This window comes from Cynocephalus volans, chromosome 2 (assembly GCF_027409185.1).
Source record: "Cynocephalus volans isolate mCynVol1 chromosome 2, mCynVol1.pri, whole genome shotgun sequence".
NCBI lineage: Eukaryota > Metazoa > Chordata > Mammalia > Dermoptera > Cynocephalidae > Cynocephalus > Cynocephalus volans.
The window spans coordinates 80,555,267-80,627,355 of NC_084461.1; positions in this window are offsets into that span (position 1 = coordinate 80,555,267).

The following is a 72,089-nucleotide window of genomic DNA, read 5'->3' on the forward strand; positions in this document are numbered from 1 at the left end:
TTTACCTATATTAACCAACATTAGCAGATTACTATAATTCTTCATTTAGTTTGGATGGCACAAGTGCAGCCACTGATAAAATTACACTACAGCACATTTAGAAAGGAACATTACTGCTATCACTAAGTGAAAGGTACCTACATAGTGGGATGAACAAGTATCTTCTAGATAATTGTCTTTGAAATCCAGAGTTTAGCTTATTAAACATTCCTTTTATTATTCTCTGTAGCCCTCACCTGCTATAATTCAGTAAAATAGTTGCTAAGCCTCACATGATAAAGCAAGCTAGATTTCACATTAATTCCCCCTACAGTAGCACCTAATTCTCTTTTAATTTTGAGCACACCTATTTTGTAACTGAACATCATACAGCCCTGCCCCACCAAGCTCACTGCATGTACCTCATGCCAGCCGTAACTAAAGTGCTATAATTCCACATCATTACATTAAGCAATAGTCAAGTTTCAGATTTTACACTGTCTGATTACTAAAATCACATTAGCTCACTACTAGTGGTTTAGTCACTGTATCAACTATTGGTATTAAATCTTTGGATGCAATGAAAGTTAATAATGCTATTTTTATGTTGTGCCAAAGAAATCATTCAGTCTGTTTTCCCTTTTTGATTACAGTTCATTTAAGGGAAAAATGTTGCTGTAGGGTTTGACAATGTTTTATGTGTCTTCGGCTGATAGAACACACAAAACGTTTGAATAGGCCCATTTATTTGAGCAGACGTATTGAATAATACTTTAAATGTGAACATTCATGTCATAAATTTTGTAGTCTCTTTAAAGTAGGATAAATCTGGTATTTAAAGTAGTCTTTGTTCAAAGCCATTTTTTTCCTAACAGTCATAAAGGGACTCTGATTTGTGCTGCATGAACAATGCCAGAATCATCATTTTAATGTTATCCATATGGGCTTCTAATAATAGATAAGAGTCTACATTTGTATTATATGTCTCAGAGACATTTAAAATCTAGATAGGGAAAGCCTGATTTCATTGGCCCCATAGTTAAAGGAAAGCAGACCCTAATTAAAAGAATTCTGTTCTGAATTAACTAGTTTGACATGTGCTAATTGACAGTTCCTGTGAAATGGTTCTAATTAAAGTCAATATGTCTTTTTCAATTAAAAGGAAATTAAGAATATACTAATATACATTAACAACTTAATCTGCCTTCAATATCCCATACATCAGCTGCTTTTCCCCCCTAACATTATTGGAGAACGATCTGACATGAATCATCTACTGTTTGCTCATGGTATCTCATTATTACTTCACACGAGCACAGCAGTAGTAGATATCCCCTTGAGGAAAAAGATAACCTGCACATGCTTTGATTTTCAGAGCTCCTAACTCTGAGTTCATTAAAAATAAACTCACCTTTTTGAATTTAAAAAAATGGACATTTCATAATAAGAATCTTTGCTAACTAAAAACAAGGACAAGTGTTCTCAATTAGTTGATCCTTTTACTATAGGCCTTAGAGGTAATTGCATTCTGCTGGAAAGAAGGCTAGACTATGTTTTCATCATCTGGCTTGATTCAAAGCAAAGCCTGATTTGAGCAACGTACAACAAAAACATCTTTCAAATCATGTTGTATTTCCCAAGTGAAACTTTGGGGAAATCTCAGGTGGGAATACTTTGCATTGTATATACAACAGGAAACTAGAAAGTAAAATTGCTTAAATGCCAGTACTAACAGAAGGCCCATCATATTCAATGAAAATGTAGCATTAGAGAAGCTGTTTATAGCAGCATAATTAAATATTCAAATACTTATAACCAAAGCTATGGTGCTGGCAATTTTAGTGCTAGAGAAAGTAATATTAAACTGAAGCATCAATACTAATGTACACAACATTAACATCACATGCAGAACTATGAAAAAGATTAAAACTGTTTCTTAGTAGATGGTTATAATTTAGACATTTTCATTAAAATAAAAAAGTTTTTTAAAAAATTTTAAGAATATCAAGATACTATAAGCAGTGTTTTCATATGATATAGCTATTATTTTGATAGGCATTTCCTTACATCCCCTTTTTCAGAGTTTAAAATTCAAACATAAAATGTAGCTACTTGCATAAATAAATTATATGACTTACTTTCACCAAAACCAGCTTATTCACATTTAATACAGATCAAGAAAAAAGGTGGACAAGTCACTTCCACTTTTCCATGTTTATTGACTTACATCTTTAAAAGATAAAATTTTCTATCACCTGTAGCATTCTAAGTATGTGTGGGAGAGATGGAGAGGCAGGCAGGCAGACAGACAGCCAACCCAAAATCTCTCACTGAAAGTATTTTTTTCCCCAAATGTACTCTATTATTCTTTTCTGAGTAGTTATAAAAAATGTTAATGAAAATCATCTTAAGTGGAATTCTAAAAGCAGGTGAAATCCAGTGAATTTCCAGAATGAGTAAATGCATATTAATCCACATTTAATAAAGCACCTCCTTACAATTATAATCATAATAAGATTCAACAGTAAAAATGTACTGCTATTTACTACCATGTGAGCCCCTAGTTTGATTTCAAATCCTAGGATCTTGCTCCTCAAGCTGGCATAGACTGGAAATGCTGCAATAACAGCATGTACTCAGCTTTTAGAAATGGGAAAGAAGCCAATGAAGCCCTATTAAAAAGCATTGTCTATAGCAGTCCTACACAACATAAGGCCTGCAGACTGCACACAGCCATGAAGCAATTGTTCATGACCCACCCACAGATTTGAGAAAGGGGAACAGAAGAAAAACAGACAACATGGCACCCATGTCAGCAACAAGAGATAAGGCTGTTCCACAGACTCCATCTCTCAGATCACACGTTACAATACTATATACAAGGGTACTTCAAAGAGTTTGTGAAAAAAAAATGAATAAAAAATACAAATCCTTCCATGAACTTTTTGAAGACCCTGCATATCTAAACTGAGAGTGGCAATCAACATGATCTATCAATCCTTCCAACAAAGGCATCCCCTATATAAATGCTGTACTAGCATAAAAACTTCCTAAAGGGCTGGAAACATATTGAAATGGAACTAGGAAAATGCTGTAGCATTCATCGGAGGGCTTATACTCTTTGAACAGTCAATAAATATTCATTGATAATCCTCATGGTTTATATTTTCTTATAAGAATTTGTTTCTATCTCTTTCTCTTGCTCCTATCATTCAACTTCCAGTGGGTGACTACATACCTTATTGTTCAAATTGGTATCTTTTAAAAAATGAACACAGAGAGGAATGATGTCATGGAAGATGGTACAGTAGGAAGTATCAGAACCAATCCCTCCACCAAAACAACTATTGAGTTGGCAAGAATGTCAGAATCAACTACTTCAGGACTGTGAAGTCTAGGTGAACATTTTCAGTGTCCAGAGGAGTGCTTGATGAAAAAAAGACTGGTAAATTTTGGTAAATTTCAGTGTTATGCACAGCAACTACTATCCTCAATCCCTGCAGAAAGAAGCCATGGGGACAATGGACTACATTCCTGGTGTGGTATGCTGGTGCCAGGGAAGACAATAGGGACCTTCTCCTCCAAAAACTGGTGTTCTGTGTTTTAATCTGCCTGGCAGTTAGCTGAGAGGCCATCACAGAGGCTGGCCATTGGTTCAACACTGATGGGCTGAAGCAGATTCCCTTGCATCAGCAGATGAAATTTAAAGAGACAGAACATACTTCCTTTTTTCTTCTCTTATTGGATCCAAGTATTTAAGGAAATCTCTGTCAGTTCACTGGCTGAACAAAAAGATAATATAACATACAAGGGTACTTCAAAAAGTTCATGAAAAGATTTGTATTATCTTTTAATTCTATATTTTCTTGAACTTTTTGAAGTTTCCTGGTAGACTTCAGCAACCACATGACAAACAATATAGTATTTGCAAAACAATTTGGAAAAGTCACTAAACAAATGAACAACTGCAGCCTTCATCAAAAAAAAAAGAAATCTTTGATGCAGGGGTAGAATCTGATTTTTCAAAGTGTCCAGTTCTCAACAAAAAATTTACAAAGCACACAAAGAAATAGGAAAGTATGACCCATTCACAGGGGGGAAAAAAGAAACTGATAGAATCCATTCCTAAGAACCACATACATTGACCTTACTAGATAAAGACTTTAAATTAACCATCTTAAATATGCTCAAAGAGCTGAAGGATACCACAGATAAATAAGTAAAGGAAATTAGGCAAACTATGTTTGAACAAATAAGGAATATCAACCAAGGGATAGAAATTATGAAAAAGAACAAAGTAGAAAACCTGGAGTTGAAAAGTACAAGAGATTAACTAAAAAATTCACAAGAGGGGTTTGACAGCCAATTTGAGCAAGTAAAAGAAAGAATCATCAAACTTGAAGATAGGGCAATTGCAATTACTCAGTCTGATAAACAGAAAATGAATGACAAAAAAGGAAAAGAGCCTAAGAGACCCGTGGGACACCATCAAGCATACCAACATACACATAATAGAAATTAAAGAAGGAGGAGAGAAGGAAAAAGAAGTTACAGAAGAAGTAGAAAAAAAATGTGAAGAAACATTGTCCAAAAACTTCCCAAATTTGATGAAAGACATAAATCTATCATCAAGGAATCTCAACAAACTCCAAATAGGACAAATTCAAGAAGATCCACACCAAGATGCATTATAATCAAACTGTTGAAAGACAAAAACAAAGAGAAAATCTTGAAAGCAGCAAGAGAGAAGGGATTCATCACATACAAATCATTATCAATTAAGATAAACAGCCTATTTCTCATCAGAAACTATGGAGGTCAAAAGGCAGTAGAATAAAATGTTTAAAATATAAAAAGAAAAAATATCCAACCAGGAATTAATATTTGTCAAAATAATCCTTCAAGAATTAAGAAGAAATTAATACATTCCCAAAAAATAAATCTATAGGAGTTTATTGCTAGTAGACCTTTACTACTAGAAATGCTGAATGGAGTCCTTCAGGCTGAAATAAAAGGACATTAAACAGTAACTTAAAGCCACATAAAGAAACAAAAATCAACAGGTACAAAACTGCTATCTACCCTAAATGAATTGTTGTGCAGTACATGCATGTACTGAAACAACACATTGTATCCCACAAGTATATAGCAGTAAATGTTAAAATAAATAAATAGTTAAAAAAAAAAGAAAAATCGCTGGTAAAGGTAAATACATAGGTAGACATAAAACCTACTATTAATGTATTTTTGGCATATAACTCCCTTTTTCTACTTTCTGCATGATTTAAAAGACAAATGAATAAAACAATAATCATCAATCTATCTTACTGGGCACATAATGCATAAAGAGGCACTTTGTGAAAATAACAGAAAAGGGAGGATGGAGTTGAATAGGAGCAAAATTAATATATGCTACTGAAGCTAAGTTGTCATTAATTGAAGCTAGATTGTTATAAACTTAGAATGTTAACTGTAATCCCAAGGTAACCCCTAAGAAAATAATTTAAAATATACAGAAAAGGAAATGAAGAGGGAATCACAATGGTACACTAAAAAAAAATCAATCAAACACAAAGGAGGCAATATTGGAGGAACTGAGGAACAACAACAAAAAAAATGACACAGAAAATAAATAGCAGATTAGTAGAAATATGTGCTATGTCTTTAATTATCAGAAAGCACTTTAAATGTAAAAAGATTAAACTCATCAATTAAGAAAGACTGGGGAAGATTGACATCATCCAGATGGTGGAATAGACAATTCCTATTGTCACTCTTCCCAAAAGCAATCAATTTACAACTATTAGAAAGCAAAGACTGCCAACCTGAAACCACTGGAGCTGGGAGAAAAGGAGAAGAGACCCATAGAGTTCATGAACTTGAAAGAGGCCACGGCAGGAGGTGGCAGGGATGGCTCCAATCATTCTGAGCCCCAGCCACATCTGAGCCAGCCTGGTATGGGGCAGGGAATAGCTGCACTACATGAATCTGCTTCCAGAAGCCGGCAAAAGCTGCAATGACCCACGTCACATTAACTTGCTTGGAGTCTGCAGAGAAGAGGAGGCCTTCAGAGCACACCATACCAGCACAAAAGCCAGAGAGGCCACTGAAAGGGTTCCACTGGGCCTGCAGCCAACTGGAGGGAAGTTCCCCCAATTCAGGAACTAACAACAGGATAGCACGTTAGTTCCAGTGCAGAGTCTAGGTGGTGGTGGTAGCTATTAATCCACCACAGAATCGAAAAAACCATAGACCAGAGACAAAGCTTTGATATTAACCAATAAAAGTCTATCATCACCAAGAACACTACAAACCTAGAAGAGGTAGCAGTCTCCTCAAATGCCCATGCATCAATGTAAAGACACAAAGATTGAGAAAGAACAGGGTAATAAATTACCACCAAAGGAAACCAACAAAGCACCAGCAATGGACCCAGAGGAATAGCAGATCTATAAATGCCTGACAAAAATCAGAGTAACTCTCTTAAGCATGTTCAGGGAGTCACAAGAAAATACAGATAGAAAATTAAGTCATATCTGGAAAAAAAATCAGGAGCAGAACAAGAAATTTCATGAGGGAATAGAATCAATTTTTTTAAAAATCAAATAGAAATTCTAGAAATAAAGAATACATTATCTGAATTGAAAAACTTGATGGAAAGCTCCAACAGCAGACGTAATCAGAGGAAAGAATCACTGAGCTCAAAAATAGAACATATAAAATCATCCAGTTAGAAGAGCAAAAAGAATAAGAAAAAATTAAACAAGTACAGTAAATATGGGACTCCCACAGCAAAATAACCTCTGCATAATTGGCATACCCAAAGGAGAAGAAAAAGAAAGAGACCTAGAAAGTATATTCAAGGAAATAATAACTGAAAATTTCCCAAGTATGGAGAAAGATGAAAGCATTCAGATACAGAAAGCCCAGAGGTCACCAATCAAATTAAATCCAAAGTGGAACAACCAAGACATATCATAATCAAAACATTAAAAATCAAAAACAAAGAGATTACTGAATGCAGCAAAAGAAACACATAACATTCAACAGAGCCCCAATACATCTGTCAGCAGATTTCTCAGTAGAAACCCTACAGGCCAGAAGAAAATGGAATGATGTATTCAAAGTGCTGAAGGAAAAATAATGTCAGCCAAGAATTCTCTATCCAGCAAAACTAACCTTCAAATATGAAAGAGAAATAAAGTCTTTCCTAGGCAAACAACAACTAAAGGAATTCATCAACACTAGACCCACCATACAAGAAATGCTAAAGGGAGCTCTTCAATCTGAAAGAAGATGACACAAAGACTAGCAAGAAAACATCTGAAGGTACATAACTCATTAGTAAAGTAAGTACACAGACAACCACATAATCTTCCAATGTTGTAAGGGTAGTGAATAAACCACTATTACCCTTAGTATGAATACTAAAGGACAAACCTAACAAGATAATAACAGATATAACAACCATATAAGAGATTAACAAGATTAAAAGATGTAACTTGGAACAACAAAATATCAAAAATGGGGAGGAGGGAATGACACCAAAGCATAGAGTTGGCTTTGTTTTTTTTGTTTATTTTTCCTCAGATATCAGAGCTAAGTTGTTACTAGTCTAAAATAATCTGTTATTATTTTACATGTTTTTTGTAAGCCTCATGGTAGCTGTAACACAAAAACAAATGAGACATATAAAACACAAATAGTAAGAAATCAAAATACTGCTAGAGAAAAATGACTCAACCACAAAGGAAGACAATAAAGCCGGGGGGGGGGGGGGGGAAACGGATCTACCACACAACCAGAAAAATAAATAAATAAATATATAAATGGCAATAACAAGTCCCTTTATACCAATAATAGCCCTAATTGTAAATTGATTAAATGATCCAATTAAAAAGACACAGAGTGGCTGAGTGGATTATAAAACAGGAACCAACAACATTCTGCCTACAAATAACTCACTTCACCTATAAATACACACACTAACTGAAAGTGAAAGGATGGAAAAAGATATTTCATACAAATGGAAACCAAAAAGAGTGGGAGTGGCTATACTTATAGCAGATAAAGTAGACTTCAAGCCAAGGAAAGTTAAAAAAGAAGATAAGAAAGGTCATTATATAATGATAAAAGGATTCAACAAAAGGATATAAAATTCCAGAGGACCAAGTAATAAAAAGGCATTACTATTAGACCTAATGGGAGAGATAGACTCCAACACAATAATAGTTGGGGACTCCACTTCCATCAAAGGACAGATCATCATCTAGTCAGAAAATTAACCAGGAATCATCAGAATTAATCTCTATTCTAGGCTGATTGGAACTAATAGACACATATAGAACATGTATCCAAACAGCTGCAGATTATACATTCTTCTCAGAGGCACATGGAACATTCTCTAGAGCAGATCATATTTTAGGATACAAAACAAGTTTCAAAAAATTTTTAAAAATTGAAATCATATCAACTACCTTGTCCAACTACAATGGAATAAAACTAGAAATCAACAACAAAAGGGACACTAACAACTGTTCAAATACATGGAAATTAAACAACATGCTCCTAAACAAGGAATGGGTCAAAGAAAAAAAATCAAAAAGGAAATTTAAAAATTCCTGGAGACAAATGAAAATGAAAACAATGTATCAGAGCCTAGGGGATACAGCAAAAGCAGTTCTAAGAGGAAAGTTTATAGCAATAAATGCCTACATCAAAAAAGAAGAAAGATTTCAAATAAACAATGTAACATTACACCTCCAGGAACTAGAGAAACAAGAACAAACCAAACCCCAAATCAGTAGAAGGAGAGAAATAACAAAGATCAGAGCAGAAATAAATGAATTAGAGACTTAAAATATATATATATATATATACACACACAAAAGATTGATGAAAAAAAGAGCTGGTTTTTCAAAAACATCAAATTTGTAGCTGTAAACATCTGCTTTAATAAAGATCTCAAATCAACAACATAACTTTATACATTAAGGAACTACTAAAAGAAGGGCAAACTCTCAAGCAAGGACAGCCATCTTTTACTTCCCTTGGACATCAGAGCTCAAGATTCTTGAGCCTTCTGACTCCAATACTCACACCAGCAGCCTCCCCAGTTCTTAGCCCGTCAGCCTCATGTGGAATATACTATAAAGCAAATGTACCTCACAGGGCCTGGTTTTCCAGTCTTGCAGTTTCAAATATTGACCTTGTGGAGGACTGGAAATTTTCCTCAGGCTATAAGTCTCTGGTGTAAGATAAAGCTTTGTGGCACAGCAAGGTTGCTGGCTCAAGGACAGACTAGTTACTGATGGTTATGTAAAGATACTGAGAAATTGCTGTAAGAAGGAATGTTTGCTAAGATCAAGCTTTTGTTAATTGCCTTACTGGAATGTCATCTGGCTTGTTTCACTGAAAGTTACCAGCCTATATTGTTAAACTATAACCCCACCTATGTTCTCTTCCTGTAACTTCCTGGTCTGGAAAATAAATGCAGGAAGAACCCCAATTTGGGGTTAATTTCCCAAGGAAGGGTTGCCTCTCACTGGAGGGTCCCAGAGAAGTTAACCACTTCGGGGCTTCTCACTGCTCAGAAGAGATGGGCTTTGAGTAATCCTTTGCATCTCCATCACCAACAGGTAGTGGGGTGACAAATCCTTGAGGGAGTGAAGCAACACAAAGCAACAAAATGGTGCCACACGAGAGGATGTTCTCCACAGATTGGAGACTGACCTGCCAAGCATTGGAGAGGAATAGGGCATCCAATTCATCCCGGCAAGGGAGTCCCTAATAAGGGAGACGCATCCCAGTAAGGGAATCACAGGTGGCTTTCGATTAGCAATTGCACACCTGCAGCAGGTCAAAGTTAGATCTTTTCAATCCCGGAGATATTTGGCAACAGTCTCAGACTAGGGCTATGCCATTACTTCCCCTGGATTTCAGTTCTTCAGATCCTTGACTGAATTATGTCACTGGTTTTCCTTGTTCTACAGCTTGCAGATGGTATACTGTGGGACTTCCCCACTTCCGTAATCATGTGAGCCAATTCCCATAATAAATTCCCTCTTATACATTTATATATCCTATTGGTTCTGTTTCTGTGGAGAATCCTGACTAATACATCACCTAAACCAACAAACCTTTAGCCAGACTGATTAAGAAAAAAAGAAGATGAAATTAACTAAAATAAGAGAAGAAAGCAGGAACATTACTATTGACTTTACAGAAACTAAAAGGGTTATAAGAGAATAATTTGAGCAATTTTACACCAACAAATTAGATAATCTAGATGAAATGGGCAAATTTCTAGGAAGACACAAATTATCAAAATTGACTCAAGAAGCAGCAGAAAACCTTAACAGACATATATCAAGTAAAGAGATTGAATCAGTGATCAACAAAAAAAGTCCAGGACCATATGGCTTCACTGGTGAATTCTACCAAACATTCAGAGAAGAATGAACACTATTCCTGCTCAAACTCTTAAAAAAAAAAAAAAAAACAGAAAAGGAACACTTCTTAGCACACTTTATGAAGTCAGCATTACTTTGATACCAAAGCTAAACAAAGACATCACAAGAAAACTATAAAACGATATCCCTTATTAACATAGATGCAAAATTCTTCACCAAAATATTAGCAACCCAAATCCAACTGCACATTAAAAAAAAAAAAAAGTTATATACCATGACCAAATGGGATGTAACTCAGAAATGCAAGAGTGGTTCAACATATGAAAATCAATCATGCAATAAACCACATTAATAGAATGAAGGAAAAATTACATGATCATCTCAATGCATGCAAAAGGAGCATTTGACAAAATTCTACACCATTTCATTATAAAAAAAAACTCAAAAACTAAAGGAGAAGGGAATTTCCTTAATGTAAGAAAGAAGACTTATGAAAAACCCACAGCCAAGATCATATTCAGTGCTAAAAAAAATATAAGCCTTCCTCTATGATCAGGAACAAGACAAGGATGCCTGGTTTGGCCATTGCTATTCAACACTGTCCTGGTAGTTCTAGCCAAAGGAATTATTCAAGAAAAAAAATAAAATAAAAGGCATCCAAATTGATGATGTACTTTTAGAAGTACAAAGAAGTAAAACTATCTCTATTTTCATATGATATGATTCTATATATACAATATCCCAGAGAATCCACATACACAAAAAACACTACTAGTGCTAATAAATGAACCCAGCAAAGTTTCAGGGTACAAGATCAACAAACAAAAATCAGTTATGTTTCTAAATGGCAGCAACAAACAACCAGAAAAGCAAACTAAGAAAACAATTTCATTTATAATAGTATCCAAAATAGTAAAATACCTAGGAATAAATTTAACCAATGAGGTAAAAGACTTATATAAAGGATCTTGAAAAAGTTCATGGAAGGGCCGAGCCCGTGGCGCACTTGGTAGAGTGCTGCGCTGGGAGCGCGGTGACGCTCCCGCCGTGGGTTCGGATCCTATATAAGAATGCCCAGTGCACTCACTGGCTGAGTGCCGGTCACGAAAAAACGACAAACAAAATAAAAATAAATAAATAAAAAATAAAATAAAATTTAAAAAAAAATAAAAGTTCATGGAAAATGTGTTTTATGAAAAAACTATGTATGGATTGCAAACTTTTTTTGCACCGAAATAAACTTGTACTAACTTGTTATAACATTTATGAACAAGATCTAGTCTGAGGCACTAAGGATAAGACGGTCTGAGAAGAGCCCCTATCAGAGCAAAATGAATCTGCTAAAATTGAAGCAAGAACAAACAAAAATTTATGGTGAAGCTTGGGTGGAAGAATGGCAAAATCATTGATGCTTTACAAAAATGTATGGGGATAATGCCACAAAGAAATCAGCAATTTACAAATGGATAACTCCTGTTAAGAAGGGACAAGACAATGTTGAAGATGAAGTTTGCAGTGGCAAACGATCCACATCAATTTGCGAAGAAAAAAACTGCTAACTATTCTGATTAGATCATTACACAACACATGCATGTATTGAAACAACAAATGGCAACCCATAAACATGTACAGTGAAAAAAATAAATTACAAAAAAAGAAAACTAACTTCAGCCACTTCTAACTTCTGAGAGCTGAAGGCATAATAAAGCTCTCTCTGCTCTTTGCTTCTACCAGAGTCTTAATGGTATTAGAGACATTATGAGCCTTAGATAATAAAGGGAAGCTGAGTAGAAGACAGAAAGTTAAATTTTGTGCATAATAAAGTGAAGTGACTTGGGTCAAGAAAGGGGGTAGTCCCCAGGCAAGGGTGACATCATGTTGTAGGCTTCTTCTGCCAACCCCACACTCAAAAAAATATGTTGCATTACCAAAATAATAATAATAATAATAATAATAATAATAATAATAATAATAATAATCTTGTTCATGCCCTAATTAAACAGTATGGACAATTAACAGCAGAATCAACAGCCAACACCACAGACATCTCAACTGGTTCAGCTCACACAATTTTGACTGAGAAATTACAGTTGAGCAAACTTTCCACTCAAAGAGTGCCAAAGCTGTTGTTGGCTGCAGATAAGAGCAGAGCTTTCAATAGAAATTTTAAACAATTGGGATCAAGATCCTGAAGCATTTTCTCAAAGGATAAAACATGGAGATAAAACATGGCTTTACCAGTGTAACCCTGAAGACAAAGCACAATTAAAGGCATGGCTACCAAGAGGTGGAAGTGGTCCAGTCAAAGCAACAGTGGACCAGTCAAGAGCAAAGGTCATAGCAACAGTCTTTCGGGATGCTCAAGGCATTTTGCTTGTTGACTTTCTGAAGTGCCAAAGGATGATAACATCTGCTTATTGTGAGTTTTGAGAAGTCAGCCAAAGCTTTAGCAGAAAAACGTCCAGGAAAGCCTCACAAGAGAGTCCTTCTCCACCACAATAATGCTCCTGCTCATTCCTCTTATCAAACAAGAGCAATTGTGTGAGAGTTTTAATGGGAAATCATTAGACATTCCCTCTATAGTCCTGATCTGGCTCCTCTGACTTCTTTTTGTTTCCTAATCTTAAAAAATCTTTAAAGGGCCCATTTCTCTTCAGTTAACAATGTAAATGAAAAACAGATTGCATTGACATTATTAAATTCCCAGAACCTTCAGTTTTTTAGGAATGAACTAAATGACTAGAATCATCACTTACAAAATGTCTTGAGCTTGATAGCACTCATGTTGAGGAATAAAGTTTATATATTTTATTTTTATCTTTTAATTACATTTTCCATGAACTTTTTGAAGTTCCCTTATACACTGAAAACCACAAAACATTGCTGAAAGAAATTAAAGAAGACCTAAATAAATGGAAATACATCCCACATTCATGAATTGGAACACTTAATATTGTTAAGATGACAATACTCCCCAAAGCAATCTACAGCTCCTCGAACTTATATGGAACTGCAAAGGACCCTAAATAGCTAAAGCAATATTTAAAAAGTAAAACACAGTTGGAAGACTCACACCTCACAACTTCAGAACTTACTACAAAGCTAAAGTAACCAAAACAGTGTGGTACTGGCATAAGGGTGGATATATAGATCTGTAGAATAGAACTGAGAGTCCAAAAATAAACCCAAACATCTATAGAAAATTGTCAACAAGCATGCCAAGACCATTCAACAGTGAAAGAACAGTCTCTTCAACAAATGGTGCAGTGACAAATGGATAACTACATACAAAATAATGAAGTTAGACCTCTACCTCATTCCTTATACAAAAATTAACCAAAAATACAACAAAGATTTAAATATAAGACCTACAATTATAAAATCACTAGAAGAAAGCATAGGATTTAGCAATGGATTCTTAGATTTTCACAAAAGCATGAGCAATAAAAGTAAAAATAAATATGTTGGACTTCATAAAATTTAAAATCTTTGGTTCATCAAAGGATATTACCAGGAATGTGAAGGGATAACCTACAGAATGGGAGTAAGTTTTTACAAATCATATATATAACAAATTAATATGCAGAATACATAAAATAACCCTTACAACTCAACAATAGTTAGAAAACCTACCCAAATTTTTTTTAAAAAGTAGGCAAAGGACTTGAATAAACATTCCCCCAGAGAAGATATACAAATTGCCAACAAGCACATAAAAAGATATTCAACTTCATTGGTCATTATGGAAATGCATGATGAAATACCATTTCACAGCCATTAGGATAATCTTCACCAAAAAAATAAATAAATAATAAATGTCGGCAAGGATGTACAAAAATAGGAACGCTGGTACATTACTGGTATGTAAAATGGTGTAGTGTGTAAAATGATAAAGCCACTAAGGAAAACAGTTTGGCTATTCCTCAAAAAGTTAAACACAGAATTATCATATGATCCAGAAATTCTGCTCCTAAGTATATATCTAGGGGAAATGAAAACATGTCCAAACAGAAACTTGTACACAAATGCTTACAGTAGTATTATTCATAACAGCAAAATAGTGAAAACAGCCCAAATGCCCATCAATAGAGAAATGGATTAAAAAAAAATTAAGGTATGGGTATAGGTGGGTGCATGTGTGTATATCAAAAACACGCTAAGTGAAAGAAAGCAGACACAAAAGGTCATATACTGTATAGTTCTTTTTATGTGATATATCTAGAATAGGCATATCCATAGTGACAGAAAGCAGATTGGTGATTACCAAACAAAAAAAATTCCAAGATAGAATCAGCATTTATTATATGAACACTAGTCTACCAAAATAACTGCTTATAAGGTTTGCCGTGATTCTTTGATCCTTTCAAACATATGCATTTTTCAAAGTACTGATTTTGTACTTGGATTTAAGCTGCAATCTCCATAGGGTTTACACATCTGTGGCTCTTCTTTTCAGTAGTTTAATTCTCTTTTATTTTAGTCTCTTTTCTGATGCTTGATTTTTGTCTTTTCTTATAAAGAAAAAGAAAGAATTATATGTCCAAATCTAGCATTAAATTATAATTCTTTTTAAGTGAAAAAAATAAGAACAAGTGAATGTGAAAAAATGCAAATAGAGAGAGAACTTCTCCAAAATTCTAATTAAGCTACAAGCCATAAAAGTGCACAATTTCCATAATGAAAATTAAATGTTTACAGATTTTTCATCAAGAGACAAAAGACCAAGTTTTGGCCTTGACCACATAATGGAGGTAAGTTAAGAATCCTAATACCACTGCTTTGTTCTATTTTTTAAAAAAATTTATTCCCAAAGTTTTTAATCTTTAACATATAAATAGGTGTACTATATAAAATTTTATAATAAGATAGTATTTGAATATATAAATATGGCTATATGAAATGAAAATTCATGTACTTAAAAATGAAATAAATTTTCTCAAAAATTAGATGTCCACTAACATCACTAGTTATGGCTTATTTTGAAAATGTTCTCCTCAAACAAATTTTCTTAACTTATTTCACAACTCAAAACTAGGAAAATGTTTTGTGGGTCTTATAAACTAAGAATATGTATATTTCTCAAAACTGTTATACAAGATAGATGGTATTACTGCCATACATCATGACTATGATCTGAACATAAAGAAGAAACTCAATATCACCATGATGAAAGATTAGAAAGGGAAAAAATTAATGAATTGCCTCCAAGACTTAGTATCCAATTGTTTTTCAAATATCATTGTTAGATATCCCTGAAAGTAAATAAAATCAAAGTGAAATGAACAAAAAGAAACTCTTAATTCCCTTATTCATTCATAGACCACACAGTAATATGAAATAAACACAAACCCCACATTTCATCTATCTTTGTCTTAATGTAAATGATTAACAAAGTATTCTATCTGTTTTGCTTTACTCCAGCAGGCTTATTTGTGAGAAGAAACTTCAGTGTTGCTAATATTAACTAAGCATATTGTATGACTTCTAGAGTCCAGGGAAAACATATCTCAGCACGAGCTTTATACGGAAATTAGCATGTGGAACACAGCATGGCTTGATCCTTATAGGACTGCCCCGGCTTTATCAGAATTGCTTTTATTCAAGGACTTCTGTGATTATTCCCTTCTCTCTCCATGTTTCCTTACTTTGAATATTATCAAATTTTTAGGCATTGATAGAGTTTGAATGTGTTGTTCCCCCAAAACACATGTGGAAATCTGATCCCCAATGTGGCAGTGTTGGGAGCTGTTTTGAGTCATAGAAGAGGATCCCTCATGAATGGATTAATGCTCACCCTGGGCGGGGGTAGTGAGTGAGTTCTGCTTTATTAGTTCCTGCGAGAGCTGGTTGTTTATAGGACCCTAGCACCTCCCCCCCCCCGCCCCTCTCTTGCTTCCTCTCCCCATGTGATCTGCTTGGACCTGCCATCTGCCTGCAACTTTCCACCATGAGTAAAAGCAGGAAGCAGCCTGAGGTCCTGCCAGATGCAGCCATCCCAGAATTGTAAACCAAATAAACCTCTGTTCTTTATAAATTACCCAGTCTCAGATATGATGTTATAGCAACAAAAAATGGACTAATACAGGCATCCTTTTAAATATACACATTATGGAAACTTTTTGTTTTCACAGTTAAACATGTTCTCTACATTCATTTGTTCGTGAGTTGAAACCAAAGAAATAACAGGTGTTTTTAATGTCTTCCTGGCTTTGTCATATAAAGTCATTGCTCCCAGCCATTCTTAATTTACACACCATGACTTCTGTGATATTTTTCTCTTTCTGTTCTTATTAATTGAATATTCATATTTGGTATCCCAAAAACTTAAGCAACTTCTCTCCTGAATCTGATCTTTTACAGTATTCAAGATCCTTGGATGTATAAAAGACACTCACATTGTAGCCAGCAAAAGAAAGACACTATATTCAGCTACATAGTTCACTTTCATAGTGTTTGCTTTAGTTAGCCTCCTCTTCACTATGGATACAGAAGACATGTACATCAAATGATGCCAATTTTCAATAAGGCATCCACACACACAGAGAAACCCAATGCATGAGAAGAAACCCAATGCATGTGAAGAAACCCAATGCATGAGAAGAAACCCAATGACAGGGAAAAGGGAGATGCTGGTCAAAGTGTACAAATTTTCAGTAGGACGGGACAAATAGGTTCTGGTGATCTATTACACAGCATGATGACTATAGTTAATGTATTGTATATTTCTTTTTTTTTAATCAAGAACAAGGTAAATTTTATTTAGTAAATTCAGAAAATATCCAAAACAAAAATGTTTGGGAATGGGGAACTTACAGCTATACTTTAACTATTTATTAGAAATGATAAATCATCTCAAAAGATAATTTGCAGCATCAAAAGGAAAAATGTTCAGATTCACTTTGATAATTGTACCTTCAACAAACACCTGAGGACTTAATATGTAGAGGAACTGTTTCATGTTTGGGACACATTATGAAGAAAACAAACAAAAATTCCTGCCCTCATGGAGGCTTCTTTTCTGTCTTTATTAGCTTTTAAAAAACCCTTAGCAAGTGGGCAGACAGAAAATTACCCCTTAGATGAGGCACCCATCTGCTGGAATAAAAGACCATGACATGATAGGATCAACCAGGCAGGAGGAGGAAGGGAGCATTCACAACTGGAGCACAGACCATGATCTCCAGGTGGTGATATACAAGGGTACAATGTATTGTATATTTCAAAATAGGTAAAAACATGGATTTTAAGTGTTCTCATCACAAAGAAATGATAAATATTTGAGGAGACAGATATATTAATTAGCCTGATTTGATCATTCCACAATGTATACATATATTGAAACATCACACTGTACCCATAAATATATACAATTATTATTTGTCAATTCAAAATAAAATTAAACAAACAAAAAGAAACCCAATGACTCTGAAATACTCTGTCCAAATGAGTGGGCTTCTGAAATGTAGCTCTTTCTTAAGTTCCTATAATATATTCAGTAGAGGCCTTTTTTTTTTTTTTTTTAATTCTTCCACATGCTTCAGTGGTTAGTAGTATATCTTGTTGCTCCCATAGACGATAATAGAAACAAAATAACTCAAAGCCTAGCTTTCTGGTTGAGTTTCTATTAATGCAATGTGAAGGACATGCATGAAGAATGCTGAAGCAGGAAATGACTTGGAGAGCAATGGAGATATTATGCTGTGTTTGTTTAAGTTGCTGTGTGAAAGGCGAGCCTTCCCACTCCCCTCATCACCACAGCTGTGATTAAAACTCTGGCTGCCTGAAACCAAATATAAGGTCGTGTTCTCTTCATCCAGCTGTCAATCTTTCAACTAGCTGGTTCACAGGTTCTGAGAAAAGACATGCTCCTGTTTTCAACATGTGGATGAAAGATCCCGCTTGGGCAAATTCTACTGAATGGAAAGTTGAGCTTTCTCTCTTAATTCCACCTCGCTGTGGAACAGTGACAACTACAGGACCTGGGATTGTTATCTTGTTGAACCCTGGTTTTGCTCGTTAATTGATGTATATTTTATTGATTCTACCTGTAAATTCATATTTAAATGTATATACTATGTTCGGAGTACCTTTAATGTAATATATATGCATAAATCCGGGTTGATGTAACTTTGAAACATGACATAACAAATGTGTGTGAAGAAAAATGATGGCAAATGTCACAGCCTGAAATATCAGGAAAAGTCAAAGTTAAGATTCTCATTAGCTTTCTCATATTGCTCACGTTTTCATTAAGCATTTCATGTAAATGTCTACACTGAATGAACTCATATTCAAATCAAGGGTCAATTAGAAAACATCTCATTTTCACGTTTGCTGATCAATGCACAGCTTTAAATAGCATGTATATTATTTGGCACTGGATTTTGTAAGTGTTCTTTTAAAAATTAACTGAAGAAGTATTATGCTTCGAAGTTTCTTAAAGTCTTAAAACCAAAAATAATTATAATAATGACGATAACATCTTTTAAGAGACTGAAAATTAACTTTCCTCGGAACCACTTAGTCTAAAGAAAGATTTAATAGTCTTTCTTGCATCGTTCTTTTCTCCGGCTAAAACATTCTAAATAATGTGAGTTAAAAGCTAACGTAAACAAGTAGGAATAAAATTACTATTATTTTTATCACTTAAGAAACACAAAAATGATTGAAATAACTTTTCTCATACTTTTGCAAAATTCTTACCTGTGCTCAAAGTCCAAAGTAAATTTTTCATCCTGAAAGGAGAATTTTTCTAAAAGCTACAGATCTCTTTGAGAGATCTGAAGATTTAACTATGACTTGTATACTTCTGAGCTATTTACTGTATATCAATATTAACTCCATATTTAAACTCACAAAAATGCAGAGGGTAAAAGGCTTAGTGAAATTTATAAAATACAAAATTTCCTCTATGTGGCATGCCAATACCAGATGCAGTTTTAATGAAACACCTACACTGTAAACAGAGGAGTGTAAAAGATAGCAACAGGGAAGGGAGAAGTCAGAGGAGAGCACAAGTGAAACAAAGACATAAAATTAAACAGGAATAAATGTAATTGAAAAAAGACTCTTCAAAGACTCAAAAAATACCCTGAACTAAGAATATGCACTGGTCTCCACGAATTATACTTAGGTAATTTTTTCCTATTTTATTAAAAAGAAGTTATATTCACTATAATGTTGTTGTCTAACAGCCTTGTGACTTTATTTATTGCCCTTTTGGAAGAAGCACTAAGATTAGTTGACCTAGGTTCCCTACATAAATTTTTCTTTGATTTAGAGAAAGATGAAAAAAAGAGGAAAATAAGAAAGGCAGAGAGGAGAAAAAGCATGAGAATATGCTGAAAAACACCTTAAAACAACTATTAGAGAAGATCAATAATCTTTTAAAGTGAAAGAAAGGAGGGAAAGCTTTGGTAGGAAATGTCATCATTTTAGCTATAAACACTTCTTATAAAATTGTTTCCCATATGTGAATGTGTGTGTGTGTGTTCCTTCAGCCAGTTAATTACGGAAAAGGGATGACACGTGGATGATAAAAGTAAATACAGTTGATCTACTTCTGGCAACATGACAAAGTGAGTTGCTGTTGCTCCAAACACATAGAAATGGTGGATTAAACACAAACAAAAAATTAGTATACAGCACAGAAATACCCAGAATCAAAAATCAAAGAGGGAACTTAAAGCCAGAGTTACAACAGTGTGAGGTGACAGCATGACAACTTAGAAACGTATAAAGTAGAAACTGAGTGTAGGGTCCAGTAGCTGAGATTATAAGATACATATGTCAAGACGGGATATGTGGTTTGGGGCCACACAAGGAGAGGAGTTACAATGAAATAACTGGGATACATGAATAGAAAGTTCAGATAATCAAAAGATGGTTTATTCCATAAAAAGGGGTATTAAAAACAAAAACAAAAACAAAATCTCTGCTCACCAGCCCAGGAAAGCAGCAAGGAAGCTGGTTCTCTGCCAAAAGCTCTAGGTAAGAAAAAGTTTCCCGTGAAACAGCAAATCCTAAAGATAGGTTTGGAGTCCAAATTTATATTACCTGCATGGTATGGCAATCGCATGCCGGATTAAAAACAGATTCTAATAAAGAATTTTTATATACTGTTATGGTATGATCTCCAGGAAATATTACTAAATGGAAAAAACTAGGTGCCAAACAATGTGAATAGTATGCTTGCATTTATTTAAGAAAAAAAGACACAAATTTGCTTCCACTAAAAAATCAAAAACAAAAGAAAGACAAATCAAAAGCTAATTAAATTGTTTACCTATAGGAAAGGAAAAAGGAGGATAAAAGGATAGAAGCTAGACTTCTCCAAATTTACCTTATTTGCTAGTTTTGACTTTGAAACTATATAACTTTCTAACATAACTATAAAACAAAATTGAATCAAGAATTTTAAAAGCTATCCCCAAAATATGAAAGTAAAATGAAATTAAACTAACCTATGTATCAAGTTGCTGGCTTAAACACACAGAGAGCAATTATTACAGGTGACTTCAAATAGAGTAACTTGGTTGTAAATTCTTAGTAGGATATACAGCAAGGACCAAAAGAACTGCAAAGAAATATTAAACTGTTTCCAGTAACCATATCAGTAATGACATTGGTATAATACTGTGTACTAGTCCATTTCTGTTGCTTATAACATAAATACCTGAAATGAAAACAAAATTTATTGCTTACAGTTTTGAGGCTGGGAAGTCCAAAGTCCAGGGAACACATTTGGTGAAGGCCTTGGTACTGGTGAAAGTGACAGCAGAGTATCACACTGCAAAATGGTAGAGCAGAGAAAGAGACCAATGTCTCATGTGCTCTGTTTTTTTTTTTTTTTTTTTTTTTTTTAATATGGTGTATCACATTTATTGATTTGCGTATGTTGAACCAACCTTGCATCCCTGGGATGAATCCCACTTGATCGTGATGAATAATTTTTCGTATGTGTTGCTGTATTCTGTTTGCTAGTATTTTAGTGAGGATTTTTGCATCTATATTCATCAAGGATATCGGCCTGTAGTTTTCTTTTTTGGTTATATCTTTACCTGGTTTTGGTATTAGGATGATGTTTGCTTCATAGAATGAGTTTGGGAGATTTGCGTCCGTTTCAATCTTTTGGAATAGTTTGTAAAGAATCGGTGTCAATTCCTCTTTGAATGTTTGGTAAAATTCTGCTGTGAATCCATCTGGTCCTGGGCTTTTCTTTGTTGGGAGCCTTCTGATAACAGCTTCAATCTCCTTTATTGTTATTGGTCTGTTCAGATTTTCTACGTCTTCACGGTTCAGTTTTGGGAGCTTGTGTGTGTCCAGAAATTTATCCATTTCCTCCAGATTTTCAAATTTGTTGGCGTACAGTTGTTTATAGTAGTCTCGAATGATTCCTTGTATTTCAGATGAATCAGTTGTAATATCGCCTTTTTCATTTCTAATTTTTGTTATTTGAGTCTTCTCTCTTCTTTTTTTTGTTAGCCATGCTAATGGTTTGTCAATTTTATTTATCTTTTCAAAAAACCAACTTTTTGATTCGTTGATCTTTTGAATTGTTTTTTGGTTTTCAATTTCATTCAGTTCTGCTCTGATCTTAATGATTTCTTTCCGTCTGCTAACTTTAGGATTGGATTGTTCTTGTTTTTCTAGTTCTTTAAGGTGAAGTGTTAGGTTGTTCACTTGCCATCTTTCCATTCTTCTGAAGTGAGCATTTAATGCAATAAATTTTCCCCTCAATACTGCTTTTGCAGTATCCCACAGGTTTTGGTATGATGTATCATTGTTTTCATTAGTTTCAATAAACTTTTTGATTTCCTGCTTGATTTCTTCTTGGACCCATATGTCATTAAGTAGAATGCTGTTTAATTTCCATGTGTTTGTATAGTTTCCAGAGTTTTGTTTGTTATTAATTTCTAGTTTTAATCCATTGTGGTCTGAGAAGATACATGGGATAATTCCAATTTTTTTGAATTTACTGAGACTTGATTTGTGACCTAATATGTGATCTATCCTGGAGAATGATCCATGTGCTGATGAGAAGAATGAATATTCTGAGGTTGTTGGGTGGAATGTTCTGTAGATATCTGCCAATTCCAATTGGTCTAGAGTCTTGTTTAGATCTTGTGTTTCTCTACTGATTCTTTGCCTAGATGATCTGTCTAATATTGACAGTGGAGTGTTCAGGTCCCCTGCTATTATGGTATTAGTGTCTATTTCCTTCTTTAGGTCTAATAGAGTTTGTTTTATAAATCTGGCTGCTCCAACATTGGGTGCGTACATATTTATGATTGTTATGTCTTCTTGATGGATCAGTCCTTTTATCATTAAGTAGTGTCCCTCATTGTCTCTTTTTATGGTTTTTAGTTTAAAGTCTATTTTGTCAGATATAAGAATAGCCACTCCAGCTCGTTTGCCAGCCAAGAATACTCTACCCTGCAAGGCTATCCTTCCGAAATGAGGGGCAAATAGTATATTTCTCAGACAAACAAAAACTGCGGGAGTTCACTACCACAAGACCACCCTTACAAGAAATCCTCAAGGGAGTACTGGGTTTGGTTCCTGAAAAATAACTACCACTGCCATAAAAACCTAAGAAAAATCTAAACCCGCTAGTACAATAAAAATGGCATTCATGAAGAGAAAACAAGCTAACAAAAACACTATCTACAACCTAAGGAACCAACAAACAAAGAAACCAAACAGTAAATCAGAAAGCAAGGAACAAAAGACACCTAAGACAACCAAACAACCAATAAAATGCTAGGAATAAATCAACACCTTTCTATAACAACTCTTAATGTTAAAGGCTTAAATTCCCCAATTAAAAGACACAGACTGGCTGACTGGATCAAAAAACAGGACCCAACTATATGCTGCCTACAAGAGACCCACCTCACCCATAAAGATTCACACAGACTAAGAGTGAAAGGATGGAAAAAGATTTACCATGCAATCATGTGCTCTGTTTTTAAAGCCCTCGGAACCATGCCCCTGACGACCATTATTAATCCATTCACTACAGCATGGTCCTACAATCTAATCACCTCTTCAAGGCTCCTCCCTTCAATTACCATAATAGTATTTCCCACCCTCACAGTTACAGTGGGGATTAAGCTTCAATGAGGTTAGGGGAGTATCCAATCTACAGCATACTGATATTAATATACAGATTAAATAATTTTATTAATGTCACTAGGAATCAACATTTTCAACATAAGAAAAAAAACACAAACACAAAACCAATAAAGTTAAGTGCCCATAATCCCAAGTTGAATTTGAAAATTTCCTTAGAAAATCTGTTTGCAAGGTTGACCCCAGAAACTTGGATTTCAGAAGGGTCCCCACCATTACCAGAACTGATAAGAGTGCTCGCTGTGCCTAAACTGTTGTACAATGTGGTTTAAGCTGATCACCCACTCTCCTTTTACGAGTCTGGAATTTTGTGCATGCCAGGCAGAGGATATCTACATGACCAGCCTCCAATAAACACCTTGAGCACTAAGCCTGTAGTGAGCTTCCCTAGTACACATTTCACCCATGCTATCACAACTTGTTAAGGGAACTAGGTTCTCCTTGTGTGACTCCGCAAGGAGACAACTCTTAGAGACTGATGGCTGTTTCCTCCGGACTTTAATCCATTCACCTTTTCCCTTTACTGGTATTGCTTTCTAAGCCTTTCACTATAATAAATCATAACCATGAGTAAGACTATACGCTGAGTCCTATGCATCTTCCTAGTGAATCCCCAAATCTGGGGTGGTCTTAGGAACTCCAAACACAGTGGGAAACTTTACAGACTAACAAGCTGGTTTCCGGAACAACAAATTGCACATGACAAAAAGAAAGGGAAAACCTACAAAGAAATTTAATAATAAATCTTTAATTTTAATTTTTTGTTTTAGTTCCTCTGACTAAAGATGGAAAATGCTGATTGAAACAAAAAATAAATACAAATTTGTTATTCAAAAACCACAAAACTTCAAAGAAATTTAATAATTGTTGCATAAGTTTATGGCATTTATACTTTTGAAGTCATTAAAGTTTAAAACTGAACAGACTTTGGGGACATTCTGTATAAGTAAACTAAATTCGACTCAAGAAGAATATAGAAAACCTAAATATATTCATGACCATCAAAGTAATTAAATCAGCAGTCAAAAATTTATCCACAAGAAAGCATTAGGCTAAGGTTGTTTATTAACAGGTATTATCAAATCTTAAGAAACAGATAACCCCTATTTTAAGCAAGATATTCTATAGAATGAAAAATAGGGAAAGCTACCCAGTTCATTTTGTAAGGCTAGTATAATCTTAATGCTCAAAATGACACACACACATACACACACACACACACACACACAAAAAAAAAAAAAAAAAAAAAAACTATAAGAAAAGTCTATAGGCCAGTCTCATTTACTAACATAGGGGGAAAAAATTCTACATGAAACATTAGCAAATTCAGTCAAGTGAAATGTGTGTAGGTCTACATCATCTACATATCTATATCTATGTACATGTGTACATATATCTACATAACTACATCATGATCAAGTAAGTTTTAGCCCAGGAACTCAAAGATAGATTAACATTTAAAAATCTATTAAAGTAACTTGCCACATTAACATACTAAAGGAGAAAAATTATGAAATAATTTTGAAAGATACAAAAAAAATTGAACACCCATATATTATCTTTTATTAAGAACCGCTTAGTAAGCTAAGAATACAAGGGAATTTCCTTAACTTGATATTTAATGCCAAAATTTTAAAGCATTCCCTTTAAAGTCAGAAACAAGATAAGAATGTTTGTTATTACTGCTTCTATTAAACTCTGTACAGAAAATCCTAACCAATTGAATAAGTATTAAAAGTATAAGGATTCGAAAAAAAGTCTTTGTTTACAGATAATATGATTACACAGAAGATCCAAGAGAATCTACAAATTGTCACAACTAATAAGACAACTCAACAAGGTTACTTGTTAGATACAACAAGGTTACTATTGATAGAAGATCAATATACAAAAAATTAATACCATTCCTATACATAAGAAACGTCTAAATAGAAATGTAATAAGAGATCTCACTTGCAATAGAAAGAAAATAATAATGTACCTAAGAATATATCTAACAAAATATGAGTAAGACCTCTATGGAGGAAATTATAAAACTTTATGTCAAGCATAAATGGAAACTTGAATGAATGGGAAGATATACCATATTGGTGGATAGGAAAACTTGGTTTCATAAAAATGTCTCTTCTCACTAAATTACTCTATAAATTCAATTCCAATAAAAACCTCATGGGTTATTAATAGAACTTGACAATATGACCCTATAATTCACATGTAAGAGAACAGACTGAAAATAGGACACATTTGAAAAAGATGAACAATGTGGGAAGAATTACCCTTACAGCCATCATCCTATTGTAAAGTTTTGATAATTTAGATGGCATGATATTGGCACAGAGTTCAGCAAATCAACCACACAGAATAGAGAACCCAGAAACAGATTCATGTATGTATGGTAATTTGGTATATGAGAAAGCTGACAATAGAAATCACTGGGGAAAGGATAAATTACTCAAAAATAATGCTGAGAAAAACTAGTTATATATATGGGAAAAAAATTAGATCATCTCACAAATGAATCCCACCTAAATCTAGAAGGCAAAAGTATAACATTTTTAGAAGAAAAAGTAGGAAATTAACCATATGGCATCAAAATAAGAAAGGCTTTCTTAAAGAGGACCCAAAAAAGTACCAGCCTTAAAGGGCAAGCCTGAAAATATTTACACAATAAATTTTAAGTATACATCAAGACTCCATAAACAAAGTACAAAGACAAGCCACAAAACGGGACAAATTTATGATGCATATAACCAAAAATGAATTATTACAAAGAACTCCTAAATCAAAAAGACAGAGACAACTAAAAACAAACAAAAAAAAGAAATGTGAATAGGTAATTCACAGGAAAAGAAATCCGAATAGCCAATAAATATATGAAATGGTACCCATCCTCACTGAATATTAGAGAAATGCCAACTAAAATGACATTTCACACTATAGTCTAATAATACTAAGTATCAGCAAGTATATGAGGAAAAGGAAATCTTATGCACTTCTGATTAAAGCAAAAATTGGTATTGCTACTTTGGGGAATGATTTGGCCACATCATGCAAAGTTAATAATGATTATAGCCAACAAATATACACCCTAAAGAAACTTTCACACACATGTTCAAAGGAATAATTATTAAAGTACTCACTACAGCATTATTTTAACATTTAATAACTGGAAATATACTAAATGTCCATAAATAAATAAATAAATAAATTGCAGTGATGAAAATGTACCGTATCTGCACTGTCCAATACAGTAGCCTCTGGCCGTATGTGGATAGTGAATATATGTAATGTAGTTAGTGCTCATATGGAACTGAATGTGTTTTATTTTATTTTATTAATTTAAATAGCCACATGTGGCTAACAGATGCCATATTGGCAGAGCAGGTGTATATAATTTACGGATACATACATACATATAAACATAAAAACATGGAGGAAGAATACATACCAACTTCATGATATTGATTATCTCCAGAGAAGTGAAATGGGCCAGTATGGTAAGTGAGGGAACTCAGCAGTCCCTGTGACCTTTTATTTCTTTACAACAAATATATATATATAAAGCAAATATGTCAAAATACTAATATTGTTAAAATTGGTTGGTCTTTGTTTTTTCAGTTTATTTCAAATCTTTTCCTATTTAATTTGTCTAATATTTCCTGCTTTAAATGTTTCATTTTAGTTTCTTTGTAGTATTTTCCTCATTTAAATCTTTAAATAACTTTTTGAAAGTAAACAGTATTTAAATCATTCCTGTAGAGCTAAACCCAGGGCATCAACTATTTTAATATATAGTCTCAATAAATTCACAAAAGATTGAGAAAATCAGACAGCACAGCAAAAAGTTGACACATTATGCTTGTAGAGTTCCAAACTTATGTGATTTTTACCATTAATTTTCAAAAGTACAGCAAAGACATTTCAAAAATGTGTTATTTTACTTAAATTCTAAATACAACAAATGGAGGCAACTAGGAGTTTAACTTCTAAGTAACTTAGAATTATTGAAAATATATTAAATAAAATACTGAAAATAGCACTGGGCCAGGAGTCGGCGCAGTTTTTACTAACTTTCCAGTACCAGTTTATATTAAGTTTCTGTGTCCTATTTATCCAAGTTTCCTCATTTGTATAGGCTGAACTAGAGAGTCTCTGAGTTTACTGCCAAGTTTTTTTAAAGTTGGGAACTTTTAATTAAGTTTCATTTCTTCTTTCAAATGCATGTTTAATAAGTTATTTAAAATAATCGTTTCTTCGTATCAAAGTGTCAAAAATCTATACACCTAAAATCCAAATTCCTTGCTGTTGTCTGACTCCTCCCTCTAGCTGTCCACAGAATAGATAGAAAAGAGAGAAGAGAGTAAATACATGATCAGCTAGTCAATGATCCATGGCTCTCAAAGAACTTCATTTTTCAAAGATGGGAAATTTTTCTACTAGATGGCTGTAACTTTTTTTTTTTTTTTTTTTTTTTTTTTTTATCAGTAAGGGGATCGCAACCCTTGGCACGGTGTGGTCTGCACCACGCTCAGCCAGTGAGCGCACCGGCCATCCCCCTATAGGATCCAAACCCACGGCCTCAGCGCTCCCAGTGCCACACTCTCCCGAGTGAGCCACGGGGCTGGCCATGGCTGTAACTTTCAATGGGTCTTATAATCGACACATAAAATCCTCAAGCTATTTTCTTGTCGATATCCCAAGACACCCAAGAAAAAAAATGATTATGTAAGTGACATCTTTGCTCACATGAATGTTTTTAACTCACAAAAATCTAAAACTTATACACAGTTCCAATATATACTTATGCTTCATTTTATAAAAATATCAAAGATCTTAATAAGAAAGGCAAATACAACTACTCACAACTATAACATTAACCAGAGATCTCAATTAATTCAGTGTTCTCCCCAAGTTATCAAGCAGCCAAAGAATGTGGAAGAATTGGATCTCTTTGTACCATTCATCCACACGACTTTTAGTTATACCACTCAGTGTATGACAGAAATGTCCAGATCAGAGGAGAGAAGTTTGTTTATGATCTGTTCTGACTGACCTGCACAACTTACGAATGAAGAGGCTTTGGGGTTATTTTGGATGGCGGTACCAATGGCAGAAAATGACAGTAATTGTCTCTTACTTTTTAATTTTTTTTTTGTGGCAAAGGTATTGAGACAGTCCTGATCTCTATTACCTTTCATAAAATATACATAGAACTTAATGTTATGGTTAATTTTATGTGTCAATATGAGTGGGTCACAAGGTGCCCAGATTAAACATTGTTGCCCTGTGTCTGTGAGGATGCTTCTGAATGAGAGCAGCATTTGAATCCATGAACCCAGTATAAGCACATTGCCCTTCACAATATGGTTGATGATCATCTAAACTGTTGAGGGCCTGAATGGAACAAAAGGCAGAGGAAGGAGGAATTGGACACTTTTTTCTTCTTGCCTGTCTGAGCTGGGACATGGGTCTTCTGCCATTGGACTGGGATTTATACCATCAACTCCCCTGGTCCTCAGGCCTTCAGACTTGGAGTAGAATTACACAACCAGCTTTCCTAACTAGGTCTCCAGTTTGCAAATGGCAGATCATGGTACTTCTCAGCCAATTCCTCATATATATATATACACACACGTATATATTTATTTATTTATTTATATTTATATATCTCACATTGTGTGTATGTGTGTGTGTGTGTGTGTGTGTGTGTGTGTGTGTATTGGTTCTGTTTCTCTGGAGAACCCTGACTAACACAGTTAACAAATGTCTCCTGTGATTAATTAGCTTTCCAAGCTTGATGAGGCAGTATTCTTCTTACTAAACATAAGTTTGATATTTAGCATAGGGGGAAATTCAAGCTTGGAAAGTACAAGGTATCAATGCTCCCTACCCAAAGAGGAAAAAAAAAAAGCATTTTATGCTTCATTAATCCTCATTACAACACTTGACCCTCATAGAGACTACCATAAACCAGGAGCTGATACACTGTATTTCAGGATTACAGTGTATTTCAGTATATAATTACAATGCAGTTTGAAACAGTCTACTTATCTTTCATATTCTATTATATATTCAAAGTCAGCATAACACTGTTGAATGTTAAACACAGGGCTACTTAAAGGAATACTTGTTTTAAGTCCAAAGACTGAGAAGGAAAAGAGAAAAAAAATTTCAGCTGGTATTCCTAGTAACACCCAGTACTGAATATTCCATAGCAAATACTAAACACACAATAAATTGTTATACTTTGATACATCTAAATTGAAAATAACTAAACAAAAAGGAAAAATAAATATAAGCTGCATTATCCTCATAATTAAAACATACAATTCAAAGGCATACATTTTTTCTTCCTCCAGCTTCCAACCCCTCAAAGGATTTTTACCTCCAGCACCCATTAAAAAATGAAATTCATTCAGGGAGCTCTATGGGTGATAAAATGAGAGGTGCTGTCAAAAGTCTGGCCAGTTTCCTCTGCAAACCTAGGAAAGACTGATAGTGTATAAGCTTTGATATTATTTGTAAACTACTTGCCAGTCAGCAATCAATAAGAACTTAAGTATTATTTAAATATATTTTATTCCACTGAAGCAAGAGAAACATTTTAGTTGGAGAAAGTCTTACCAATGTATTAAACTAGATACTTGCGGAAGCACATCTAACACTATCCAATAGTATAATTAGGAATCAAAATGTTAACCAATTTATTTTAACATTTACTTGTACATATTTGTGGGGTACAGCATGTTGTTTCAATACATGCATATACTGCACAATGATTCACTTAGCGTAGACAGCATAGTTTTGTGCCTGGTAGTCCACTATTTTATTTAGAATTGTTACATTTCTTCCACTCTACAACACACTAGTTAACAATATATTCACTAGAATGACACCTACCTACAAGATCAGAAAATAAACCTGATAGCAGATTCACTCAATTATACAGTTAATACAAGCCATTACATAGTTTGTTCACAGAAGAATATAAAAAGGATATTTTCATGAACCTCTTGTTGATAGAATGCAATCATTTTATTTAATTTGGATTATTATTTTATATGCTTTTCCATAAAGAATGTTTATTCTGTCTTATTCTTCTCCCTAAAACTCTAGAAGTTTTTTGTTTTTGTGTTTCTTTTTTAACTCATGGTTGGGGTTCTAGAATGGAATAAGTAATTGCTTGATAACTTCTTGCTGTGTCTTTAAGTGCTACACTGCTGATGTGTGTTTGTGCTGGCATTGCAGAGTGGAGCCTTGGGAATATAAAATCTGCTTTCAGGGAAACTAGAGCTTAGTTCAAAGGAAAGAGCAACTCTCTCCAGCTGATAAGACTTTTCCTGAAAGAAAACCACCACCAAGTAACAAACACACTGGTGATATCTCCTGTTGGTCCTCTACCATCCTAATCAAAACCTTTTTTTCATTTATTGATTACAGACTTCCATTTTCACATTTTCTCCTATGATGGTTGAATTTCTATTAGCTTGTTGTAGGTTTCAGAGTATAATCCCATTATTTCAACATACATTGTATTAGATATTTAAGACAAAAAATATCAGCTATCAGAATCAGAATGTCCTCCAAGATTTAATCAGAAAGGAAAATAAATTTGAAAAGGATCAAGGAAGTACTTTTCTGACAGATTTAGAATGCTACTGGGCAATAATAATCAGATAACTTATTATCAGCCATACATTTATGCCATAAAACTTACGTGTCATAACTAATCTAGTTTATTTATATTCATTTTTTCAGAAGAGATGAATGAAATAAATAAATTGGTCACCAAGACTTTTATCCCATATTCTGGGAAAACCTGAGTTAAATAAAGCAGGAAGAATAAGACTATTGGGAAAAGGGATCTATTACATACCTCTTTTTGTAGTTTACAAATTTAAATAAGTTTCAACTGGGATAGGGGAGAAAAGAAACATTCATTATCTTGGATTTTTGAAATCATTATTCACAGGACTTCCACAATATATTACAGGTATAAAATGACCTTTGAAGTTTGGGCTCATGAGAACAAGAGTTTTGCAAAATTGTTTTTATGATAAATATTAGTAATGTGACACAGACCTAATAATAAACAGATCAAGTGTCTCTAGACCTCAGGCTGTGTGAAAACAGTAAAAAGAGCACTGAACTGTTCTTTTCAAATGTTATTAAGCTGGCGGTCTTACAATTGGTAGTGTCTTGAAACATCCGGCTTTCTATTTGTATGGAACCTTACAGTTTCAAAGCATTTTCATGTTGATAATTTAATTCAGTCCTCCCAATAAACTTTCGGGAGGATAAGATCCCATTTTACAGATGAGAAAGCAGACTCACACACAAAGATTTTCCAAAGATTATATAATTTCATAAGAACCCAGATTTTTTAATCCAAGACAACACAATTCTTTTCATCTGCAAGTCAGGTTTTTTTAATCTTTAAAATGAGGGACAATTATATCTATGTAAAACAGATGTTCATTTACTCCTCAACGATTTAGTATAAATTATATGACAGACAAGATTTAAATAATATTCATTTTGAAAGTACTTTGGATGTATATAAAAAAAAAAAAAACCTAACAGCACAAATGTAGGGTGGTAGCAGTAAAGAAACTGGTCTGAGCTTAAAGGGGATTGATATCAAAACTGATCATTTTACCCACAGTATTATGCTTCTTCAGGCTCCCTAAGATGTGCATCTGAGAGATCATCATCAGAGGCTGGTGCAGAAATTTATTAAAGTATATTTAAAATAGATTAACATAGTCTACCAGACTATTAGAAATTTTTAATTAAAAAAAACAAAAAAATCACTACAGTTAGGTGGCCTCTTTCTCAGTGATTAAGAACAAAGTCAGAACAGAAGGAAAATTTGCATATGGTCAAAATCCCCAAGGCAATGGCATCTTGAAGACCAACATTCTCTCATAACCAGTTATCTTTTTTCTTTGGTTGAGTACCAGGTAAATTAGTTGACTTGTATTTCGTATTGTATAAAAAACAATACATATCTTTAAGCCCTGGAAACACATTCAGCCCAACACACAAAGGGAGCTGAGACTGACAGGAACAGCAGATTTATATCTCACATTCATTCCAGGGTACAGATTCATTGCGTGTCATGTTTTAATTTCTCTCTCTTCCTTTTTGGCCAACTTTGTATATATGTATTTAAGTAAACGTATGATGTGACTCCCCTGTGTGAAACATTAAAATAGAAAACATAAAGATATATATCCACACTAATATTCAAATGTGTAGAAATGTATGCTCAAAAAAGTGCCCATACTGCATGATGCTAGAAAGACCTATAATTTCTATTTCTATAAATGTACATTTTGGTAATAACTTAATAGTCAATCTATATACAACCCCTATGAACATAAGTGTACATTAAAATTTCCAATGAAAGGACCTCTAAAACAATGCTTTTTATTTAGACATGCCTATTAGATGCTCCGTGTCTGTTACTAATGACCAGTAATTCTTGATGCTTAACATTAAGGAAAATATCCAACTTTATTCCAAAAAATGTGTGATCTTTTATAGAAAAGGATTCTGCAACAACTGCTACTACATGTTTTGTTTGACATAACACTTAAACTACAATAGACTGTGTTTGAAAAATTAGACAAAATAACATTTAAGAAGTCTAAACTAAGAGAAAGAATTTCTAGAATATTACTCATCTATGATGACTCAGTACAAATTGACATTTCTCCTAGCAGACATTTTAAAAAATCCTTTCTATTTATGGAAAGACAAATTGAGCATTACTGCATCTAAAGTCTCAATGTTAAGAATCATAGAGTTTTAAAGAGACAAATTCATATTCACTATTATTTATAGTAATACATAGATCCTATTAAACTCCATGTAAATCACATACATCAAAAAGAAAAATGTGGTCTACCTATTGAAAAGCTGAACTACACTGCTGCCCCCATGAGGTAATCCCACTGCCACTGTGGACACTACAGTCACAAGGGAGGCAGTTGCAGCCACTGGTGCTGCTGCAGCCCCCACAAGGTAACCCCGCTGCCACTGCAGACACCGTATCTGCACAGGCCACATCTGTGGACACTGCAGCAAAGGGGGCAGCTGCTATAACTGCCAGTGCTAAAGTCACTGCGACCACTGGCACCAACAGGCAGCCACCATCATTGTGTGAGCAGCTTGCCACTTCTGGAATCACAGCTGCCAAGCAGGAAGCCTCCCAAAGCCACCTCCACAAGAACCAACAATGCAAGAGTAGTCTGCTACCACAGCAGCAGCCACAGCAGCCACTGCTGCTGGGTAGGTGGACTGCTGACTACTTGACTCCATTGACATAAAGAGGGTCACCAGCAGAGTCCAGGGAAGGAGAGTAATACAAGAAGAAAATGTTTTACCAGATGACCAGACATCAATGTAGAGATACTAGAAATACGAAAGAAACAAGAAAATATGAGTCCACCAAATGAATACAATAACTCTCAAGTTCCACACCCTACAGAACAAGAAATCCTTCAAATGACTGAAAAGGAATTCCAGTAAAAATCTTAAGGAAACTCAATGAGATACAAGAGGATGCAGTTAGATAACACAATGAACTTAGTAAAACTATCCAGGACATGAAGGAGGAAATTTACAAAGAGATCAATACTTTTAAAAAGAATGTAGCAGAAGTCATGGAACTGAAGGAGTCATTCAACAAAATAAAAAACACACTGAAAGCTTAAGGAGCAGGCTAAAGCAAGCAGAAGAAAATATTTCTGGTCGTGAAGACAATCTCTTCAAAATAACTCAGGCAGACAAAAAGAAAAGAAAAAACTTTTTAAAAATGAAGAAGATCTAAGAGAGATGGCAGATAAACTTAAGAGCACAAACATCCAAATCATGGCTATTCCTGAAGAGGAGGAGAAAGGAGAAGGCATGGAGAACATATTAAATGAAATAATAGCAGAAAACTTCTCAGGTATAGGAAGAGACATGAACCTTTAGATTCAAGAGACTCAAAGATCCCCAAACACTCAATCCAAAAAGGTCGTCTCTGAGGCACATTATAGTCAAACAGGCAAAATTCAAAGACAGAGAGAATCCTAAAAACAGCAAGAGAAAATCATGAAGTCAACTATAAGGGAGTCCCCATTAGACTAAGACTTTTCAACAGAAACTCTACCAGAAGAGAATGGAATGATATATTCAAAACACTAAAAGAAAAAACTGTCATCCAAGTATATTATACCCAGCAAGGCTATCCTTCAAAAAGAAGGAGAAATAATGCATTTCCCAGGGAAACAAAAACTACAAGAGTTCACCACCATACTCAAATCCTTGAGGATTTCTTGTAAAATTTCCAGTCCTCCAAGAAATCCTCAAGGGAGTCCTGCATCTGGAGTCCCCAAAATGATAATCACTACTAGGAATACACAAGAAAGAACAAAACCCACTGGTAGAACAAAGATGTAAATGAGAAAGAGAAAGAAACTGTATCTTACCACCTCCAAAAACCAACAAACACCAAAGACAAACAATAAAAGGGAAAGAAAGTAACTGAAGATATTTAAATAAAAATCAATAAATTCAGAAGTAAGACAATACCTTTCAGTAATAACCCTAAGTGTAAATGGGTTAAATTTCCCACTCAAAAGACACAGACTGGCTGATTGAATTAAAAAGCTAGACCCAACGATATGCTGTCTACAAGAGAATCACATCACCTGTAAAGACACAAACAGACTAAGAGTAAAGGGATGGAAAAAGATATACCACACAAATGGAAATCAAAAATGAGTAGGAGTAGCTATTTTTACATCAGATAAAATAGACTTTAAAACAAAACTATGAAAGAGACAAAGAAGGCCACTATATAATGATAAAGGGATCTATCCAGCAAGAAGACATAACAATCATAAATACATAGGCACCCAAAATTGGAGCACCCATATATATAAAGCAAACACTATTAGACCTAAGGAAAGATACCCAAATATGAAAACAGTGGGTGACCTGAACACCCCTCTCTCTGAACACTGGACAGATCATCTAGACAACAACTCAACAGAAAAACACAGTATGTAAACCATACCTTAGACCAATTGGATTTGACAGATATCTACAGAACATTTCATCTAACAGCAGCAGCCATAGCAGCCACTGCTGCTGGGTAGGTGGACAACTGACTACCTGAATATACAGTCTTCTCATCAGCACATGGAACATTCTCCAGGATAGACCACAAGTTAGGTCACAAATCAAGCCTGCACAAATTTTTAAAAAACCGAAATCATTTCAAGACTCTTCTCAGACCACAATGGATTAAAACAAGAAATCAATAACAAATGAAATGCTGAAAACTGTACAAACCCATGGAAATTAAACAACATGCTCCAGAGTGACCTATGGGTCCAAGAAAAAATTAAACAGGAAATCAAAAAATTTCTCAAAACTAATGAAAATAAAGATACATCATACCAAAACCTGTGGGATGCTGCAAAAGCAGTACTAAGAGGGAAGTTTATTGCAATAAATGCTTACATCAAAAGAATGCAAAGATTTCATATAAGTAACCAAATGCTATACCTGAAAGAACTATATAAACAAGAACAATCCAATCCCAAAATTACTAGATGGAAAGAAATAATTAAGATCAGAACTAAATTAAATAGAAACTTAAAAAATTGTACAAAATACCAATGAAACAAAAAGTTGGTTATTGAGAAGATAATCAAAATAGACAAACCGTTATTAGGCTAACTAAAAAAAGAAGAGAGAAGATCCAAAAAACAAAAACTAGAAATGAAAAAGGAGACATTACAACCAATACTACAGAAATACAAAGACTCATTAGAAACTATTATAAACAACTACATACCAAAAAATTTGAAAACCCAGAGGAAATGGATAAATTTCTGGACACATAAAAGCTACCAAGACTGAACCAAGAAGAAACTGAAAACCTGAACAGACCAATAACAAGCAATGAGATTGAAGCAGTAATCAGCAGTCTCCCAACAACGAAAACAAAGAAAAGCCCAGGACCAATGCCTTTACTGATAAATTCTACCAAACCTTTAAAGAAAAATTAATACCAATTCTCTTCAAACTTTCCCAAAAAATTGAAGCAGAGGCCATTCTCCCAAACTCATTCTATGAAGCTAGCATCACCCTGATACCAAAACCAGACAAAGATATAACAAAAAAGGAAACTATAGTCAAACATCTTTGATGAACATAGATGCAAAAATCCTCAGTAAAATATTAGCAAATAGAATACAGCAAAACATCAAAAAATATATATACACCACAATCAAGTGGGATTCATCCCAGCGATGCAAGGATGGTTCAACATATGCAAGTCAATAAATGTGATACACCACATCAACAAAATCAAGGGCAAAAATGATATGATTATCTCAATAGATACAGAAAAAGCATTTGACAAAATTTAACATCCCTTGATGATAAAGACTCTCAGCAAATTAGGTATAGAAGGAAAGTATCTCAACACAATAAAAGCCCTATATGACAAACTCATCGCCAATATCTTCCTTAATGGAGAAAAGCTGAAAAGATTTCCCTTAAGAACAGGAGCAAGACAAGGATGCCCACTCTCTCATCACTCCTATTTAAAATAGTATTAGAAGTACTAGCCAGAGCATTCAGGCAAGAGAAAGAATTACAGGGCATCCAGATTGGAAAAGACAAAGTCCAATTATCCTTGTTTGCAGATAACATGATCCTATGTATAGAAAAACCTAAATACTTCACAAATACTTCTTAGAGTTGTTAAATGATTTCAGCTATTTTGCAGGATACAAAATCAACACGCAAAAATTAGTAGCATTTTTATACTCCAACAATGAACTAGCAGAAAAAGAAATCAAGAAATCCAGCCCGTTTACAATAGTCACCAAAAAAATTAAATACCTAGGAATAAATTTAACCAAGGAGGTGAAAGACCTCTACAATGAGAACTACAAATCACTGCTGAAAGAAATAAATGAGGACACCAAAAGACAGAAAAACGATAAATATTCTTGGATTAGAAGAATTAACATTATGAAAATCTCCAATCTACCCGAAGTGATCAACAGATTAAATGCAATCCCCATCAAAATACCAATGACACTTTTCACAGAAATAGAAAAAACAATCCTAACATTCATATGGAACAAAAAAAGATCTCAAATAACCAAAGCAATCCTGAGCAAAAAAAAATAAAGCTGGAGGCATAACACTACCTGACTTCAATTTATACTACAAAGCTCTGGTAACCAAAACAGCATAGTACTGGCATAAAAACAGACACTCAGACCAATGGAATAGAATCAAGAACCCAGAAATCGACCTGCAAACTTACAGCCAACTGTTCTTTGACAAAGGCACCAAGAACATACACTGGTGAAAAGACTCCCTCTTTATTAAGTGGTACTCAGAAAACTGAACATCTTTATGTAGAAGAATGAAAGTAAATCCATACCTCTCACCATATACCAAAGTCACCTCAAATTGGATGAAAGACTTAAACATAAGACCTGAAACTATAAAACTCTTTAAAGAAAACAGGGGAATCACTTCAGAAAGAAGGACTGGGCAAAAACTTTTGAATATGACCCCAAAAGCACAGGCAACAAAAGGAAAAATAAACAAATGGGTTTATATTAAAGTAAAAAGCTTCTTCACAGCAAAAGAAACAATTAATAGGCTGAAAAGACAACCTACAGAATGGGAGAAAATATTTGCAAACTATACACCTGACAAAGGACTATATCCAGAATATACAAGGAACTCAAACAACTTAACAGTAAAAAAACAAATAACCCAATTAAAAAATGGGCAAAGGAGCTGAATAGGCATTTCTCAAAGGAAGATATACAAATGGCCAACAGGCACATGAAAAAGTGCTCAACATCACCCAACATCACAGAAATGTAAATTAAAACCACACTGAGATATCATTTCACCCCAGTTAGACTGGTCATTATCAAAAAAAGAATAACAAATGCTGATGAGGATGCACAGAAAGAAGAACCCTCCTACAATGTTGGTTGGACTGTAAATTGATGCAGCCGTTATGGAAAATGGTATGGATGTTTTTCAAACAACTACAGATAGAACTGCCATATGATCCAGTAATCCCACTGCTGGGTATATACCCAAAGAAATGGAAATCATCATGTCAAAGGGATACCTGCACTCCCATGTTTATCACAGCTCTATTTACAATAGACAAGAGTTGGAACCAACTTAAATGTCCATTGTCAGACAACTGGATAAGAAAAATATGGTATATATACACAACGGAATACTACTGTTCCATAAAAAAGAATGAAATACTGCCATTCACAGCAACATGGATGAACTTAAAGAAAATCATGTTAAGTGAAATAAGCCAGGCGCAGAAACAAAAATACTCATGTCCTCACGCATAAGTAGGAGCTAAAAATAAACAAATAAATAAAAAAAGAAAGAAAGAAATATATAACAATCACAACAATATCTTGAACTTTGAAAAGTAGAGAACAGAACTGAGGTTATCAGAGGTGGGAGAGGTGGAGGAAAAGATAGGGGAAGGAAGGAATTGGTAAAGGGCCACGAAAATCAATTACATTGTATAATGGTGAATATACTAATTATCCTGATTTAAGCATCCCATATTGCACACAGGTAATGATATTCAACTCTGTACCCCACACATATTTACAATCAACCATGTTAACAATAAAAAATAAATTTTAAAAAGTGAGCTACATATATACATATTAAAATAATAGTTTCCATGTGCTCAAAACTAAAGGTTGTTTAAAACTTTAGTTTTTAATAGTCAAACTTAGTTGTTTACTTTTGCATCTTTTAAGCTTGGAAACAGATTTGTTTTGGTTACTCTCCACGTTTTTGTTAATGAACACTTCCATGTTCTGCTCTTTCTGAAGAATGCCAAGTCCATTTGAAAAAGCTGTCAAATCCATAGTCCTATTTTCACATATAGATAATGCTCAATTATCCAAAGGAAATTTCCTAGAAATACTAATCATTGAAATTTTAATAAGATCAAAAAATTGTATTGTATTAATTTTATTGCATTAATAATCTCCTTTTTCATTCTACAAGAAGAAATATCCAGTTTCCACTGAATGAAGAATGCCTTGATCTGAGTTAGAAAGTATTTTATCTAGAACCAGATTCTCATCCTATAATCACCAAGAAAACTTTCAAAACCAGCACAACCTGTTCTTAAGTGGATCTGCACCAGATGTGATGGAGACCAATGAATCCAAAGAATTCTCATCTTCCATCAAAACAAAAGAAAGTACTTAAATGAGCAAAAGGTAAATGATGGTCACAGTTGAAACAACAGAATAATATAGTACTCCCATTTATTTATATGAAATAAAGCTTCTACATATTCCAAGTATTCCAAGTCAAAAAAAAGCTTCAATTTTTATATTTCTTGCACAAAAATAAGAAATAAAATAATAAAATTAAGCATTTAGAAATGTTATAGTACTTCATCAATGAACAGATGAGATGATAATACTTATAAATGTTTTACATTTTGTATTCTCTAAATACCCATTGAGAGGAGCAAGTCAATAGTATGAATTTGCAGTGTTCTATAATGTTTGTTTGTGAATTTAAAGAATGAGGAAATAACTAATTTATTCCCTTTAAAAAAAAATACAACCATTAGTAAAAATGATCAACATGATAGGCAATTTTTATTTTTGGCTTAGTACAATTCAAAACAGAATGTGAGTAATGAGGAAGAAATACACACACACACACATGCGCGCGCGCGCACACACACACGCGCACACACACACACACACATATGCTATGTGTAGTCATCTTAAAACATATGCTGGCTAGCCTGGATTAGTGATGCTAAAGATTATTTATTTCTCACATAACACAAATGACAGTTGGTAAAGCTGCTGTTATTACTGCTTGAGAAATAAGGAAATAAAATTTCCTGAAACAGTCCTATATAAAATGTATGAGGCCCACCAAAATTGTACTGACACTGAAGGGGGCCAAATGCCTACTCATATATGCTAGAAGAAAGATAAAGGAGTCAAGAAGTTTCAGATCTATTAGGACCTGCCACTGTCTTAGTTATAAAAATAGTGAAAAACTTGGCAATTATCTTAATTAAAACAGAGGTTGGACCAAACTGTTTTTTTTTTTTTTTTGGACCAGTAAGGGGATCACAACCCTTCGCATGGTGTTGTCAGCACCACGCTCAGCCAGTCAGCGCACCGGCCAACCCTATACAGGATCCGAACCCGCGGCCTTGATGCTCCCAGTGCCGCACTCTCCCGAGTGAGCCACAGAGCCGGCCCCCAAAACATTTTTTAATTGTCTTTTTTTTTCGTAACAGTTTATTCACTTGAAAGTACCTACAATTCTCTACTTTTCTTCTCCTGAAGAGTCAAGGCTAAAGTGACCATAGGTGAATTATTTAATCATATAATGCCTCATTTTCAGTAACGGAAATTAATTCATATCAAGGAGATGTTGTGGATCCAGGTTTCCTAGCTCCCAATTCGAAACTAATATTACACTAAAACTCTAACCTCAATTTTACCCATGTAGGTCTCTTAATATAAAATATAAATAATAAATTGCTATGTTACAGAAAAAAAGGGAAAAGTTATTTTATCTGTTGTGTACGAATAGTCACAACTTTTTACTCTTAGCAAAAACATAGGTAACCTGCGTAATGAGCTTTATACTTTACAAGTTCTTTCACATAAATTGACTTATTGTATACCTACGTCAGCCCTATATCCAATTTTACAAGTTAAAAACTGTGGCTCAAACATGTTAAATGATTGGCTCAAACATAAATCACAGAAGTCATAACTGACAGACTCAAATTCAGATTCTAATATCCGTACTTTTAATTTAAATTAGAGGACTTGCCTCTCACCTACAATTTCTAGGTTTTTAAATGGTCATTTTAGTCATGGCTCTTAAGTAGAGATCTCTATGCCAGCAACATGAATCTCTGGTTCTACCAAGGAGCATCTGGCTCCTCTCCTTTAGGACCTAGAGAAGTCCCACTTGCCGGCCTCAGCAGCAAGACCAATGGTAATAACCTCACTGGTAGTAAGAGTGGCAAAAGGAAACAGTAGCAAACAAAGGAATACAGTGCTAATTGCCCCTTTTCACAATGGAGTCGTGGAAGATTTTGTACCGCAAGGTCCTGATTTACTTTCTAACATTTTGCTCACTAAAAAAATGGCAGAAATACCAAATTTCATAGCAAGGCAGAGAGTTCTGCAGTCCTAGAAACAATATTTGGTCAGATGCATGATAGCTTGGAGCTGTGAGAAATTTTAAAATCAAATTCTATCTTTCATATCCTTTTAATATATAAGAAAACAGATTCAGAGAGTCTCAGTGATTTGTTTTCTTAAGTTTATTTTTTTAAAGTAAATATTTTTCAAGTTTTTCTTTGACAATTTTTACATGAGAAAAAGAAGAAAAGATCTGCCAAAATGTTTAAATATAATATTTTAAAAGTTGCCATTTTCTAATTTGTCCAACACAGGCAGTTGGAAGTCAATAAATAAAGGAAAAGGAATGTGAAACTCTGTTTAGTAAGAAACAAACATTGAAGAGAACACTGTTTACCAATATATACAACACCTCATACTGCAGCAGTGTTCAAAATATCAAGAAATTCAAGGAAAGGAAAATAATGGCAAATGGCTGCCGAAACTTCAGAAAACTTTTTTCTTTTATGGTTTACTGAAGAAAGTGGATAAAGACAAGTCTACATATGAATTAAGACGTTCTCAGAAAATTCTATTTGAAAGACAAAATGGGTTTATTTGATTATTCTACAGGGTAAAAAAAAAATCGGACTTTATGAAACTCATTGGAAAGTCCCATTCTTCCCATGCCTATCTTCATTGGTATAGATAAAATGATGAGAGCCAAAGATTTGCTGGTTATGATTCAAACTGCATGCTTTCATTTCCACTAGGAAGTAAACTGAATTTCCTAATGAAATGTTTTTATTTTTCCATTTTACTAGGTGATTTCTTTGTAGTCACTACTGTCCCAAAGAAGTGAATTTATAGTTAAAAGTGGCTAATGACTCACACTTTGTGTTTGGGAACAGTTCTTTTACCATCTTTTCATTGTCCCTCAACTCACCTTTTTCTACTTTAAGAATTTACAATGCCCTACATCTTTATTAACAAAGCATTACAAATCCAGAGATGAAAATACACCAAAATTGAACAAGATAGAAGTGTAACTCTGTAATAGTGTTCACACAGAAAAGAGAAAACAAACTAGCAAGGCAGACAAATATAATAGCCAAGGAACTCAAGAAGACCCTTCAGCCAACCTCTAATATTAGAGAAGGTAAATTTAACATTTACTTTGCTTTTTCTGCTCCTGAAATGAATTCCTACTCTACTCTAAGCAAGAATAACAACAGCAATAAATCTAAACGAAGACAAGAAATTTTGAAGAAGCCTAATTATACCTTTATTCTTCATAATACATAGCAAATCTTAACACTCAATATCATAACATACACTTGTAGATGAGCTCATTAATTAAAATATCTCATTAGACTGTTTAAAGACTGCTTCTGGTGGCTTAGGTGGCACAGAGATATACTGCCCCTTTAAAAAGTCTACAACTGACCCAAGTTTTTCTGCCAATATTTTTAATCTTCTTCATTATTCTAATATACATGCTGTTTTCCTAAAATATACTTTTGCAATCAATTTTGCAAGAATTTATCATAATAAATTCAATTTCTGGACCTGTGTCCCTAAAAAGAAAAGTTGTTCTAAATTTATTTTGTATAAAACATGAATTTATTTGGTTGTTTCATTTATATACTTAGTTTTTATAAAATTCCTGGCATTTTTATAAGTTTCAAACACCAAGACATAGAGAAAGAAAAAGAGAGAGGATTTTGTAATAGAATCCTGCCTGAGCCAACTCTCAGTAGTCTGTTGGCAGAAGGCCTGCGTGTGAACTATTTCCAAGACCTCAGTCTGAAAGGCAGCCAAAGGCTCCACAAAAGAACAGGCCCAAAATGACTTATTACCTTTCACCTGTGACCCTTTACCCAGCTGCTTCATACTCCATGAACTTGAACTCGTGAGAGAATGCTTAGCCATCCTGTTTACAAACAGCTTATTTATTCCACAGGAACAGCTTGGCAGAACATATCCAGGTCACCTGACCTTGCGTTGTCACAGAAACCACAAGCCTCAGACTCTTCTTGTAGTTAGGCCAAGACTCCAACATTTGACTGGTTAAAATCAGTGTTGGATTATGCAGCAATAATCAATCATTTAATTAACTTTTATGTTGTGCATTTCACCAAACTATTAACATACAAAATGTGAAAGCAATCATACTTGAACTACAAGTGGTATAAGTCATGGCTTGCATGGAAGAGAAAAAAAGCATAAAATTTTAAGCTGAATATAACGAATTAATCTCAATTTACCCTGCCCCAGAACTTGCTAAATTTATCAGTACACAACAAAAATCACACATTTAGTTATTCATGTGTTTTCAAACTTCAGTCTTTATTCTAGTCAGACTGTACCCTACATTAGACATTTACCTGAAGAAATTACTTGATTAAATCCTTTATCTCCAGCATATTTGAACTAATCCCTCAAGGCTGCAGCTTTGCTCATTTTGGTGATTCCTTTAAAATAGATTAATTAATCCTCACAAATTACTAATGAGCACAAATGTAGCCAGATTTCTTTTTAACTGTGAAAATTGATTTTAAGAATGAATAAATTAGTGAGTGATCACATTTCAAAGAGTCATTTATTATTTGATGGATTTATTTTCAGGAGTAATTTTCTGAATTTCCTTACTGTACTCAAAACATAATTAATTTGCCAAAACGCTGTATGTACACAACTTATCAGGAATATCTTCTCTTTAAAACAAGTACAACATGAATGAGTTTTCTCAAGTCAAGAAAACCACATCATTGTATTTACATATATATATTCACCACTAAGGAAAATTTAAATAATTGCCTTGATACTTCACAGCGGGGTGGTCACTTGATAAATGATAAATATGTACTCTAATTTAGGAAAAGAGTTTCCTTTGTTAATCTAAGAATGATGATGATGATGATGATGATAGTGGTGGTGGTGGTGGTGGTAGTGGTGATGACAGGTAACACTGAATGTGCTGGGCACTGTTGGAAGTACTTTACTTGAGTCAGCTGACTTCATCCTCAGGACCACTCTGTGAAATAGATATCATCATCATTCTCATTTCACAGAAGAGGAAAGTAAGGCTAAAAAGGTCAGGTCCTACCTCTAATAAAAGGAAGACTTGGAATTTGACCTTAAGCAATGTGACTTAACCTTACTGCTTCTCAGATATAGCCTTTAGAAAATTTACCAAGCATACAAGTAAAATAACATGTCATTACTTAGAATTATAATAATCTATAACACTTTATAGATTGTAAAGCACCTTCACAAATATTATTTCATTTGATTCTCACAATAACCCTATGTTGTAATACTATCACTCCTGTTTTACAGATGAAGAAGCTAAAACTAAGAAAGGTTAATGATCTGTCCAAGGTCACTTGGCTATTAAATAATATAGCGAAGATGCCAATGCAGGTGTTCTAATATCAAACCTTATATTTTTCCTACTATAGAGTCTCCTCATTTCACACTTGGATCTTTTCTAAGATGAAATATTGTTCACTCAATGACAATCAGAACAAAGAATTTCCAATAAGATTGCTATAAGAAATAACAAAATAAAGCCTTCCTTAATTTACCATTAAAAAAACCAATATTATAGTGAAACAATTTAGTGAAAATAAATCCCATTTTGCATATTTTAAAATCATGTAATTCCTAGTAACAAGATTTTCATTTTCCTTAATGTCCATAATACATTTTTAATCCAAAAGAAAGAGAGAGAGAGAGAGAGAGAGCTAGGAGAGCCTTAAACCCAAAGGAGGCTCCCATGACCCTGCCAGGCAGAGAAATGTATCATCCAGGAAATAACTAAATTAAGATCCAACTGATGCAAAAGCTATTACAAGGGTTTGACTTAAAAACCTCTATTTGTCCACCTCCTATGAACCTTTTTTATTTCTACTTTTATTTTTGGCAGCTGGCCTATACAGGGATCCAAACCCTTGACCTTGGTGTTATAACACTTCATTTTAACCAACTGAGCTAACCAGCCAGCCCCCATGAAAATTTTTAATGGAGATTCATCACCACCTGGATTATCAGCAAGATTAGGCTAGGCATTTTACATGGAAGATCATTTCCCAAATCGGATTTTCCTAACTCTTGGTTCTCTATTGTCACTATTTGCCCAAAAGCCAACAACTATCTGTTTCAGAAAACACAGATTTTAAAACAGGCACCTACAGCAGTTGGATGGTACACAATTTTAGGAAGCAATATCTTTTCCAAAAGACTAAATATGGCATTTTCAGAGCAGAAAGTATGCTGAGGAAAGTTAACTCATGTGTTACTAGACCAAGAGATTTTAGAAAGCCATTCTTAAACTGATTGAGACACTCATTACAGAGAAATTTAAGGAATAAGGCCTTACCTTTGCTCATTTGTGAGACTCTTTCTTTCACCATGTCCGTAGCATAGCTGCAGCCATTATAAAAAAAAAATAAGTAAAGAAATATGAGAGACGGGAAAGTGAAAAAATAAAATAAACAATGTGAAAATAAATACATTAAGAAATTTTCAAATATTTGTTATTTAAAAAGCATAAATAAAAAAGATTTTTAAAAGAATAAAAATAGAAACAGAAGTCCTTAGAGAGAGAAATTCCTTCCATAATAAATTAAGGGGAGAAATTTAAACAATCAGCATACAACATGACAACATGAAACTTTTAAACAGTATTAACATAACATGCTGATATACACAACAGAATAAGTCTGTAAGAAACAAGGAATAAAAAAGGGACAGAGACATAGGGAAAAAATAAAGCAACTTACAGGCAGGCCAATGTCACAGAATGTCTACGAAAACCTATGTTCATCAGCCCATAATTAGCTTTTTAAAAAAGCAGATCACTTGGTTCCTAAAATATGCCTCATGACCATAAATGTACTCAGGGATATCAATTTACTTAATATCAATTAACTTAATAAATTTCTATGTGATCAGTTTATTCTGAATGTTTTAAAATCATCATTCATATCATTTCAAAAATTATACACTATAGTTGTCATTGGTTTTATAAATATGCAAAAACATTTTGGGATCTGGGGATAAATGTGCCGTGAAAAAGAAAACAGAATCATCAATATTGGGTACCCTCTTTGAAGAAAGAGACATACGCCTGATTAGTGTGTCACCTGTTTAAAAAGGAAAAAAAATAGGTAAGATCTTTCAGAGTAGTGCTGAGGCCTATTCTCCATAAAGATGTTTCTGTGTTCTATTTCTTTTACTTTCTTTGTATTTCAAGGACTGTACCTCACTCTGCAGATACTGCTTACGAAGCCCATTCTTTGCAGCTTTAACGTTTTACCAAACAGGCTCAAGGGGCTGTCTCGTGGAATCCTGTCTGATTGCCAGCATCCATTTACTCTTCTGACATTCCAGCACTAAAAATTGCTTTGAAACCGTCAGCATTTCCTCTATAATGCAAATAGATATAGGTAGTTTTAACATGATTTTTGACACTTAACTCAAAAGTGACCTTTTATGGTTTTAGTAGAAATTGTGTTGAAATCTAAAACAAGAACATACCCTACAAACGTGCATGCTGAAGAAGAATTTTTCCTTTAAAAAAATTTAGAAACACACACATAAGTGGACACTTTTTGCCCACTGGAAAATACAATAAAATTTTTGTGGTAGAATTGGAATTGAGAGATTCTGAGGGAAAAAAGCATGGGAACACCAATACCAGAAGACAGTCATTGTATACCACAGTGAAAGTTCATGAGTGCTTATGATAACACATGTATAGCTGGTTTAATAGAAGAAAATGGGTCTTTGCTTTAACAGTTTAGAAATAAATGCTTCAAAACAATTTCCAACACTAGCTCTAACTTAATTTCTCCTGCCTCGGGCTCCCCCAGCCCCGACAAGTGTCCACCAATGCTCCCAACACCCACCTGTAGGCTCTGTCCTACCCTTGTATCTGAGTTAATTTTGGTTGAGGTAAGAAATATCTAAGTTCCTTCAATGCATACGTAGTACCTCTTACCATTTAGTCATTAACCTCATTGAGGTAGGGAGCACAGGAGATGAGGATGGTAAATGCTGGTCAGTTGGTTTCCATGCTGTCTCCTGAGCCTTGCCCCTTCTCTATGATAAACAGGGCTGCCATAAAGTTTCTGAGGCTTTCTTTGCCTCTTACATACCCAGTCAGAATGAATGAGTTCTCATTACCCTTTTCCTTTTCATGTTAAGCCATGATCTTTCAGTTCCCCTCAACAGGAACCCTAGCTAATCCTGATAGCTGTGACCTCAAACCTGGTGGTTATGCCTCCCTTCTAAAGACACCAATTGTCTTCTTCCTATATGCCTGCTCAGTTTCTTACTCTGATGACCAAGTTGGTGCACCTGTGGGAGCCCTTGTGACTTTATCTTGGATCCCCTGAACAAGAGTCTTTACTCAAATTATAAACAGAGATCATTGAAAATTTGAACATCAACATTACTGTCCTCCAAATCTTCCCCTACCCCTGTATTAGGACAGCAACCCTAGCACCTGTCCTGCCCTAGAAATAAAATTTGGTGTCAACCCCTGTCCCTCAGCCTGTGTGAGCTACCTAGCCAGAATAACTCACCAGCAAACAGGGCAAAAACCAAAATGAGGAAAGCAATACACTCGCCTGGCACACATTTAAGGGGGTGCCAAAAAACTCAGCAATCACAGTAAATAATATTTTAAATAATCAAAATTAATATAAAAAATCTAAGACAAACAAAATATCAAAATTTTCAATTACATTACTGATTTTTCTTTCACCTCGGGTTCCAAATACAGTAAAGCACTGTCAGTGATTCTGTCTTTATTTACAATTTTGATATTTTGTTCATTGTGGATTTTGTGCCTAAGGCAAGTGCCTCACTCAGTTCACCCCTAGTCCTGATCCTGCCAACAAGTACCAAGATAAAACACTACATGAAAATGTGACCTTGATAGTAATACTCATGAAGAGTAAAAACTGGTATACGAAACCTTCTGTAGTTAGAATATGAAATTTGATATAAATTACTTAGTATGAAACAAAATTTGTGAACTATAACAATTTATTAAGGCCTCCAAATTTTGAAATTATAAACTATCTTCTTGAACTTCTATTTGCAGTAATGGAAGGCTAGGTTATTTAGACCTTGGCATTTTGACAGTTGGGACAAGATAATTCTTTGTTGTGGGGGCTGCCTGTGCATCATAGCATGCTTAGCAGCATCACTGGTCTCTACCAGTAGCTCTCCAAACCCCAGTTCTAACAACCAAAAATGTCTCCAGACATTGCCAAATATCCCTTGGGGAGAAAAAGCAACCCCAGTTGAGAATCACTAGTTGGGTCCATCCATCCCGCTGGGAACTGAAAATGTAGAATTTTTTTAAAAATGCAATCACTTAAAGCACTGAGCTGACAAGATAATGGGAAACTGTCAGGCCAAATTCTGGGTGAAGTAAAAAAACCCAGTGCTTACCTCTCTGATAAGCAGAATGTCACATAACATAGAAACCAATTTTGCCTTGAGGACATCTGCCGGTCAACAAATTTAAGCTTCATTTCTGAAACATCAAAGGCAAGGGGCTTAGAAGTCAAGGCTCAGAGCCCCACCTAAGATGGGGTATCTACTAGAAAACCGTTTTCACCTTAAGTTGGACTTCAAAGAACTATAAACCTATCCTTCCCATTCCCCACTCCACCTCTAGGACTTCAGCGAAGGTTGCTTTGACACTAAGAAGAGCAGGGGAGGAAAGGAAAGGAAAAAGGGAAAGGGGGGGAACCTCCATCCCAAAAATCTTCAGCCACAGATGCCCTTGTGGGGATTTGCAGACCAGGTTCTCAACACTTGGATTCACCAGAGAACTTCAAGGTATGATTTCAGTTGAAATGATCCTAGGTTCCTTGATAAAAGCAAATGTAAATCCTCCCTAAAAGAAGGTATCTTCATTCTAAGCCTCCAGGACTCTCCAAATAATGTTGCAAGCGCAAAGAGAAAGATAACCAAGGAAACACAGGAACACAGGCAAAACATGTATAAATAAAGGAGAATTGAAAAAGACCTACTGAGACTTCAGATATTAGAATTGGTATATTTTAAAAAATAAATGGCATTCTTGAAAATATCTGCAGGGATAGAAAACTACAAAAAGCGAACAACCAATTTGAAAAAGAATCAAATGAAATTTCTAGAAATAAAAAACACAATGACTGAAACTTAAAATAAGGTATTACTTTAGCAGCAGATCAGACCCACAAAAAGAATTAGTGAAATAGAGGATAGGTGAGAAGAAACTATTCAAAGAACAGCTCAGGAACCAGCATGCAGGAAAGAGTGAGAAAATCTAATATATGTTTCTTCCGAGTTCCAGAAAGAGAGAAGAAAGAATATGGGCAGAAGCAATACCATATTTTATCAATGGTAACTTACAAACTTTTCTAACATCTCTAAAATTAAGATGCATCTCAAAATTGGTGGTTTCTTGTAATTACTGTTGGCCAGACAGCAGTCATATGTACTTGTGCTATTCATGATATCCTCACTTCAGCTGACTTAGGTGCACTGTCATCAAAAAAGTTGAGTTTAATTGTCATTTAAAACATCTTCAAAACGTATAGGTTAGCATGGAGAAGTTTTCGTGATATATACTGTACTTCACAAAAGTTTGTTAAAAGTGTTTACAGAGAGGCACACAGTCAGACATTAGTGAAGCAAATATTCATAATTGAAATAACAGCCTCAACTGAGTGGTCATTAGATTCTTGCTAAGCAATAACTAAGTACTAACAGGACCTAAGAAAGAAAAATAAAAGTATATGAAACTTTGCTATGCTTTTTTACAGAGATACGTGTAAAAGATTAAGTGTCAAGCAATGCAACCAAGGAAATGTTTGGCAAATGTGTTGGGAAAATGACAAATTTCAAAGCAACCAGTGTATTAGTCCATTCCTGTTACTTAAAATACCTGGAACTGGGTAACATAAGAAAATGAAATTTATTGCTTACAGTTTCAGAGGCTGAGAAGTCCAAAGTCCAGGGAACACTATTTGGTGAAGGCCTTGGTGGTGGCGACAGTGAGCCAGGGGTCTCACTTGGCAGAAATGGACTAACACAGAGCAGAGAGAGAGAACTTCTCATGTACTCTTCTTTTTAGAGCCCTAAGAACCAAGCCTCTGACCACCATTATTAATCCATTTACTACTGCATGATCCTACAATCTAAACACCTCTTCAAGGCCCCCCCACCTTTCAATTGCCATAATAGGATTTCCCACCCTCTGCCCACTGTCACAGTGGGGACTAAGTTTTAGGGGGGATCATTCAACTCAAGACAACCAGGTTCATTATGATCAATTCATATGTCATATTATTAAGACATTAGCAGTATTTTTTTCTTTTAGTGCTATATAAATGATGTATGTTACAATTCATAGTATTTTAGATCCAATGAAAAATGGTATTTGAAGAGATAAACAAAATTTCCAGGACTGATAAAAGACACCAATTCACATATTTAAGAAGCCCCAAATTTCCAAGCAATGTAAATAAAAGGAAATCCACACCTGCTATGGGTTGAATTGTGTCTCCCAAAGGTTAGTTTATCCATCTCCACTGTAAGAGTGTTAAGGGTGGGAAATCGTATTACAGTCATTAAAATGCGGGGCCTTTATGAGGTGATTAGTTTGAGAGGACCACGCCCTAGAGAATAGATTGACCCATTCATGGACTAATGAGTCAATGGTTTAATGGGTGGTAATGGTATAGGAGGTGCTCAGTTTCCCTGGGTTCAGGTTTCAGGACATGCCTCTGGGTTTCCAGCTACTCCCCAAGGTCTCAGGCTCCCTCTCTAGGCTCTCCCCTAGAGGAAAGTTATTGTTGCCAGTAAACCTATTTTCAGCACCAATGTGGGGGAAATGAGACCACCAGGGGCCGGCTTATGCAAATCCAGTGGCTGGCTTATGCAAATCCAGTGGCTGGGCATGCTCAGTAGAGAAGGGTTATATAACCCTGGTGGTTGAATGACCTTCCACTAGAGGAGCTAGAGAGCACAGAATATTCTTGAATATGTCTGGTGCATGTGACAGGATTTAACCAATGAACATCCTCCAAGAAGAGACCAACTGAGCATGTGCAAGGCTAATGTTGCATAACAGGGATCACCCCCTTAATTGAATATTCGTTAGATGGCAAAACTATAAAAGCCAAATCCCAGCAGAAGGGTGCTGTTGCTCACTTTCCTGGAGGCAGCCCTCACTCTGCCTGTGCAGTGTGTATTTATTTCTTTTTATATCAAACTTACTTTCAGCAAGTAGCTGCTCGTTCTCTTGAGCCAGCCTACATTCTGTACCAAGCTTTAAGTATGTATTTCTTTCTTTTGTGTTAAACTTGGTGGCGGCCCTGCTCAGTCTCTGGAGCTATGCCACTCTCTCTCTGTGGAATCTGTATTTCTTATCTATTACATTAAACTTGTTCTCACTTTCTACTGTGACTCTGCCCTTAAATTATTTCCCGTCACAGAGTCAAGAACCTGGTAAGAGGATGGGGTAGGTTGAGGCCAACTATCAGACCCCCTGGACCTTACCTCTGACATTAGTAATGGGCATGGTTCTGATGGCTTTTTAAGGAGAGAGACTAAGTGTGTTAGCTCTCCCTCTTGCTCAGCCAGTTCCCACCATTTGATATCCTACATCACTAAAGAGAGTCACCATCAAGAACAAGAAGGCCCTCACCAGATGTGTTCCCTGGACTTTGAACTCCTCAGCCTTCAAAACTGTAAGAAATAAATTTCATTTCTTTATAAATTACCCAGTTTCAGATGTTCTGTTATAAATAACAGAGAATAGACTAATACAGCACTCAAACACATCATCGTGAAACTGTTTAAAACCAAAAGCAAAGAGAAAGACCTGAAAAGCAACCAGAGGGGAGTAAAAAGGACAGATTACCTTTAAGAGAAGGTCAGACGGTAGGTTGGTGGAGTGCAAAATTCAATATTGTTAAGATTGGAATTTTCCCGATTGATTCATATATTCAACACAATCCCTACCAAAATTTCAGCATGCTTTTGGCAGAAATTAAGATGATACTAAAATTTACACAGAATTACAAAAGATCTAAAATACCAAAACAATTTTGAAAAAGAATTAATAAAGCTGGGAAAATTTAAATTTCCCAATTTCCAAACTTAATTTAAAGCTACAGTTGTCAACACAATGTGGTACTGGCAAAAGGACAGACATATAGACCACTGGAACAGAATTGAGAGTCCAGAAATAAATCCTTATAATTATGGTCAACGGATTTTCAACAAAGGTGCCAAGGAAATTCACTGAGGAAAGGATAGCCTTTTTAACAAATGGTAGTAGGAAAATTGAATATCCACATGCCAAAAGATGAAGTTAGACCTTTATCCCACACCATACACAAAAATTAACACAGAATAGACCATAGATTTAAATGTAAAAGTTAAAACAATTAAACCTTTAAAAGAAAACACAGATGAACATCTTCAAGACCTTGGGTTAGGCAAAAATTTCTTAGATGTGACACCAAAAACATACTTCATTTAAAAATTTTTTGGTAGATCAGCACTCATCCAAATTCAACTCTTTTCACCATGAAAGACACCATTAAAAAAATTAAAAGATATAGGTAAAGGGCATAAAGAAAAATCATGATTTGTAATCATGAACATGCTAATAATAATAATAATAAATAAAAATAAATTAAAAGATAAACAAAAGACTCAGAGAAACTATTTGCAAAACACACATCTAATAAAGGATTTGTATACAAAATATACAAAGAACTCTTTGTATATAAGACAAATGACCCAATCAGAAAAATAAGTAAAATTTTTGAAAAGCTGTTTTACCAAAGAAGATATATGAATAGCTAATAAGCACATGAAAAGACACTCAATATAATTAGTCACTAGGGAAACACAAATGAAAACCACAATGAAACACCATTTTATACCTATTAGGATGGTTATAATAGTTTTGTGTGTTTTTCTTTTTTTAATCAGACATTACAAATGTTGGCAAGGATGTGGAGAAACTGAAACCCTCAACTTTGCTCGTAGGAACGTAAAATGATGCAGCCACTTTGGAAAACAATTTTGGCAGTTTCTTAAAAAGTTAAAAATAAATTTTTCATTTGACTGAGCAATTCCACTCTTAGGTAGCTACCCAAAAGAAATGAAACATATAGATATACAAAAATGTGCAGACAATTGTTCTTAGCAGTATTATTACTCATAATAGTCAAAAACTGGAAAAACCTAAAAGTCCATCAACGGATGAATAGATAACAGAAAATGTGGTATATTCATACAGTGAAATACTATGCATCAATAAAAAGGAACAAATTACTAATACATGCGCTAACACAGATGAACCTCAAAAATGTTATGGTAAACAAGAGAACTCTAACACAAGAGACCACAAATTGTATAATTTGGTTTGTATGAAATGTCCAGAAAAGGAAAATCTATGGAGACAGAGAATAGCTTATTGTTGCCTGGGGTGAAAGAGAGGTGCTGGGGATTAACAATAAATAAACTTGAGGGATCTTATTCGGGTGATGGAATGTTCTAAAACTGATGAATGGTAATGTCTGCACAATTTGCTACGTTTACTTCTTGAAAAAATCATTAAATTGTATTCTTAAAATGTGTGAATCATATGATACGCAAAATATACTTCAATAAACCTATATATAATATACAGATGGTCCTAGACTTACGATGAGGTTATGTCTCAATAAACCCATTGTCAGCTGAAAATATTGTTAAGTCAAAAATGCATTTAATACACCTGAATTACCAAATGAACATCTTAACATAGCCTAGCCTACCTCAGACATTCTCAGAACACTTACATTTGTCTACAGTTGAACAGAATCATTTAACAGAAAGTTTATTTTATAATAATGTGTTGTATATCTCATATAATTTATTTAATACTGAAAATATTTTCCACTAAAAGTGAAAAACAGAATGGTTGTATTGATATCCAAAGTATGGTTTCTGTTGAATAGGTATCATTTTCACACCATCATAAAATCAAAAACTCTAAGGTATACCACAGTAAGTCAGGGACCATCTGTATATATGATGGTCAGACTGATAACTGACATCAAAAAAATAATAGTGAAAACCAGAAGACAGTGGAATGAAAGCTAGAATAGGATGACAAAAGTAACTGCCAACCCTGAAATTTGTATCCCACAAAATGTCTTCTAAGAGTGAACACAAGGGCTGGCCATTTAGCTCAGCTGATTAGAATGCAGCATTATAACACCAAGGTCATGGGGTTCAGATACACAGACCAGCCAGCCACCAAAAGAAAAGAGTGAACACAAAACAAAGACTTCTTCAGAACAATAAAAATAGAGAGTCTATCACCAGCAAATACTCACTAGAAGAAATGCTAAAGAAGAAATTACAGGTAGCAGGAATGAGTTCCCAAATTTAGGATCTAACACGAAAGAAAGAATCAACAGCAAAGAAAGTGACAGATACCTGAGTATATGTACATAAACATCAAATATACAAATAATAATAATAAAGTCTCATGAGGTTAGACTGTGATGTTATAACACCAAGGTCAAGGGTTCAAATCCCCATACCAGCCAGCCACCAAAAACAAATAAATAAATAAATAAAGTCTCATAGGCTTAAAAAATATGCACAACACAACAACAATAAGTCAGGAGGGGAGAAATGGAGTTAAAAGTGTTCTAAAGTCTTTACATTATCCAGAAGAAAGTTAAAGGTATTAACATTAGACTTTTAAAAATTATGCTTATAATTTCTAAAGAAACCACTAAATGAATGGAAACAGTGTATAACTTTAATTATTAGAGGAAAAAATGAATTTAAAAAATTATCAATTGTAGTAGTGGAGGTTCTCCAGAGAAACAGAACCAATAGGATGTATATAGAGAAAGAGATTTATTATAAGAAATTGGCTCACACAATTATAGAGGCTGACAAGTCCCAAGATCTGCAATCAACAAGCTGAAGACCCAGAGGAGGTGATGGTATAGTTGCCGTCTGAGTCTGAAACCTGAGAACCAGCAAAGCCAATGGTGTAGTTCTAGCCTAAAAGCTAGGAGGCTCAAGACCCTGGAAGATACACCAAGGTCAAGAGTTTGGATCCCCTTACTTGCCAGCCACCAAAAAAATAAAGGAAAAGAAAAGAAAAGAAAAAAAAAAAAAAAAAAAGACCCAGGAAGAGTTGATATTTCTGTTCCAGTACAAAGACAGGAAAAAAATGATGTCCTAGCTCAAAGGTAATCTGGCAGAAGAAATTCTCTCTTACTCAGCCTTTTTGTTCTACTCAGACCTTCAGCTGATAAGATGAGGCCCACCCACATTAGGAAGGGCACTCTGCTTTACTCAGTCTATTGACTCAAATATTAATCTCATCCAGAAACATTCTTACAGACACACCAGAATAATGTTTGACAAAATATATGGGTACCCTAGGCCCAGTCAAGTTGCCACATAATATTAATCATCGCATCAATCCAAAGGAAAGTAAGGGAGAGAGAAAAAACAGAAAAGACATTTCAAATATAAGGCACAAAGTAAGATGGTAAAGTCAATCACATTAGTAAATACATCAAATGTAAATAAATTTAAATTCTGCTTAGAATCAACAAGATCCTGAGAAAAGGTATATTAACTCATGCATCCATTCACTAACATCTACAATGTGTTATGCACTATTTTAGGTGCTTGGATATATCAGTGAGCAAGATAAAGTAATCAGATTAAAAATAATAAATAAATGTTTTATATTCATTTTTGTCTATCTATATATTTCCCTTTTTAAAAAGACTGTGCTGATTATAATTTAAAATATGTTTATACAAGTTCATTTAAAACTAAATATAAGTAAGAACTCAGGAATTAAATGAACAAATATAAGACATGATTATACAAGGAAACACAGATTAGTAAATTACTAAAAGTGAGGATTAATTTTAACCATGAACTTACAGGAAGCCAAGGCAAAAATGGAAATGGCACATTATAGTTATTTGTCAAAAGTTGCATATGCATTAGAAAACAGAAAATTTTATTAGCCCTAAATTATAATGAAAACTAATGTGGATCCTTATATGTTGGGAAATGTACAAATACATATGTTGTGACATTATATAATTTAACCTTGGAGAAGAACCAGACAACTCAAAATGAACAACTTTCCTTTACATGACATTAGAGTTCACAGGCATCATACTCTGGAGAATTTCCAATTAATCCCAATAAATTATATAAAATCCTAGTCTTAAATATAAAATCCTAATCTTAAATATAAAATATAAGTAATTTGTACTACCCTTAAATATAAAATATAAGTAATTTGTACTACCCTTGTAAAAAATAATGTTATTCTTTAGATGTGTCTAATCTAATAGCATCAACGATGTCAGAAATTTGAGGGATAGGGGATGGCCCATGGCTGACTTGGGTGAGTGTGGTGCTGACAACACCAAGTCAAGGGTTAAGAACCCCTTACCAGTCATCTTTTTAAAAAAAGAAAGAAAGAAAGAAATTTGAGAGATACCTACAAAAAGTTTGTGCCTACTGGAGCCTTTTGATAGGAAAAATTGTCATGTGGAGAGATGAATTGGATAGTAAAGCCTTCTTAGAAGCAGTGTGAAGACAGTTTGGCCGGGCTAAGAGTGGAGAGGAACACAAGGTTGGAAGGGACGGAGGAAGAAACACATAAGTCCCTGTAGAGTTTGGATAGGATAGGTTACACAATGCAATAGCAAACATCCCCATAATCTCGGTGGTTTAACACAACAGAAGTTTATTTCTCACTTAAGCTACAGGTACAAGATGCATCAGTGAGGGTCTCTACCCCACAGTCATTCAAGAACCAAGGCCGACAGAGGTTCTGCCTTTTTGTGGATGCACAATGCAGATGGCCTCCTTGGTCTGCATAAATGTGATAAATACAAGGGTACTCCCAAAAATTTGTGAAAAAATAGAATTAAAAGATAATACGAACCTTTCCATGAACTTTGTGAAGTACTCTCATATTTCATAGCCCATTCACAAGAATTTCCCCCAGTCGCCCACTACAAAGTGGCTAGAAAACGTGAAGGAGTACATGGTTATTTGTTGAGCAATAAACAACTTCGTAATTGTTCACAGCTATTAGGGTTTTTGTACCCAAAAATGACTTGAAATGTTTCTAATAGTCATGAAATAGAAACATCCGCTATCATGAAGGCCAATTTTATTTTATGACATGCTAAAGTTCTAAAAGATAACAAAAGGCAGTGGGTGGGCATAAATCCACACTTTTGCCCTTTAAACAAAGTGTTCTTCCTCTCCACCGTCTCTCACACTTTTACCCCACTCATTGCTTTAAACTTTAACTATTTTTGGCACAAGCCTGTATATACCATAACACTTTTTCCTAGCACCTATTTAATCTACTCTCCTTTTGTTGTTGATCTCATTAATTCTGCTTGAAACTGAGTTGTTAATTGTTTCGTTCATTAAACAAAATAATTCTCATACTACTTGGGAGACAAAGTCAGTCACTTGTAGTCACCGAAGGAGATCACAGAAAATTTCACCCACAGAAGTCTGGGAATCAGTTTCCACACAGACTAGAGGCCGTCCCAAGAGATCCACTAACCTAGCTAAGAAGTTTTGTACAAAGACAGGCTGAGTGAGATAGAAAAAAAACACGGGCTTTAGATTCAGACAGAATTGACTTTGAATTTCTGTTTCATTGCTTACATGATTTTGTAACGATAGGCAAGTCACTTAACCTCTCTGAACCTCAGTTTCCTCTTCTCTAAAATGGAACTATGATTAAAAGAATTAGAAGGTTTTTAAAGTGTCTAGCATATAATAAGTTCCTAGTCTTCAAAAAATTTGTATTGTTACTATGGCACACAGACTGATCAATAAACATAAGGGCAATGTAAACTGATACAGGAAGAGAGGAGTTTCTATTTACACTGTACATTAAAGGAGATGATGCTTTAAAAACTCAATGAACTCAAATATGAAAATTTTTCAAAACTGTCCTCAGAAATCTCTGAAGAACAATATCAAAGTAATATAAATTATTTAAAGAGAAAGTTGACAATATTATACACTGAGGCTGCGCCCGCCCGTGGCGCACTCGGGAGAGTGCAGCGCTGGGAGCGCAGCGACGCTCCCACCGCTGGTTCGGATCCTATACGGGAATGGCCGGTGCACTCACTGGCTGAGTGCAGGTCACGAAAAAGACAAAAAAAAAAAAAAAAAAAAAAAAATTATACACTGAGATTATCATAAGGTGTATGTAACAAAAATTTACATAAAGCAAGTCAGAAGGAAATAGGGCTTTTGCCAGATGGATTTGTCTTTAGTTAACAACGATATTTTGCCTCTTTCCCATGAATCAACACTAATTAGTAAACTAGAGTCTATAAGTGTTTTTGCATGCCATTCTTTTCCAGTACTGGCATATACAGAGAACTCAATAAATATTTTTAATGAACAAATTGATATCAGCTATTATCTCTGGAACTGATAGTTTTCATTTCAAAGAAGTTGCCTAATATGTTCTTTCAGCTGGCTGGTTATCTCAGTTGGTTACAGCATGGCGTTACAACACCAAGGTCAAGGGTTTGGATCCCCAGACCAGCCAGCCACCAAAATAATAATAATAATAATAATAATAACAACAACAACAACATGTTCTTTGGTAATAGTTTGATAGTTTGACCCTATGCATTTCTGTGACTTGTGACATAAATATTGGGAAAAATACATGACCAACTGTGACGGTTAATTTTATGTGTCGGGCCGAACCCATGGCGCACTTGGTAGAGTGCTGCGCTGGCAGCGTGGCGACGCTCCCGCCGCGGGTTCGGATCCTATATAGGACTGACCGGTGTGTGCCGGTCACGAAAAAACGACAAAAAAAAAAAAAAAAAAAAAAAAATTTTATGTGTCAATCTGACTATGCTATAGTACCCACTTATTTAATCAAACACTAATCTAGGTGGTGCTGTGAAGGTATTCTGTAGATATTGTTAATATCTAAAATAAAGCTGTCATTAAGTACAGGAGATTAACTTCAATAATGTGGGTGGGTCTTATTCTGGAGTGGAAGGCCTTAAGAGCAAAAACAGGATCCCAGACAAGAAGAAATTCTGCCTCAAGACTACAGCATCATATCCTTCCTGAGTTTCCAGTCTGCTAGCCTGCCTACAGAGTTCAGACTCACCAATCCCCACAATTACGTAAGCTGATTTTTAAAAATAAATCATATATGTATGTGTGTGAGAGTGTGTGTGTGTGTGTGTGTGTGTGTGTGTTATTGGTTCTGTTTCTCTGGAGAACACTGATTGATATACCAACAAAAGTGAATGATGTTATTTGAGGCTTTAAAGAACTAAGTAGACATCAAAAGTACAACACATCAAATGTTGCTATAGACCTTTAGTTTTAACTAAAACAAAATGTCTTTTTTATGTTCTTCTTTGCTATCAATCCCAAATTACTGATTTCTACCATCTATCACCTTTAATATCTGTGTCCCCTAAACTCTTTGCATAATAAAATACAGATTTATCAGAATCCAAATCAACTATCGCTGAATCCAAGTAAAAGGGGGTTCTAAAAGAAGTATTTTAAATATTACCTATAATATCAACAGCAAAGAGGCCTAAAATCATACAGAATGTACTTATGCCACATTAGAGTTCACGTAATAAAAAGATATCATAACCGTGTACTCTATACCTATTAATCTAAAGTTCCAAGCTTTAGCATATGTCTAAACAACAGAAATAAAGAGCTCATCAAATCCAGGCCAAAAAGGATTTAAACAATATATTCAAAAGGGCCATAAATATTAATATACCAGATAGTATTTAAAAACAGAAAAGAAAAACAGATAGTATTTAAAAACAGAATAGAAAATGTCAGTTTTAACATACAAAACTAGAATAGGAACACCGATGTAGTGTTGATATTGAGAAATACAATATGCATTTATGTGATATGAGACACCAGGACCACGTTACAGAAATGCAAATTTTATTGTCTTACACATGTAGTGGGAAAAGGGAGGGAGAATAAGTGTCAAGGGTTAAAGTATAAATTCTGGAATACTTCATCCCCTCTCTCACTGACTGTCCTAATACTAAATTGTTCAGTAGAAACAATTAAGCATCAAGTTGTAATAACAAAATGGAGGAAATCTAGTGATCTGTTTAATCAACATAAACAAATGATCAAAATAATTCAATCCATTTCTATGGCCTAAAAAAAATTTTTTTGTCTCCTCCTTTACCCTACTCATCTTCTATTCCCAAGTGTTACAGTCAGGTCACAGCAACAAAAGCCCATTTTACCATATACTGCCTACCTCAATATGCCTAAAGAAGTACAACAATATTTCTAGATTCCAGATGTACAACTATTTCAAGAAGAAGCACCTGGCCAGACTGGAAAATGGTAGTATTTTATGGTCCCAGTTTAGTTTATGGTCATTTTACAAAACCTACCAAAGTTATAAAAAATTTAAAGATTTTCCTATAATTAAGAAATTGATATTTTGTCTCTCCATTTCTAATTCCTTAATTCCGATTCCACCAGGGTGGTTTATGTTGTTAGAAACATCTTTGGAAGATTAGCATTTTAGTCATACTTTTTAAATGAATATCATAATTGATTATATGTAATTCATTTCCTAATCATGAATAAAATTTTAACCCCATAAAAGATGTTTAATAGCAATTTCAACTACTAAGAATATAATTTATGGTGTTAGGGGATTAAAAATCAAATTTCAAGGTGGTCAGAGCATAAATTCAAGAACTTTAGATAATTTTAAAGAGAACAAAACAGATAAAATGTGTATCATTGTTTATATAATTATGTGTAATTATACATTACTACCCTACATGTTCACATAATACAATAGAATAATATTATTCAGAAGTTTTTTAAAACATATCTTTTAAAACAATGAAATAGCAATAAAACAATTTTCAGTTCTAGTATCAATAAATCTTATTAATAAATGAAAATAAAGTAAAGGAAAATGCAGTAAAACCCAAAGATACTAATTACTCTGCTTTTTCAAGGGGAAAATTTGGCAGTACAATTATGTGGTCCCTATACATTCAAAGCTTCCATCAACTTTGATGATTGTGCCTTCACAAGAAACACTGAATTACTTTCTGATATGCAATTTTTTAATTAGTAAGAAGATCTCATAATAATCATTGTACAGTTTAAGTATATTCCCATGTATGAGAATTTTCAACAAAGGGACTTCACTTTTACTAAGGCAATGACTGAATTTTGTGCAGAATTCTCCACTTTTTAATACATCAAACCCATTAAAGAACACCCACTTGATTTTCAATTGCTTGGGTAGATGGGATTAAAGAAAATGCAGTTGTAAGCCCATTTACAATAGTCACAAAAAAATAAAATATCTAGGAACCAACTTAACCAAGGAGGTGAAAGATGTCTATAATGAGAACTACAAATCATTGTTGAAAGAAATTAAAGAGGACATAAAAAGATGTAAAGACATTCCTTGCTCTAGATTGAAATAATTAACATTGTGAAAATGTCCTACTACCCAAAGTGACCTAAACATTCAATGTAATTCCCATCAAAATACCAATGATATTCTTCACAGAAACAGAAAAATAATCCTAACATCCTAACATTCATATGGAGCAATAAAAGACCCCAAATGGCCAAAGCAATCTTGAACAAAAAAAAAAAAAAAAAAAGCTAGAGGCATAACACTACCTGACTTCAAATTATACTACAAACCTATAGTAACCAAAACAGCATGGTACTGGCATAAAAACAGACACTTGGACAAATGGAACAGAATAGACAACCCAGAAATCAATCCACATAATTACAGCCAACTGATGTTCGACAAAGGCAAGAAGAATATACACTGGGGAAAAGACTGCCTCTTCAATAAATGGTGCTAGGAAAACTACACATCCATATGCAGAAGAATGAAATTAAACCCATAACTCTCACTATATATCAAACTCTTCTCAAAATGGATTAAAGACTTAAATATCAGACATGAAACTATAAAACTCCTAAAAGAAAATGCAGGGGAAACACTTCAGGAAGTAGAACTGGGCAAAGACTTTATGAACATGATCCCAAAAGTACAGAAAACAACAGGAAAATTAAACAAATGGGATTTCATGAAAGTAAAAACCTTCTGCACAGCAAAAGAAACTTAACAGAGCAAAAAGACAACCTACAGAGTGGGAGAAAATATTTGCAAACTATGCATCTGACAAAGGATTAATATCCAGAATATATGAGGAACTGAAAAAACTTAAGAGCAAAAACAATCCTATTAAAAAATGGGCCAAGGAGCTACATAGGCATTTCTCAAAGGAAGGTATACAAATGGCCAACAGACACATGAAAAAATGCTCAACATCACTCAACATCAGGGAAATGCAAATCAAAACTACAGTAAGATACCATCTCTCACCCCAGTTAGACTGGCTATCATCAAAAACATGGAGAACAACAAATGCTGGTAAGAATAAGGAGAAAGGGGAATCCTACAACACTGTTGGTGGGACTGTAAATTAGCACAGGCATTATGGAAAACAGTATGGAGATTCTTTAAACAACTTCAGATAGAACTGCCATATGATCCAGCAATCCCATTGCTGGATATATATACCCAAAGGAATGGAAAGCATCATGTCGAAGAGATACCTTCACCCCCGTGTTTATCACAGCTCTATTTACAATAGCCAAGAGTTGGAACCAACCCAAATATCCATCATCAGATTACTGGATAAGGAAAATGTGGTATATTTATACACAATGAATTATTACTCTGCCATAAAAAAGAATGAAATATTGCCATTTGCAGCAACATGAATGAACTTAGAGAAAATCATGTTAAGTGAAATAAGCCAGGCACAGAAAGAGACATAGCATATGTTCTCACTCATAAGTGGGAGCTAAAATAATAAACATATAAATAAAAGAAAGAAAGAAAGATACAACATTCACAATAATATATTGAACTTTCAAAAGGAGAACTAACGTTACTAGAAGCAGGAAGGGAGTGGAGAGGAAGGAATTGGCAAAGGACCACAAATAGCAATGACAGTATATATTATTGAATATAGGAATTTTCCTAATTTGACCATCACATATTGCTCACAAGTACTGATATTCAACTCTGTACCCCATAGATATGTACAATCAACTATGTTACAATAAAAATAATTAATTTTTTAAAAAAGGAAAGAAAATGCAGTTGTACTAAAGAAATATTCTGCCATTCAGTTGCCAGTGTAGTTATGCATGAAGAATTCTTATTAAGTCAAAAGAGAACAGAATGCATTTGAAAGCAGAGTTGACCCGCTTGATTCAGTTTTACAAATGGAAGATTCAAGATTCAGGTCACTGTGGACCTAATCCCTACTCAAAAAAAGACCCTCCCTGTTAATAACCATTAGAATGTTCCACATGTTTAAGTTTGTAACATCATAGCCTCATTACAAATTAGGTATTTAGGGAAAACTACATTTCCTTCAAAGGAAAATGTTCCTAAAATAAACAATTTCTCCATCATGCATTTTTTAAATACTAAATAAAGAAAATGTAACTGTTTTTGCAACCTAGGCTCAGGCAACTGGGCAAGCAACCTACAGAACTGATATCACCAGTAGTTTTATGCCTACTGGAAAATCATTCTAAGGACTTTTTTTTAATCTGAAAAATAACATCATCACTATGGAATCCACCCTGAAATCCAAAGGCAGGAATTACATTGTGTTGCTAGAATGTTAGCAACAGCATTTCATTTTTTTAAAAGGCAATTTAGTTTTCCTGAAATAAAGAGTTGATTATCTCTCTTATTACCATTACAAGAATTTGATGTATCACAAAGTGGAAGAGTTACAGCATGTGCTAACTATCAACCAGGAAAAATGAACCTGATTCATAATTCACTTTGAGAATGTCTAGTTAGTCAATCAAGTGATTTGTAATCATGAAAACTGCCAGAAATCGAATGAATAATGAGCCACAGTAAAATCCTCAGATTTTTTTAGTCTTATTTCATTATATGACTTTTATTGCCATATTCTATCACTGTTTCTAAGCAGCACAAATTAAATCACACATATTTGCTTAGAAATTTTAACTGTTAAATACACCAAAGGATATGTAAGTTGAATGACCAGTCTATGTAATATCTTCTGATAAAATTAAGTCCTAGCGTTTATAACAAGAGCAAGGAAAATTTTATTCCTGTCAACTCTCTCAACACTTTCCCTGTTTTATTTAAATTATTTAGTAAAATAAATTAGTGAATATGCTGTTTCAGCATAGCTCGTTCTAATTTAGTATATTTTCTTAAGTTGTTTCTGTATAACCTAAAATAAATAAAATCATTTAACAGAACCTAGTTAATATCAGAAAACTTAAGCTTCCTTTTAATATCTTCACTGTAAAGTATTTCCTCAGTTCTATAATATACTGATGATCAAAGAACACTTAACCTCTAATTAATATAATCTTATTAAATTGTAAATGAATAAAAATATAAAGCCAACTTAAAGCTTGGCATATTACTAAAGGGTAACTATGCTAAACGAATGTTTTTCAAAATGTAAAACTACTGAACTGTATTAGTCTGTTTGTGTTGCTATAACATAAATACCTGAAACTGGATAATTTATAAAGAACAGAGGTTTATTTGGCTTATGATTCTGGGACAGTTGCATCTGTCATGGGCCGCAGGCTGCTTCTGCTCATAGCAGAAAGCAGCAGGCAGCCAGTGGGTACAAGCAGATCACATGGCAGAAAGAAGCAAGAGAGACAGAGAGAGGAGGTGCCAGGGTCTTTTAAACAACCAGCTCTCACGGGAACTAATAGAGCAAGAACTCACTCATTAATCCCCTCTCCCCCAGGGAGAGCATTAATCCATTCATGAGGGATCCACCCTCATGACTCAATCAGTTTCCAACACTGCCACACTGGGGATCAAATTTCCAAATGAGTTCTGGGAGGACAATATATCTAAACTCCATCATGAACCATGTGAGAATTTGTCATTCTGATAATACTGGCCATTATCATCATTTTAATGAGGATTGCATGATATAAGAATTACACAGTTTTAAAGTAAATGGAACTTTAAATGTGATAACAAATGGGCTCACCCTTTGATTCACTTTTCATAATTATTCACTTTTCATAATTTTCATGCAGAAATAGTTCTTTTCCAACTTTAGACTGATTATAACACCATAGGACATGTGGATATGCTTATGGAAAGTAAAAGAGTTTTCAAGATCTATTATACTCATTATTATAATCTAATATTTATGAAGAAAATTTACCTATCTAAATTTTGTGGGTAAACTTCCAATAATAAATGTTTGGTTGTTCAGGATAATGAAATTCTGGACATACACTGTACATTGACTCCAAAAAGCTGGTATGATTATGGTGAGACCTTGGGAAAGATACAGCTTTCCATACTGACTGTTTCCTGAAAAGTGTAGCAGCACTCCACCTTGGAATTCATCTTACCACCATTTTCACACGAACTGCCAAGATCACCTTTTTTTCCTATAGAGACTAACTAACCATTCATTAATTCAACAAATGCTTATTAAGCACCTACTCTGTGCCTGGTGTTGTGCTAAAAATTGGGGATATAAAAATAAATTAGACACATAGCCCTTGTACTTGCCCTTAAGAAATCTATAATCTAGTAAGAAAGAGACATAAATAAATAAGTGCAGTAAAATATAGGTTCAAGAATAAATCTATGTACTAAAAAGTTGACAGAGGTCAGTAGTCTGGAAAGGCTTCAAAGAGTAAACAAAGCTGAACCTTGAATGAAAAGTTGGCAATTATCGGGGGGCAAAGAGGAAAGATCATAATGGTAAAAAGGAAAATATGAATAAAGACAAAAGTGCAAAATAGTTTATCATGGTAGGGTGACTACAACCTATTCAGCTCAGCTGGGGTTTAACATGCAAGGAGTATATAGGATGTTAGGTGGTAAGGAAAAAGGCTGCCAGAGGTAAGCCTGAAGCAGTCTGCAATGGTCCAATAACAGAAGACCTTGTATGTACATTAAAAAGAACAATATCTATATTTCATAAACAACAGAAACCACTGAAGGATTTTAAGTAAAAAATCACAGGATCTTAGATTTCCATAACATCTATGGATTAATTCATGCACTTGGTTTTCCTCAACAATGGTCAAACATTTCACATTTTGTTATGTATCTGTTAGAAAGCTAATACCACCATTTTAGCCTACTTGTTTTATATTTATATATAAATAATCTCCCAAAACCAAGGTCTCAGCCTCTAGCAAACTTATGAATTAAATAGCAATTCTACTACCTGAGAGTAGGGCAGACACTCAAGATAGACCAACCAAATTTTCTAAGGAAGTACCATCAAGATTCTACTTAAAGAATTCATACATGTGACATATGCACATATATACACACAAAAAAAATAAGAATATTTAATATATGGACAGACTGTCAAAGGTTATGTCACACAAGCAAATGTTCTGGCCAGACACATTTTGGTATACGTCAATCAAAAGTTTTGTAAAACCATTTTGAACTAGCTAGACTATGCTTCAAGAGTAAAGTGGCCCAGCACCAACTGCATACATTAAAGCGTCATGCAGCTTGACATAGCACTTATAAGCAGGAGCTTTGAGCAGTAGCTCTAAGGTCAGTAGTCCAGACTTTGAATACTGAGTCAGCCACTGACCTCATACAATCAAAATTTTTGAGTCTTAAAATTTACTTATCTATAAATCTGGGATAATTATTCCTTCTCTATATGACTGTTGTGAAGATATAATGAGATACAGAAAGCCCTTAGCATAGAGCTGAGCAAATATTATTCAATAAATGACATTTTATTATTATAACTACAGTAGGATTATCCTAGTTATTATAAATTCAAATTTTTACATTAAATAATTTTCTGACTTACTTGCATTATAATATTAAAAATTTTTCCAAAGTCTAGGCCCACTGAAAATGTTTGGGGTGGACTCAGTGTGAAAATAATAATAATACTGAGAAAAGTCATCTAAAAATAATGTTTTCAAGGAACAAGATTTTGAAAATGCATCTAGTTATACTTAATAATTACCTGTAGAGCATGGGAAGGGAGCGTCATATCTAACCATACAAATATTGAGAGTCTTTTTGAGGAAAAGAAAAGTGTACAATCAAACATTTCTCCAAATAGAAATCTTTTCAAATCTTCTATGCACATTATTATTATTTTTTTTTTATTTTTATTTTTTTACTTCATGGCTTCTTTCAAAAACATTAGTATGGATGGTTAGGCTGGTTATAATCATATAATGTCATATACTTAGAGTATAAGGATACTATCCCTCATACCAAAAAGTAGCTTTGACTTCAGCAAGCATCAGTCCTACCACTCTTTCACCTTGGGATTTGTTTATACTCCAAAAGAAGAAAAATTAAAGATAATAATAATTATCAAAAAAAAGGCAGAATATTATCAAAGCAAGACTGAAAAGAAAATTTATTCTGACAACGTGACAATGGAGATGACTCAAGTGAAAACAACTGGAATAAAGAGAACCAAAGCAACATCGGAACTGCAAGTGATTTATATATACTCACATACATATATACATACGAGGGTACTTCAAAAAGTTCATAGAAAGATTTGTATTGTCTTTCACTTCTATTTTTTCACAAAATTTTTGAAGTACCCTCATACATATTCATGTATACACATACTTCATGGTTAGGTAAGATTGGGCCAAATCACAAATGTAATTAGCACAGTAAAATGAAGTTATGATTGTGAAATATTCATTAAATAATATTGATTGGGTCTGAAGATTGCTATGTAGATACAGTACTGACTCTTGTAACAATATTAGACATGTAGAAATCATCCACTATATCTCTGGAATAGAGAGCTTGTGACAAGCATTAACAATGTCTACCAGTTCATAGAACAAATAATCTATTTGAAAATGGAAGAGAATCTTTACATTGACACTACTCATATCCTGAAACTTCCAGAAATGGGTAATATATTTTAAAATATGTAAACAACATATGAGATTAATACGTGATTCTTTTCTAATTAATAGTCATTCAAATAAACATCATGAATTATAAGTTAGCTAGCATGTGTCATATGGAAATGAGAATGGAAGTAAGAGAGAGGAGCTAATCAAACTATTTTTTTTTTCTTTTTTAAGTGACAGAGTCTCGCTGTTGCCCAGGCTATAGTGCAGTGGCTATTCAAAGGTGCAGTCCCACTACTAATCAGCACAGGAGTTTTGACCTGCTCTATTTCCAACTTGGGCCAGTCCACCTCTCCTTAGGAAACCTGATGGTTCCCCACTCCTGGGAGGTCACCATATTGATGCAGAACTTAGTGCAGACACCTGATGAGCACAGCACACTACAGCCCAGAACTCTTGGGCTCAAATGATCCTCCAGCATCAGCCTTCCAAGTAGCTGGGACTACAAATGTGCACCACCATGACTGGCTCAAACTACTTTTAAGTATATTCATAACCAACAAATTATTACTTCCATTCTTTTTCACTGGTAGGTTGACTTCTGTGCTATCCTTTAGAGTCAAATAGTGAAGCATCATGTTCAAATCCCAATAATGGATCATAAAAGGAAGTTTAAATGACATTGTTTGATAACACTACAAATGTAAAATAATACTAACAGGATCTTTCATGTAAGAAGATGACACTGACTCACTGTTAATAGAGATGAGCTTCAAGTTATTTTTCCATAGTGAAGATAAACTTGCTGATCTAGCCAATTCTCTTCCTAAAGCTCTCTGGTGAACAAAAGCTTACATCTGCAAGATGAGTATTACCAGTGGTCACAGAAAATAACAAAATAAAATGATCAATATAGAAATGAAACCTATGTTTTTGATCCCAAACTACTATATGCTGAACTAAAAAAAAAAAGTCACAGAAATGTATAAATGCCATATAATATTTACATAAAAATTATATATGTATTTATTTGTCACATTCTTTGCATTGTATATATCACTGATATAAATACACAACTAATCAGAGCCTGGCCTCTATCTCTAACTAAAAATGTTCTTAGCTGTCTTAACCAAAACAGAGATTATTTCTGACATATAAAATCAAAAGTGTATAATGATAATGCTCAAAACATGAAAATGTGCCAACTTTACATCCCTCATCACCAGTAGCAATAACTGAGGAAATTACAGAATATTTCTGTTAATGTTAGCAATATTCTCAATAGCATTAAATGCAGCATGACTACAGCCAAAATTACTGACATTTCCCAGAATTCTGAAAAATACTTCTACTTTTTTTGAAGCAAAAATACTTTAGTTACTAGCTTCAGTGTTCATTCTTGTTAATACAGAGGTTTTATAATAAAATATTTCAATTAATTCCTGATATGGAATTTTATCAATTTCTAGCTGAATCTCCTTCATAAGAGTTGAGGAACTGATTAACCAAGAGCACCAGTAAAAGTAATTATGTAATTACAAAATACAGCATAAATGTATGTGTATATTTTTCTTCCTGTTTTAATTGATTTAAAAAGCAATTTATGAGATTATATATATATAATGTAGTGTTAGAAAATATAACATAAAAATGTAACATAATGTGTAATACATTTGACAATAACCACAAAAAAGAAGTAAGCAGGAACAAAGCCATATTGGGTTAAGGAAATGCCTATGAATGTTAAAATAAAATTTATAACATTGAAAAAATATATATTAGTGGAATACATTGTATATAAGTAAAATTAATGTTATGTGCTTGTTATTTAAAGGAATAAGAAACTGGATTAACAACTGTAAAAAATCAAGCAGTTGAGAGACTAGATACAATTAGAAGTAGTTAACAACTAGACACGATTCAAACAAAATCACAATGCTAAGTACCAATGATGAGCAAGGCACTGTTTGGGGGCTCTATGAACAAGTATAAAAATAATAAGGAAGGCATAGTATACAATCTCAAAGAAATCACTATATCAATAATACTGAAACATTCCTCTTTCAGTTCTCCATAACAAACAGCTAAATTCTAACTCAGTTCTTTTGCTAGAACAGGAAGGATGAGGTGGAAAAGTACAGCATCATACCAGGACCTGGTAGCTACCACAGAGATGAGGCTCTGGGGCTCCTCTTGCAGGTAGAGATAAGGAAATTTCAATAAAACATTAAAAACACCTGCTACAACCTGTGATCCAGGTCCACTGCCATCTGTAAACAAATAAACCTTGTTAACTTTAAGGCACTGTGCAAACATTTCCAGCCACAATTCTGTTTTAATAGGTCACTCAGGTATATTTTCCTTAACAACTCTTCATCATATTTCTCACCACCATCCCCACCAACTCACCAAAACTTGGAGTCTTCCGCTAGGCTGCAGACTCCTAAAGTACCCCTTCACTTTGGTTTCCAATTTCTACAATGCCTGGTAGAGCACTTAAATAACTCAGTCTAGTAAGACAAGGAAAGATAAAAACTAGCCACTATAATACCCTGTATCAGTTCTATAACAAGTTTTATAGACAGTGCTACAGATACAGAAAGAAGAAAAAAATGTCTTAAAATAAAGGCTTCAGAGAGGAAATGTCATTTGAGATGAGCACTAAAGGATGAGTAGCTGCCGGACAGAGGGACAAGTAGAGAAAGGGCATTCTTAGTGCAGGGAAGAGTTGAAAAATTACAGAGTTGCAAAAGGGTGCCAAAAAACTCTAAGGGTAGACATCATTCATCCTTCATCCTATAAAGTACCATTTACACAGCATCATATAATCAAACATTGGAGATTGTTATCATCCTATAGATATTAGAATATGAGAATAACATGAAGTTACATAAATTTTCCTTTGTTTTGGAAGAGAGTTGCTTTGTACATTTTTATGTATCTCTGAGAATGCGATTTGACCCATAATATAATCAAAATATAGTATAATGAGTTACTTGATAAGGAGCAACGACATTAGCATAGACCAGGAATGGACTCCGGAGTGACACATACTTCAGCTCAAATCCTTGCTCTGTCATTCACTAGCTATATGACTTAGTAAATTACTTAACTATGTTTGAGCCTCAAATTCTTCATCAGTAAAGTGGGAATTTTATATTTTCAATAAACAAATTAAATTAAATAATATATATAAAATGTGCTTAGCATATAATGATGATAATAGGGTTTTATTATTTTTATAGAAAGGAAAATTCATAAACTAAGGCTTTCTTACACTTTTCTTGGGTAGGAAAAAACA